This window comes from Cydia strobilella, chromosome 1 (assembly GCF_947568885.1).
Source record: "Cydia strobilella chromosome 1, ilCydStro3.1, whole genome shotgun sequence".
NCBI lineage: Eukaryota > Metazoa > Arthropoda > Insecta > Lepidoptera > Tortricidae > Cydia > Cydia strobilella.
Window position 1 is genome coordinate 27,529,548 of NC_086041.1, and position 72,089 is coordinate 27,601,636.

The 72,089-nt window shown below is 37.3% G+C and overlaps 3 protein-coding genes across 3 annotated transcripts; 2 read left to right on the top strand and 1 right to left on the bottom strand.

Moving 5' to 3' along the window:
* The first annotated feature begins 2,892 nt into the window (after positions 1–2,892).
* LOC134743551 (uncharacterized) lies at positions 2,893–31,431 on the top strand. Its single transcript, XM_063677056.1, has 12 exons — positions 2,893–3,308; positions 8,832–8,988; positions 12,058–12,330; positions 12,449–12,566; positions 13,217–13,664; positions 19,739–19,981; positions 20,731–20,925; positions 21,499–21,688; positions 27,377–27,514; positions 27,814–28,000; positions 28,977–29,083; positions 29,993–31,431. The coding sequence occupies exons 1-12, from the start codon at positions 3,181–3,183 to the stop codon at positions 30,281–30,283; spliced, it is 2,475 nt and encodes an 824-aa protein (XP_063533126.1). The 5' UTR covers positions 2,893–3,180; the 3' UTR covers positions 30,284–31,431.
* Positions 31,432–32,075: 644 nt separating this feature from the next.
* LOC134744200 (protein YIPF6) lies at positions 32,076–42,016 on the bottom strand. Its single transcript, XM_063677922.1, has 6 exons — positions 41,872–42,016; positions 40,025–40,144; positions 39,572–39,650; positions 35,164–35,338; positions 34,533–34,690; positions 32,076–32,324 (listed from the first exon to the last, which is right to left on the bottom strand). The coding sequence occupies exons 1-6, from the start codon at positions 41,896–41,898 to the stop codon at positions 32,206–32,208; spliced, it is 678 nt and encodes a 225-aa protein (XP_063533992.1). The 5' UTR covers positions 41,899–42,016; the 3' UTR covers positions 32,076–32,205.
* A 212-nt stretch (positions 42,017–42,228) lies between these two features.
* Positions 42,229–55,247, top strand: LOC134743021 (uncharacterized). Its single transcript, XM_063676291.1, has 9 exons — positions 42,229–42,524; positions 42,692–42,838; positions 43,074–43,226; positions 48,759–48,921; positions 50,098–50,333; positions 50,610–50,727; positions 51,520–51,713; positions 52,508–52,637; positions 54,827–55,247. Exons 1-9 carry the CDS (start codon positions 42,390–42,392, stop codon positions 55,222–55,224), a joined length of 1,674 nt encoding a protein of 557 aa, XP_063532361.1. The 5' UTR covers positions 42,229–42,389; the 3' UTR covers positions 55,225–55,247.
* Positions 55,248–72,089: the final 16,842 nt, after the last annotated feature.

Consider the following 72,089-nt stretch of genomic DNA (forward strand, 5'->3'; position numbering starts at 1 on the left):
TATTTACATCAATAATGCCAAATAACTTAAAAAACCCAGTACTGTAACTGGCTGATATACGTATTTTTACTATGAAGTGAAGACTTTGCGATTACTCAAAAACGGCTAAGCTGATCATGTTCGTTATAGTTTTCATTTAATGTCTTTCGTAAACTCTATATCTACGATTTTTTTCATTTTTTTAGACACATGGTTCAAAAGTTAGAGGGAGGGGGTGGGGCACAATTCTTTTTTCTTTTGGAGGGATTATTCCCGAATGTATTCACTTTATCAAAAAATGTATGTTGAATACCATTATTCCTTTTGAAAGACTATCCAACGATACCCCACACTGTAGGATAAAAGCAAAAAAAAAGTTACACCCCCAGTTTACGTGCCGGGAGGTACCCTAAACTTTTTTTTGTTTAGATTCTATTGTACGACTTTGTCGGATTTATTGATTTATATATTCATGCCAAATTGCAGCTTTATAGCACTAACGATCACGGAGCAAAGCCGAGAACGGACAGACAGACAGACAGACGGATATGGCAAAACTATAAGGGGAACCCAAGGGGAAATAGTTGACTACGGAACCCTAAAAACCCCCTCAATTAAACGGTAGACTTATAGTAGGTAGTATAAAATTAACTATATTTTCCTGTAAAACTACCTATATAGTTATTTGTGCAACGGCAATGTGTAAATAGTACATTTCTGCACGTGTATCGAACGACGTTTTTTAATACATTTGCGAAAAAATAAGAAACCAACAAGTAAGGAATTCGAAACTTTTATATTATTAATTCTGTAACATCATTGTAATACTGTCGTAAAATAAAGAAGTTGTAAAAAAATCTATTCCTTGGAAAAAAGGGGCGTGGCTAAAAGGGGCGTGGCTTGAGGCAAAAGGGACGTGGAAAAGAGGGCGTGGCAAAAAGGGCGTGACTTGGGGCAAAAAGGGGCGTGTCATAAAGGGGCGTGGCTTGGGGGTGTGTTGTTGCTAAAAAAAGTATCACTTTATGAGCAGCTGTATTAAAAAATACGTAACATCGCTGATGTCTATGTTATCTGCCTATACGTAATATAATTCAAACTAAGGTACCTACTTAAGGATGACTCACGTTAGACCGGGCCGTGTCCGGGCCGGAGCTTCCGGCGCTTACTTTTCTATGGCATGATAGGTAATCACGTGATGCTTTCCATAGAAAATGAAGCGCCGGAAGCTCCGGCCCGGACACGGCCCGGTCTAAAGTGAGTCATCCTTTATTTACTCTTTTTAGGGTTTCGTAGTCACCTAGAAAACCTTAGTTTCGCCATGGCTGTCCTGTCTGCCCGAGGCTTTGCTCCGTGATCGTTAGTGCTAGAAAGCTGCAATTTGGCTTGGATACATAAACCATGCATTCCGAAAGAACGGTAAAATAAAAATTATAAAAAAATATTTTTGGGTTAAGCAATACAAAATATATTTTTTATTTTTATTTTTTGCTTTGAGTGGCTTTGACCCAATAGTGTGGAGTATCGTTGGATAGCAGTGTTGGCCGAAACGTTAATGCAATTAACAATTAACCAGTCCAAATTGAACCGTAAACTGTAACCGTACGTTACGGTTTACTGTTCAATTTGTACTGGTTAATTGCAATTAACGTTCGGCCAACACTGTTGGATAGGTCTTTCAAAACGAATAAGGGTCTCCGAAAACTCCGTTAATATTTTCGGAATAAAGGGCCGAAAGAAAAAAATATGTGTGTGAAAACTTTTGAACCATCGGTCCAAAAATATGGAAAAATCGTGAAACGAAAGCTTAGTAAATACTTTCAATGAAAACTATAGCGAACATGATCGGCCCAGTCGTTTTGAGTTATCGAAAAAAATCTTCTTGTCTTAGTAAAAAAACATACAAAGAGCTGCAAAGTTACTCCCTTATGCTTGTGATGTACAGGATACTTACTAATAGCCCCCGTTTGGTCTATTTTGACAGAACGGTAACTACGAAACCCTACACTGAGCATGGCCCGACATGCTCTTGGCTGATTTTTTCAGAAAATATACTTAGGTAGTTATAAACACAGTCGGTTACAATTCGTTAGAGATCAGACGAAACTTTTCTTTATTGACTGTGGCTTTGCGGGTGCTGCGCGGCTGCGGCGAGTCAGACTGTCCAGCGCGCGTAGCCAACGTGCCAATCGTTAACGCTCCGTATTAGCATATCGTAGTCATCTCTCTTTATCACTCTTCCCCACTAGTGCGACAGTGAGAGTTGCGTTTCGTTCGCTACGGAGCGTTAACGATTGGACGTTGGCTACGCACCCAGAGCTGGTGTGCCGTCTGGTACGACTGTTTGTCCCTGACGTTCCTAGGATAGGTCTCAGGCCCCGCCGACGCGACATTGGCAGAGCTGGCGGCTCGCACTGTGTCGCGTAGGAACTCGCCACGATAAATTCACCCCGCGCCGCATCGCTTCGCTTCGCGTTCGCGTGTTGTTCGCCTACATAGTACGCTTTTATAAGAGGATGGATGATAGTTGTTCAACTCTAATAATTTATATACTTAGTCTTATAAATGTATCATAATACTGTAATTTTAATGTAACTAACTTTCATGGCGCATTGGACAATGTAAACGTGTTTTCAATAAATAATAATAAATAAATATAGGTATAGGTACGCATAAAAAGTGACTAAAACATAACTATTCTTCTTCAAATGCATGAAAAATTAAAAATTAACTACTGACTGGTTACATCAAGGCGCATTTCTGAACTTTACATAAACAAAGGAGGCAGAAGGAACGTGCACCTACTGTTTTTCCAACAAATTTTAAATCAACGCAAAGTATTTATATAAAGTATTGCGTTGGGGAGAGTTGAGACAGCCCTCGTCCCGACGATCAGGTCAGACGGATAACCCCTCGACTGCTGCCGGACCTCCGTCGCAGAACTTCGCCCTACGAGATGCGACGCGCCAAGTCTATAAAGGCCACTGGCGCACACAAAAGAAACAGTCTGCCTCCGGTCACCGTCGATGATGTATATTTAACTCAAAACATCAACGCGGGACGCATTTTCTTATCATTCCAGATGTTTAGCGAAATGAACGAATAGTGTACAGTTTAGCATTTGAATATCCCTTCGTTTCGCTGGCGCATGCGTATTACACGCCTTTCTGTGATTGGTCGTGAACAGGGACTTCCGAAAGCAATATGAGTGGAACAAACAGTGTCAGTCGGTCGGCGTGCAACAGCAAAGGCAGTATGATCGTCGTGTCAAACAGATTGCCATTTATCTTGAAGAGAAATGAGAAAACCGGTGAATTGGAAAGGAAAGCCAGGTAAATAAACTATGAAACCGATAATTACTCCTTAGTGTGACGTACATGTATATTGATGTTATCTATTGAGTAGGTACCCAATTTTTATCAACTCACAATTGTATGTTAACTCAGGGCTAAGTTATACTTATTTAACAAAAAAATAAACACCTTCCGCTGTTAAAGGGCCGACCTACCAGTATGTTACTAGAAATAAATTAAGACCGGTTTTAATCGCTCGAATCATTAAATATTCCAACTCGTTTGCTCAACAATGCAAATTGTAGTAGTTAATAAATAATAAGTAAATAGGTAAATAATATGGCAACGATAATCTTAAAATAAAGTATATTAATATAATTCAGTTAGTTATGGAATTTACCATAACTTGCCATAACTTTACAATTTTCACATACACACAACGTGCGGCAGGGAGTCTCGCAGGGGGTCAGAATTCTAGAACGCTCGGTCGTTTCCATGGCCCCTTACGAGTATCCCCTCAACACTTGTTCTCGACTTTTCCCGAACGCTCCACGGAATTGATTATTTAGCAAGGAAATTTCGTGACATACCTAACTCTCGAAAAAATATACTTTATTAGGTAGGTGCGTAATTTTTACATGTTTGTGTATCAACATAGTCAGCTGTTACGGAAAGAGCCGGCATTTCGATAAGTACCGTGTAACCCGGCTAAATTCAGAAGGTGGCTCGTTTGCGATACGCAATAGTGGGTTGGTTGCTCAGTAAAAAGTCGAGTTTTGTTGTCATTTGGAAATAATGGCAGCAACCTTGTACTTGAGCAAGGTCGCCACATCCCTGGCACCTGTGTGTCTATCGTGATAATGAGGTCGCACTTATCGCCCTTTTTATAGGTACAAATCTAAATAGATACCTATACAGTGGAATCCGTTTATTATGACTCCGCTTATTATGACACCAACCGCTTACTATGACGTCATTTACTATACGAAGTTTGGTTTTCATATCCACTCACATGATTCCCATTTTAACAAAAGGTGGGGCACAGTGACATGTTATTTTCAAAAATCGATAACTTTGTTTGTACTAAAGCATTTGCAAAGATTTTCTTTTCTTTATTCAGATAAAACGAAGAAATTTATTATTACTTTAGTTATGTGCTGTTATAATAAAAATAATAATTTAAAATACACCAAGTTGACCCCAATGATATAATTTCAGATTTTTAGTAGAAAACTATTTTTCATAAAAAATCTAAAGCGATAACGATAACATATCTATTTTGTGTACTCAATTTAAAGACAACTTAAGAGCTTTCAAATGATAATAAAAAATCTGATAGCTTTCCTACAAAAATGCTGAGTATAAGTAGTTCAATTTCCGATAACAAATTTAAAAAATATTTGTTACATAAAAAATAATTTATAGTAAATAGATTTTTCACCTACCTACGCCCACGCCCATGTGACGGTAGCGAAACGGCCAAGCCACATATTTTGACTAAGGTGTAGAGTTTGTGAAGTTAGGGCCTGTAGAGTTAGAAGCTTGGCTCTACAAAAGATCTGATAACTTTTTGACAGTGCGAGCCTTATGGTTTCGTCTTGGCAACATGTTACATGAAATGTTTTTGGTGGGATTCTATTATCTCAAACGGTTCGATGTACCTAATTCCTTAAATGTTCCGTTTCGGTCCTACCTTAGGTAGGTACTTACTACCTACTGAACAGTGAACACCAAGATTGCCAAAAACGGACGCTTATTACATTGGCATTGCTAAAAATAAAAGTGTAAAGTTAAGAAATATCGTATAACTGAAAAATTCTTGGACTCGTATCATCAGCTCAACAACTTCGTTTACACTACACAATTACATTAATAACTAGCTGGCCTTGTCCTCGCAACTTGCAACTATTTTATATCTCACGGGTCATTGACTTGCTCCTATTTATATGTATCGTGTGCAGTTTACAAATCGTCGTTTTGATCGTAAGACCGTGACCTACCTATTATTAAGGCTAACGTGTCGTTACACTCGTTACAGCTAAAATAAGATAAAAAGGGAGGTTATAAATACTTTTTTTTTTAAGTTTTGTCGAGGGAATTAGATGGTACCTAGGTCTTATTAAAAAAGCAAATATCGTTCCCGAAAGTCGAGGTTACCATTGAAGTAGATTACTTTTAATTTGGATAGGTATTTAGCATCGTATAGGTCCTGTAGATATTTTATATTTGTTGTTGTTCGACTTGCCGGAGGCACCGCCGTGCCCCTAAATAGCGTTTTCTCAAACATTCAATGAAATGTCGTCATTACGTGCGTTATAAGTTATAACTTATAACAGGCTTCAAAGTATCACGTTTCGGGCGGAGCAACTCGAGAGGAAAGGAATTTCATAGAAAATTGAAGGCCTAGGCCGTTTTTTTTTTAATTTTAATGTAAACATGGCGTCTGTGTTCATGAACAGGCTAAACAGCTAGCTAAATTATATTTTTTACAAGTTGCAATGTACCTCATGTATGTATGTACGGGTCAAATCTTGCAAGTTAAATTTGACCCACTCTCCGACTTCTAATGAAGCTGAAAATTTGCATACATATGGAAGTCGGGTGACAATATTATGGTACCATCGAGCTGATCTGATGATGGATGGACACAGGAGGTGGCCATAGGAACTCTGTGATAAAACTACGAAACCTAATTGTACTTGGGGTTTTTAGAATTGTCTCGATGAGTATTAGTTACCTGTGGCAAGAAAAGTACAGTCAGCGATAAAAGCTTGTACCAAAAATTAAATTTTGCCAAAAACTTATTTAAAGTCAGTTTAAATTAAATCCATTTAAAACGATTACGGGAGCACTCAATCTCGAAATTTAGTGAAACCAAAGATGTGAAACATAATGTTTAGCGGGCCGCAACTTGGTCGCCCGGCAACCCCTGCTTACTTCACGGCCTCTGTAGTAGTAATGTACTATTTCATTACCGTTTTAGCGATTACTGCAAATGCGTAATCCTGTTATGAATTACTCTGTATTTTTTTAATGGTAAACAAAAAGGTAAAATTATTGGAAAAAGATAAGTTTTTGTATTTCCACCATATAAACATTTATATTTATGAACTTAATTACCACGTAGGTCAAATATCCTTCAAATATTATCTGTTCTAGGTGTTTGATAATATTCCTTAAATATTTGGGATATTAAGGTTCGTAGAACTACAGTTTTCATTGAACGTTTACAATTTGCAATAATTACTAAATCTTGCATCACAATCTGCGTGAAATAACCGATTATATATTTTTTTCTTTGTTTACCTAATGATAAGCCTATTGCTCTTAATAGACAACTATATGTATATAAGCTGCCCTCTCTGTCTATTGAGAAATGTAAAAATTTAACAATATTATCAAGAGGACTACATGATTGACATCCGAATAATTAGTTAATTGAGTTTACTTCATGACGTTAGGTTCACATAAAAAAATCGTAAGTATTATGCAACTGTAGGGTAAACTACCCAGTTATCGGCAACTATTTTTGTACGATAGTCACCACTGTTGCCTTAAGAGTCCCCGGCAAGCTCGGCCGAATTTCACCTTCCCATATAAACGGACTTTCGTTTTCATTCTACATGTTGGATTGTAATGAGACTTTGCACATACAATGACATGAGGTATATCTAGGTCTGTAATTAGTTTATATAGCTCCAGTTTATAAAACAAACGAAATAGAGCAAAAACAAGTTTTGTATGAAAAACTTAAATTCGCTGTATTTTTTTAACTATGGTATCTGAAGCTACATAAACTAATTTCAGACATAAATATACCTTATCCTATTGTAAGTACAAAGTTTTAGAGCAATCTAGCTAGTCGTTTTAAAATGAAAGCGTAACTACGTTTGTATGGAGAACCGAGCTTGCCGGGGACCCTTAAAATATGGTGGAATGTGCCAACCATTAGTAGAGTTCCAGGAAAACCTACAATACAATACAAATACTCTTTATTGCACACCTTTGTTGCTCCTTATTACAGAAAACAATACAAATTATACAGAAAAGAAGAGGTTAAACACCAGGCGGTCTTATCGCTAAGCGATCTCTTCCAGACAACCTTTAGGTGGCGGAAATTAATACATTTATGTCATGTCAGTAGGTGTTACAGATTCAATGAAAGAACTAGCACAGAAAAAACACAAAACAAAACAATATACTTACCATACATGTAAATAAAAATAAAATAAAATAGTGGATTTTCTTATTGGGCAAAGAGGATATAATAGGATAGAGCGGTACTGTCGTAGTAAATTTTGTAGCTACAGTAAATTCACTGCCATCTATCGACACACGATTGAAACTAAAAATAAAAATATCAAAAAAATGTAATGGATAAATGATTTTGTTATTTGCAATATTTGCATTGATTATTTTTATATTATTTTGAACCATGTTATTTCACTGATTGCGTAAAATTTGTTAAATAACAAACGAAACCGTCAACGCCATCTATACGAGAGTAGGCCAAAGGTAGTGGCGCCATCTGATCGAGAATCAAATTTTCTTGATTTTCGAGGAACGTTTTTTTCCTTAGACTGTATCCATCTATTACGGAGTTATATCTATCTTTGTTTTTGGGTCAGTTAGGGCAGCTACCAGATCCCGTGCTGCTTCGCGAAAATGGTGTTGCCTCAGAAGACCTTCCCTCAATTTCAAATTAATAAAGATAGGCGTTTTTAGTTTATGCCAATCGATCCCATTCCTATCGAGGATCAAAAGCTTGTATGGAACAAAAAAAAAAGTTTCCGGCTAGAAAAGCCGCAAATCGAGGAAAACTTTTCCCATACAATTTGTATGAAAATGAAAACTTTTATTTCTTACAGTATTTTTTTATGCTAATCAATTCCATTTCTATCCAGTATCAATAGATTCCTAGGGGTCAACTTACTGTAATGTATAAAAAGCCACCATGCATTTACTATGGAGAAAAAGTAAAATTTTATTCACAATTTTCTATCTCGCCCATCAGTCCTACAGTAATGTCTTCATACAGGATTATGGTCCTTAAATGTAACAGGACTGATGGGCGAGATAGAAAGATGCGAGTAAAATTTCACGTTTTTCTTCAATTTGTGACTCGCTACGCTCGTGGTTCAATTTTGGAATCTTTCGCTTACTCTGGTATCAATATTAGCACGAGCGGTTAAGCAACAACTTTGCCTCCTTGTAAAACAAATGACTATTTTCTAGTTTTTATTTTATCAGTTTGTCGGTATGATTGATTTGCCAAATTGCACAACAGCTTTCTAGCACTAACGATCACGGAGCAAAGCCTCGGACGGACGGACAGACAGACGGACATGGCGAATTTCTAGTTTACTACGGAACCCTAATAAAAACTCAAACGATTAATTAAATACATATGTATATATAAGTAAACTGATTATCAAACGGGTCTAGTAAATATTGTTTTTTACAAAATACGTGAATTCTTAAATAATAAGTAGTTGGTTTACTTATTTAATGTGGTTAAATATAATTTTTCTTATTTTTTTAATAATTAATTTTGGTTGACAGTGCGGGTGGCCTGGTGACTGCGGTGGCCCCGGTGGTTATCCGCTGCAGCGGACTATGGGTGGGCTGGCCTGGCATCCATCTAGAGGATCCCAACGAAAAGATCCCCGAGTCGGATCCCAATGACAAGACTCCTACCGCTGGATTGCTTTCAAAAAAGGTAAACTTTTGGATTAGGTATGTTATGTAAAATTGTACATATTGGCACAGTGCTAAGTGCATAGTGGGAGTGGGAGTAAGTAAAGCGATCGCAGCGCATAAGGTGGTAAAAATAGGCAACTAACGGAAGTATATAAGTTATATGGCTCGAAATGGAACTTTAATTTACGATTACTCCTGAGATATTCATTTGAATTGTATGGTGTAAGGACTGTAGGTGGTGTAGGGACTATTGTAATTTGTATGAAATGCTTAACTACCGTATTTAATTTGATAATTATTAATACTGTATGAGAATGGGTTAGGTGTTAGGTATAATAAGTTATACACCATCTCGGACTTTTTTGTACACCAATGAAAGAGAGACAATTCCACCATACATTGTGTTGTTAAACTAGTATATCTCAAACGGATTGGGCAGCGTTTTCGATAAAAGCTCTTAGCCAGCGTGATTTTATTCTTAATTCATTAGCAAATATCGTCATATTTCAACCAATTTCAACCTTTCTTAAGAATCTTTCTATTCATAGGTAAAAACCGCATAAAAATCCGTTCAGTATTTTTCACTGAAATTATTACGATTTACTTGCTTCTCGCTTAAAATTTGTGACAAAATACAGGCCTATAAATAGTTGCAACCGCTGTGTGGCGCTTTCGTCGTGCTCGGTCCCAATACTAGAGGGGTTATCGTACATAAGTTTCGAAATCGTAGATGAAAGGCCAGGATTACACTTGTAAGTTTTACTTACAAGTGTAATCCTACCTAATCCTACCTAAGTGTTAATCCTGGCCAAAGACACCCATTTCTGTCGAGGTAGTTTGCCAATAGTCTGAGACTGAAATGGTGCCTTTCACCCGAGTTATAAACACTCTACTTTTCATTTCGAATACGAGAAAAGTAAAATACATGAGCATTTTAAAAAACACGGCTAAGTATAAACTTCAGTAGTATTTCTTGAGGGTACTTTCAATTAACAAGTTAGGTAAAAATATTGTTATTTATGGAATGTGGAGGTAATTATCACAATGAAAATTGTACAACAAATCCATTTAAGACCAAAATTTTTATCGCTTACTTATCGTAAAAAAAAAGAAAAAACGTACTTAGAAAGTACAGTGCTCTAGAGCAGAAACACGACCACTTTCAGAGCATGAGAAAAGCTCATTGATTCGAGCCGGGGTTTCAACCCGCACCCTGCGCACGCTCTTACCGCTAGCGCTAGGCTTTCAGCGCTGTCATCAAAATAAATAAATAAATAATCGAGTAACATTCCTCCAAAAATATTATTTACGAAAACCTTTTCCAAACCCTTATTTTCCGATCAAAAAAGTTTTCTTAAGCTATAAAAGGTTTTCAGAAATATATATCTACGGACATACGGAGAAATGATGCGCTGGTGGCCTAGCGGTAAGAGCGTGCGACTTTCAATCCGGAGGTCGCGGGTTCAAACCCCCGGCTCGTACCAATGAGTTTTTCGGAACTTATGTACGGAATATCATTTGATATTCGCTTTTCGGTGAAGGAAAACATCGTGAGGAAACCGGACTAATCCTAACAAGGCCTAGTTTTCCCCTCTGGGTTGGAAGGTCAGATGGCAATCGCTTTCGTAAAAACTAGTGCCTACGCCAATTCTTAGGATTAGTTGTCAAGCGGACCCGAGGCTCCCATGAGCCGTGGCAAAATGCCGGGATAACGCGAGGAAGATGATGATACGGAGAAATGATGCATTCGAGGAATTAGAAAATTCTGCTTTACTTAATAATAATATGAATGCATTTGTAGTAACTAGATATTAGGTGTGATTTAAATCTTTTAATAATTATTGTGCATAGATTCAAGAAAAAACCCTTTCTGTTTTTAAAATAGGGATATTGTTTAATTGAAATGAACATGCACAAGTCTGGTTAACTAAAACGCAACTGCTTGGTGAGTCAACTGGCCTTGGATCACGAGCGGCGTCCGTGGCCTGCCGAATCAGCCGCCAATTTCATGATCGGGCTGACTTTACCTCACTCCTTTGATGGACCGGCGGAAGTCGATACACTTGTTTAACAATCGTAAGGTAGACATAACGATGTCTTATTGTACCTCTACAGCTCTACCTACACTCAGTCTTTCTAAATTCTTATCAACTTATATTTTTTACAACAACATTTCCAGACTAGATTTCCATTATTGTATTTCTATTTTTAGATTTTACTGTCATTGACAAACCTACGTCGTTGGCGTAAATGACGTGATGCAGTTTTGTATTGCTTCCACTAATTATAACAAAAGTAGGTAATTATTTTAAGATACCTACTACTAACGGCGTCCTGCTAATTAGGTAATAGAGGAAGGAATGAATTGCGAGTGTTCTAGAAAGTATACTGGGCCTTGAATCCGATTAAACGTTAGTAAGTGTACCTACCCTATACACGTCTAAGGGAAATTTCTACTAGGGAACATCTATACGTTTCCACTGTTAATAATGATGCAGCGGAAAAAAGTAGTTAGGTACTGTCTATTAATCTACAAAGCTCGATATAATAATATTATTGTTTAATTAATTTATCTTTCTATTTTATTACACGCCTAATAGGTAAATAGCAGCGTCGTTATTGTAATTGAGTATTTTATTGTTTTATGTACATTCACATAAGCCGTAAAGGCACTAATACTTGATGAATGGATGCAAACTTGTGAACTGAACCGAAGTGATAAATGATAATTACAATAACAATGCCCTTTCATCGTATGAACATCTGTGCCATTTACTATTCGAGTATACCTATTGCAGATATGTAAACTAAAGAACAAGTACGTACATATGCTTAAAGGACAAGTGTACGCTTTCGCTACTGGCGAAGTGCCTAAATCCATTTAAGCCCATCATTGCGCATGAGGTGGCGTAAATTTGGTGTGCGGAAACGAATTTCATAATATGATTTATCATCTGTCCAATTGTCCTATAACCAAATAATGGTTCCTGAAAGGAGCCAGGCAACACCACTTAACCTAAGCTACGTGATAGGAGAAAGCTTTATAATAGCCTTAACCCACCCACAACGTTCTTCTCACTCTTCTCAGATCGTACCCATCCACGCGGAGCCGAAGCTCTTTGACAGCTACTACAATGGGTGCTGCAACGGCACCTTCTGGCCCTTGTTCCATTCCATGCCAGACCGCGCCACCTTCATTGCAGACCACTGGAAAGCTTACATCAAGTGCAATGAAGAATTCGCCGAGAAGACCATTCATGCGCTGCGGCTGCTGAAGCAGAGCAATGAGAGGAACGGTTCTCCGCCCATTGTGTGGGTTCATGACTACCATCTCATGTTGGCTGCTAATTGGATCAGACAGGTTGGCACACCTAACGTCATATCATCCATTGGTGTTATTTTTATTACCATTTTTACTTGTACAATGTCCTCAATATGCTGTGGCCTTGGGTGTTAAGTAATGTGTTGTTTTTTTACAGCTAGCTGAAGAAAATGATCTCCCCTGCAAGTTAGCATTTTTCTTACACATACCTTTCCCTCCATGGGATATTTTCAGGCTGTTTCCGTGGTCTGATGAAGTTTTACAGGGAATTTTGGGTAAGTGTGAAGAAATTCCGATATTTTCACATTCAGATAAACTCCGGAGTGCATAATGGCGACACCGCCGACCCGCCTTCCAGAGGGCCCTTCTATCTGGCCCTAGCATCTGTGCTTGCCTTTACCGGGCCGGTCAGAGTGGAGTCGCAAGAGCGGAATCTATGTTCCAGGTTGGAAGTAATGGAAAAGTAAAATGTCATAACACCGGCGGTCTGCTGAACAGATTACCGCGCGGGATATGGTAACCGCAGACTCGCCTCTCGACAACCTCACAGCCACTCCAAAGTGTTGCTCTGTTGTCGCACTGTACGTGCGGCCATTGCGGGGCCCACTCAATGAGTTGGCGAGTCATCACCTGCCTTTCACAATTATGGGACACCTTAGTTAGTGACACCACAAAAGTGCTGCACTGCAATAGTCTATGCACCTGGCGGTTCCAGACAATCTTTGGGTAGCAGGAAACAATAACTTACAACAATGAACGGGTAGTGCCAATATGAGACTACGTAGATATTAGAACACATAATATTACAATATCATAAAATATTACGCATAAAAAAACATTCATAAATGCATAAAATATTCAAATAATACTGACACTGCATACTGATGTGATGATAAAACTTACGTGATGTCATGTTTTTTTACAGGTTGCGATATGGTGGGATTCCATATAACAGACTACTGTTTAAATTTCATAGACTGTTGCCAAAGGAATTTGGGTTGTCGTGTAGACAGAAAAAATCTGCTAGTCGAATTGGGAGGCCGTACCATTTGCATTCGCCCCCTACCCATTGGCGTGCCATTCGACAGATTCGTTCAGTTGGCACAAAATGCAAAACCAGTGCTCTCTACAAGCCAAAAAGTGATATTAGGAGTCGATAGACTGGATTATACCAAAGGATTAGTGCACAGACTCAAAGCCTTTGAAAGGTTACTAGAGAAGCATCCCGAACACATCGAAAAGGTGGTTTTGCTCCAAATCTCAGTTCCTTCAAGGACTGACGTAAAGGAATATCAAGATTTAAAAGAAGAAATGGATCAATTAGTTGGAAGAATCAACGGCAGATTTACCACGCCTAACTGGTCCCCTATTAGGTAAGTTTTTCTAGTCTGTCTCATATATTAACCTTTAACTGACGACCTGATCACAGACGTCATGATTTTCTCTTTGATTTGTTAGGGTTCCGTACCTCAAAAGGAAAAACGGAACCCTTATAGGATCACTCGTGCGTCTGTCTGTCTGTCCGTCTGTCACAGCCTATTTTCTCCGAAACTACTGGACCAATTAAGTTGAAACTTGGTATACATATGTAAGTTTGTGACCCAAAGACGGACATGTAACGTAAACAAAAGAATTTTAAACATGGGGGCCACTTTTGGGGGGTAAATGAGAAAATTAAAAAATAAAGTTTTTCAAACTATATCGTGTTACATACCAAATGAAAGAGCTCATTGTGAGAATCTCAAATATTTTTTTTTTTATAATTTTAGGACAAACAATTTAGAAGTTATTCAAGAAAATAGGCAAAAAATGACCATTCCCCCTTTATCTCCGAAACTACTGGGTCTAAAATTTTGAAAAAATTACACAAAATAATCATAATAATCATCATAATATCGTTTATTGCACCATGGTAAAAAGTTGTTACAAAAAAATACAGAGTATATAAGTATCACATGGACCCCAGAAGGGTGTTGCAAACATTTTCTTAAGCTAAGTATTAATAAGTTTACTTACGTACTAACTTTGGAACATTAACAAGCCTTATAATAGCGGTATATCAAAATTATATTAATTACTTATGAAAAATATCATCTAGGAATTCTGTGGCTGAGTAGTATGCTTTTTCTGCAAGGAATGATTTCAACTTTTTTTCGTATGTCGCGTCTCTTTCCTCTGCTTTTATATGGTTTGGGATGTGATTATAATATTTTACTGCTGCATAATGAGGGCTTTTCCGATATATTTCTAGATTTGGGACAGGTTGCTCAAGCTTATATTTTAGTCTTTTGTTTGGTAGCTCTCTGAATAAGTTAATATTTTTCCTTACATACATGCCCAATTCAAAAATATATATAGATGGTAGAGTAAGTATGCCAAGTTTAATAAAATGAGGTTTGCAACTATCCCTATTTCGAATTCCCATTAATACACGAATGCATTTTTTTTGCATCACAAATAAGTCGTGTGCATCAGTACTGTTACCCCATGTTAAGATCCCATATCGTAACCATGAATTTGCAAAGGCGTAGTAGGTAGTTAGAGCTGTTGTTAAATTTGTGGTTTTGCGAAGCGTAAAAAGTCCATATAGAAACTGGGATATCTTAGTTTTTGTGCATGTTATGTGTGTTTTAAAATTAATATTGTTATCAAGGGTAATACCTAAGAGTTTGAAATTATCTACTTCCTCAATATCTGTTCTGTTAAGTGACAGTTTTAATTGTAATGGTGTTCTTTGATATGGATAAAATTGCATTAATTTTGTTTTATTTGAGTTTATTGTGAGATTATGGTCGCGCATCCACTGGTTAATATTATTTAAGGTATGAGCGAGCTTTACGTTGTAGTTTTCATTTCTGTTAAAACTAAAAAGGAGGGAGACGTCATCTGCAAATAATGTACATTTGGCATCAATTTCTTTCGGTAGGTCATTAACATATAGCAGAAATAAAAGACAGCCTAAAACACTGCCCTGTGGGATTGAGCCTTTTGTTTCTGTAATGTCAGACCGAACTGTTTCTAATTCATGACTGGATGGATTTAGGTAGTCTATCTGAACAAGCTGCGTTCGGTTTTCCAGGTAAGATTTGAACCAGTTATAAGCTATGCCTCTAATTCCTGACCCGTATAGCTTATTTAGCATAATCTCATGAGAAACTTTATCATATGCTTTTGTAAGATCTAAGAGTAATCCGACGGCCAGGCGTTTGTTATTTATGGTTTCCGTGATTTCTTGTGTGTAGTTGGTTAGGGCAAGGGCAGTTGAACGATTTTTTCTAAAGCCATATTGTCTGTCGTCCAGTACCTCATTTTTTTCCAGAAAATTGTAGACACGGTTGCACATACATTTTTCGAATATTTTAGAAAGGGTGGGTAAGAGAGCTATGGGCCGATAGTTGTTAGTGTCCAGAGTACTACCTTTTTTATGTATAGGTTTTATAATTGATATTTTAAGTTGCTGTGGGAACACCCCTTCATTAAAAGACTGATTAATTAATATACACAGTGGTGTTGCAAGTTCGGTGGCACACAATCTGATTAATGTTGAAGGGATATCGTCAATTCCTGTGCTATGTGTGTTTTTAAGTCCGCGTATAAGTTTAAAAACCTCAAGCTCTGAGACAGGATACAAGAACATAGATGTAGTAACTGGAGTGCGAACTGGACGACCACGTGGGGCGACTTGAGGATTGTCGTCGTGAGTATCTTGACTATGGTAAACTGAAGCAAAGAAATTATTGAAGGTATTTGCTATGAGGTTAGGGTTATCTGTTGTAATATTTTGTGACTTGACCGTAATTTTTAGGTTTTTCTTCACTTTTACATTATTTTTTAAGTTATTTATAATTTTCCACATTGTAGCCGTTTTATTGACTGATTTTTGCATTTCATGTATGTAGTTTAATCTTTTTGATTTTAGTACCGTCTTTTTCAAAATGCTTGTGTATTGCTTGTAATGTGTTTTAAGAATGGAGCTATTTGATTTACAAGCATGTATTTTTAATAATCTTTTATTTTTACAAGATATTTTAAGTCCTCGGGTAAGCCATGTTTTTTTTTGTTTTCTTTTAACAGTTAGGCGTGTAATGGGGATTGTATCGTTTAATATTTTGCTTAAAATTTCGGCTAAAGTATTGTAGTTATCATTTATATTATTACAGGTAAGTACTTGGGTCCAGTTGATTTTTAAGAGTTCATTTTTAAACGACAATTGGTTTTCCAGATTATGGATTCTTTTATGTGTTATATAAGATTTATTCGGTCTGTTTATGTCCTTGTACGATTGAATCTGAAATTTGCAAATAATGCTTGTGTGATCGGATAGCCCGTAGTCTTTGATTAAAGTATCGTACGAATTATTGTTAGTAAAAACCAGATCGATACAAGTGGCAGAGTTCAATGTTGTTCGCGTTGGTTCTTTGATTATTTCTAGCAGATTAAGAGTCAGCATAAGATCAGAAAGCCGGCGAGAATATTTAGATTTTTGTTGCATATTAATGTTGAAATCACCCCCTATCACAATATTTTTATTCTGTTCTTTGTGTTTAATATTTTCTAATATGGTTTCCATACAGTTAAAAAATATTTCAATATTTCTATTAGGTCTATAGATGCATAAAAGTATAGTGTTTAGCTTGGGTAATTCAATACAACAGCATTCGAATACAAATTCAGTCGATAATTTGTTAATGTCATTCCTTACAACGTATTCTATTCCATTTCGAACCAAAATGCAAGTTCCTCCTCCACTGTGTTCGCTTCGGCTAAAATCTGTGGCTACCTCATATTCCGGTATATCAACTAGATCAAGTTGTAATGACTTCATCCAGGTTTCCGTTAAGCAAAGCGCATCAAAGCAAGATCTTTACCTATAGATTACAGGAAAACCTATTAGAAATTGCAGTCAAGCGTGAGTCGGACTTAATTACTTAGTTTTTTATCCGACCCCTACGGGTTTTTTAATGACATTTTACTCACGTATCACATAAAAACGCATTGTTTAAATTGTGTAATGTACGGAACCCTTGGAACGCGAGTCCGACTCGCACTTGGCCGGTTTTTAATTTTTAAATTGATATTGTGAATAGCTCTCGTTTATTGTACCTTCCTCTTTTGTGATTATCTAGCATCCCTTCGATGCCAGCAGTCAAACTTGTACACAATAATGCCCGAAACCGGGTCATTGACGTCTCGCAGTCGTCACGTCGGTGTTCTTGTACTAAAACTTTGTAATACACGTACAAATATTTCAGTCAAATGTTTCTATTAAAATACGCATCCTGCAGTGTCATTCTTTGTCACCTTCCTCTAAATGAACTGATCTAGCCTCCCTGAGATGCTGGAGGTGAAACTAACGCACATAAATTCGTAAAAGTCATCGACGTCTTACAGACGCCACCACGGTGATAGGCTAAAAAGTAGAAAATCCTTTCCAATAACAGCCTTAATGGCTATTTATTTACGACTTAGTGTTATTTTTATGGGGAGTCGAGTGATAAAAACAGTTGGAAAGAAGCTTGTGTCCACGTGTGGACTCTGCACTTTGGGCTCTCTAACCTCTCGATATCCCTATATACCATGGTATAATAATATACTCCGCCTGGTACTCTCGTCCGAGACTCGCGAACCACGTGACTGACACAAGCCTACGTCATCGTGAACCTTTTAACAGCACGTGGTTCGCGAGTCTCGGAAGAGAGTACCTTGTTTTATTATACCATGCCTATATACGTAGTATATACTCTGACAATTATCTGTCGAAACATGAAATATGTGGTGTAATTTATTTTTCACCATACCAGGTGAGCCAGGCTCTCTCAATTGTTCGAAAACTGATGAGAAAGTTGCATTTTATCCACAAAGTAATCAAATGAAAATTTTGAGTTGTTTCCTTATGTTGGCTGGTACAATTGACTTTTAAATGATGATATTGAATGATAAACATATAATAACATTCATTTTGAATTGATTTTGTTTGATATTTTACAATTAGCATTTTCCTTGTGTTGGTGTGGTGAAATAGCTATTTGTGCAACAAAAGAGGAAAGTTGGATTTTCTTGCGAGTGTTTATTTTGAGTCCCGAGAAAGCGAAAGATTCTAAGGTAGAATCTTGAGCGTAGCGAGGGACTTAAAACACGAGATGTAAAATAACTTTGCTCTCGTGTTGCACACATAATTTTTCACCTCAGTAGTGAGAACATATTAAAGGTTAAAATGTATTTCGAATTACACAGAAAAAAAAGTATTATAATATGTACGATACGATAAGATACGATACGAGACGAGACCGGACCGGACCGGATCGGACCGTACCGTACCGTACCGTACCGCACCGCACCGCACCGCACCGTACCGCACCGCACCGCACCGCACCGCACCGTACCGTACCGTACCGTACCGTACCGTACCGTACCGTAGTATGAAGTTCATGGCCTTCACTAAATTAAAAAGCTACATTGTACGAAAGTAGGCTTGTTCGAGCTGCTGAGGTGAAAAATTATTTGTTTCACTCGATGGCAAAATTTGTTTAACACTCGTGGTGCCTTCTAACCCTCGCAACGCTCAAGATTCCATTTTTCTGAATGAATCTTTCGCTTGTTCGGGTTTCAATATCAGCACCAGAGGTTAAACAACAATTCTGTAAAACAAATAACTATTTGTTTACCGAGTAACAGATAATATTACTGTTCCATTTTAATGGTTAATTATTGCACTTGAGGGTACTAATGCTAATTTCTTAATTGTCGAGTTATTAAAGAAAAAGTTACTGGAACATTATACCCAAAATTGTTTGGTGATGTTTTGGTGTTTTTAATTAAGAGTCGAATGGTCTCTAAAATTAGTATGTTTTTTATGGATATATATACTTAAATACCTAAAATGAATTAAGTACTATCCGGTAATAAAACCTGTAAGTTTGAGGAATGCAAATAGCATTGTTATGGTTTATTTTATTCTTGATGTCTGTGAGACACCAACCTCGGAGTAAGTGTTACTCTGAGATCCACGTCGTTAGTTAAAGGTTAAGGAACCTGAATATGTACCTATTGTAGGTACATTTATCACGAGCCAAATATGAAGCACTTCATTAGAAACATAGGTAGGATCCATTAGTTTAATACAAGTGATTAAATATCAAACATCAAACATTTATTCAGCAAATAGGCCACAGGGGCACTTTTACATGTCAATTTTTACAAACAATAAAATTAACCCAAAATTACAAAAAACAATTACATAAATATAAATGTCAACTTACATACACAAACAAAAACTAATAAAAAATATACAAGCAACAGAAGTACTAAAATTGTTTAGAGATGTAAAAGTCGCTAGGTGTCAGAGATAAAATGTATATAATAATAAAAAAAATCATCAAATTATCCAGAGATGTAAAGGGTCTCCAAGACTTGAATTGTTATATAATTAGATTTTTTTCATTATCAGATATATTTACGGCTGCGTCGGTCAAGAGGAGCTTGCGGCCTTCTACCGCGACGCCGCGGTCGCCCTCGTAACCCCCCTGCGCGACGGCATGAACCTGGTGGCCAAGGAGTTCGTGGCCTGCCAGATCAAGAAGCCCCCAGGAGTGCTGATCGTGTCGCCGTTCGCTGGCGCCGGGGAGATGATGCACGAGGCGCTGATCTGCAATCCTTACGAGCTGGATGACGCCGCCGAGGTCATTCACAGGTAAACATTGTTAATTTATTGATAAAACCAAAATATAACCGGTTTGGGTTTTTAAACTGTTTTCCTTTTGTCATCCTCCACTGCTAGATATGACCTTCACCTTTACTTTATTTAAAAAATATTGACGTTGAGTTTGATGTTTACGTTTTCAAAATAACTTCTGTCACCTCTAGCCGCCCAGACGTCAAAACTTGCCAAGACAAATGCAATTTTGATTTGTCAAAACAAAGATTCAATTTAGAACGAAACAGGAGACCTTTTTATAGGTCTCTGGGTGGCTAGAGGTTAACCTAGCGGTAGGTACCTAGATAAACAGATCAATATCACATCATTGGATTTAAGAAGGACAATGCATTATCGCTAGAGCAATTCCTACTTTATTTTCTACTATATAATATAATAATGTTATAAATGCGAAAATAACTCTGTCTGTATATTTGATACCTCTTCATGCTTTAACAGCTGAACCGATTTAGATGAAAGTTGGTATGGATGATGATTGATAATGATAAAAACTATTCTATGTCCTTTCCGAGGCCCGGGGAAGGATATAGGTTAGTTTTTATCAATCATCATCATCATCATCATAATCATTACATGAAGACGAAGTTGCGGCCAGAAGCTAGTTTAGGTATGAATATAATGTTTCTTTAATCTTTTACATAGTTAAATTACAATTTATGAATTCTAGCGTTCACTTCAAAACCAAGATAAATAATAAAGTTTGGACTACTATTTATTACTAACAGAGCGTTACTAATGGACGAGGATGAGCGTACAGTCCGCATGAACCACCTGCGGCATCGCGAACAGCTAAACGATGTCGACAACTGGATGAAGAACTTCCTGAAAGCCATGGACTCGCTCGAGGATGAAACTGATGACATCGGAGCTACCTCCATGCAACCGCTCTCCATTGACGACTTCGACGAATACCTCTCCAAGTAAGTACTTTCATAGTAGGTACAACTGACTGAACTTATTTACAGCGATGGATGGATGGATGGATGGCTCAGATGAGCCATCTCCAAGCACCCCGTTAACATTGACGCCTCCGATAAGTACTTATCTCTCATAGTATGTAAGTGATCATACAACAGCTAAAAAACGTCGATAGCTGAATTCGATTGGCACGGATTCTTATGACGTCGGAGCCACACGATACAACGTGCATGCATATCAAGACAATTTTAATGCGTGCCTCTGTAAGGTGTGGTAAAAGTTAAACGAAGCTGCAGCTGGAACCCCAAAGACAATCGAAGAAGCCGTATTTTTTTACTCCTCTCTTTTATTAATGAGCTTCCTCTTCCTACAGGAAAAAGTTCGACATTTGCTCTGATGCCATAAGCATGCTCTATGATGCTCTTCGATGTTTCATAATGACTCCTTGACGTCAGAAACGGTACAATGAGCTTTGATTTGATAAAAACACAGTTCTAGACAGTACTACTACTACTTTCGTACTAGTGTACTTACACCAAGAATTCATTTATTTATGACAATGTCTTTTTTTACAGATACATCGGCTACACTCAAAAACTTGCCCTTCTCCTGGATTACGATGGCACACTGGCGCCTATCGCGCCGCATCCAGACCTGGCGACCCTTCCGTTAGAAACAAAACACGTGCTGCAGAGACTGTCTAACATGTCCGACGTCTACATCGCCATCGTCTCCGGCAGAAACGTGGAAAACGTTAAAAATATGGTGAGTAGAAGAAACTGGCTTTCCTACGACGGTACATTGGCGCCCATCGCGGCATTTAATTAGACTGACATGACGGCAACACCTTTAGAAACAGGATCTATTTTTAACGTACCACATATTTGGAATGATGAATAAAAAATCAGATGACGGCCAATGTTTCAAAGGTCAATCGAAAGGTCAGTGGAGCTTTAAGCGCACTTTATCCTTATAAAAACTTTCTTTCGATACCTACCAAGAAACTGCTTGTACAGGTACTACCTAATTCTGCCACTCATTGACTACGCTGATGTGTGCACTACGAACATCTCTCAACACAATTTGAATAGACTTGATCGATTAATGAATAATAGTTTGCGGTTCATTTTCGGTCTGCGCAAATACGATCATATCTCTTTCTACCGACGCCAGTTAAATTGGCTCGCAATTCGTCAACGAAGTACAGTCTGGCAAAAAAGCGTAGAAATTAAAAAGTGGCAACACTGTAGTGTCGTCCCTTTCAAATCAATCTAAGAAAAACAGGACGACGCTACAATGTTGCCGCTTTTTAATTTCTACTCTTTTTTGCCAGGCTGTAACTCAGAGTTCTTTGTTTGTTGTTTTCTATCCTGTTTGAGCCATCTGTTCCAGGTTATCTTAAGTGTAAATTTAATATTGCGATTCCTCGCCCGGGCTGTGAACTTCGTTCCTCCCGATCTCATAAGCTTTCAGTTTTCTATCATCTTCCTTCGCTGTCCAGGCTATACTTCTCTGGAATGCGCTTCCTCTGACGATAAGACAAGCAAGCCCCAAGCAAGATAACCTTCAACGCTTACTTCCTGCTAGAACAAGTCTAATAGGAATTATTATATTAGTCACCCTACATCACTTGTATACATTTATATATATATGTATATATATATATATATATATATATATATATATATATATATATATATATATATATATTGTGCGGTAATAATAATAACAGTACGATCAATATTCTTAGTTCTTTAGGTGAGCATGCCTTATTGAAATTTTATTGTGCTGTATTTTTTCTTTTTCTTTGTGTATCTTCTTTAGTTAATTTCGAATTATGAGTTTACTATAGCTTTGGCGTGTAAATGTAAATGTAGGAATCGTAGCTACTGGTGAGAACCTGTAATTGGCTTTTTGTATCATATTTATAAAACCTATAGACATGTTAACAGCTGTTTGATCTCCGAATAATAATAAATAAATAAATATTGAAAATAAAATCAAACTATACGACACAATTATCTATCGTACTACTGAGGATAGAGGTCACAGTTTATCTTTCGAAGAACCTACACACTCGAACCTACTGAGCAAACAAAAGTGTCGGCCTACTTAATCACCAATCAATCGTAATTATTAGTTCGTGTAATAAATATGAATTATTTTATGACGTAAATGCCATGTCCGCGAAGAGTGGATACCACGATGCAACTTAATGCACTAGTCAATTTATAGATCTTGGGTGATCGTGTTTATAAATATTATATATTTCGCATAACACTAAGTTATCGCGGCTGATGCTGTCAAACCCATAAACAAATCAAATTATCAACCTAGTTGTTGCTAGTGCAAAAACTGTTCGATAACCTTGATGCATAGCTACCTACTACCTACCTAATATAAACACACAGTTTGTTTTAATAATTTAAGCATTTCAAACAGCCAATATTGTTATCCAAGTAGATACATACCCCCTTATTCATAAAACTACAGGCATGATTTAGTTAAATTATGTTTTATCCCTTTCTTACAAATACACAAGTCAAAATGACAGATAAAGACAAACGATTTATAGCTAATTCAGGCCAGTAACGCGTTTATGAATAACGCCATATAATAGTGCCTATCATATCATGCTTCAAAAAACTGGTGTTAATTTTTAACCGATTTCCAAATGTCAAAAGCAGGTTATCAATTCGTTTGTGTTTTTTATTGTTTGTTACTCTAAGTCCGTCATTTCTGGTCCGATTCTGAAAAATCTTTTTTTGATCGTAAGTCACAGACCACGTATTTTTCTAGACGTAGCTAAGAGTGATTATTTCATAAAACTGACGCTGCCAAAAATACAGGGGTTGCGGGGGACAAGGTGAGCGACTCCCGTGCCGTGATTGGTCCGTTCAAAGACACGTGGGCGTCAGACAAAAATATCTGCCGGTAGCTAGTGATGTGACGCGTTGAATAATGTCGTCAATCACGGTCAATAATGTAATAATATGCAAGCATATTTTGAATGCTATATTGATTCGTTTTTGCGAATGCGAATATTTTTTGTACAGGTTGACTTATTTATTTATTTTAAACTTTATTGCACGTCAAAAAAGGTACCTACAAATGGTACATTCTCTACCATACAGAGAGGGCCAAACAGAGAAATATTAAGGTGCTTCAAATTGGTAATACAAAATATTGAGTTGTGGCTACAAGACCCTCCCATTAAAAACATCCTGTATGATGCTATTAAAAGTCCGCAATTTAATGCTTTATCTCAATTTAAACTCATGAGCGTGGCGAATAAGGCACGAAGTGCAAGGAAACTTTGGTCTCATGTGGTTTATAGTTTATACCTATATTTATACATTTATACAACTTTTCACCTTTTCACCGCTAAGCAGTAAGAACATAATAAATAAGTTAAAGGAAAAAAAATACGCATTCACCCATGCACCCATTCACCCATACATCAATTCACCTAAACACCTATTCACCCATTTACCCATTCACTCAAACACTGTGCATTTTAATGCTTTGTCTCATTCGGTGGGCAAAATCGAATTTTTCTTAATGTTTCTAAGCATAAAAGCACCATTGTTCGAGCTGCTGAGATAATAGTTATTTGTTATACAAGGGTGCAAAGTTGTATTTTACCCGCGAGTGTGGAATTGAAACACGAGCAAGCGAAAGCTCGCTTCGCTCGTGGTTCAACTATAGAATCCTGAGCGTAGCAAGTGTTTCAACACACGAGAAGTAAAATACATTTGCACCCGTGTGTAACACAAAACTTTTCCTCTCACTATAGCGAGGAAAGTGCAACATCCACAGGCGTTAGATCATCTTCATCACTGGAATCACTTATTTTGTACGATATTATAACAGAAAACACTGGAAATTCTGATTTTTACGTGAGTCGGTGAGAATTGTTTTTAAGTAAAAAATTTGTTGACAATGTTGACATTTCTGTTCTGACCTGACGTATGAAATGTCAACGATGCGTTTTGAAATTGCATCGACTCAACTTGTGCGTTCAGAATTATATTTAACATCATTATAAAAAATCTAACGTTTCTTATGGAATTTTAAAGTTTATGACTTAAAATTATTAAATAAAGCTAAATTTGGTATTTTTTTATTAGATTCTCAAACCATTTATTTAGTGATAATTAATATCGAACGAACCATTATTATGAGCGTTTTACGTTTTGTTATCTGTCAAGCTACTTAAACACGCTTCATTCAAGGTCAAATTACTTTCCCCACTAGTGGATAAAATGCGTTTTTCCCCGCTTGTTTTAAAGGATAAAACACGGCTTTCCGAGCTAGTGAGGGGAAAAAAACATTTTGCAATAACTAACTTTTTTCTCACACCATGTATGATTTTAAATATTTTACTAAAATTTGTAATGTTTCACGTAATTAAAAAGTTAGGGAAGGTCTCTTAAGATCAGACCACGGAATACAATGACAATTGATGAATGAATGATGATTGATTGATAATGACAAATTTTCCACGGTATGGACATTGGAACGCTTTTTTATTGTTTGTTCTCTTTTAACAGAATCTGCCGAAGGAGTTTTTTTGTTATATTTTATTCATATACTATCTATAATATTTCACTTAGTGAAAATTAATATTGTCTTCGGTTACCGCGATAGTTACTCATGAAATAAAACTATGAAAACGGATTATATCGCGTATATTGAATTTATAATACATCCCGACGTTTCGAACTCTTTACAGCGTTCGTGGTCAACGGGTGACTGAGGAAAAATTACAAAATGCAAAAATACCCACATACTAAAATAATGAACAATCATAGACTACAGTTAGTGAAAATTATTTATATTGTAAAAATGATAATTTGTCATTATACATGTACCATGTTTTGACGTCATACTAAGCACTTAAAATGTCATCACACACTTTAAAATTGCGAGGTCCATATTTTCGCAGATAAGTTTCACAGAAAGGGACCAAAAGGTTTTTCAAAATCCTTGCATCATAAACATGTGATTATAGTCAAACAAATACCTAAAATAAAGATTTTTTAAATTTTTATCGTGGACCTGCCAATTTACACCAAATCAAATAATGACCCGCCTACTTAAATTTATATCCTTAAATATTTTTTTTATCTGAACGAAGCATTCGAAGGAAAGCAAACAGCTCTGGGAGACGCAATAACAAATAAAATTATCTCGGTGGGTGTGAATGTACGAACGCCTTGAGAATCCGCAAGGTCTCAATTACAGATCAAGCGAACTTTGACTCGCTTTATCATGTACTACTTACTTAGCAAAGATATTTGTTCTCTATATGTTCTCGCTTATATACTACTGCATAGAGTGGTAACCTGGTTAAGCGTATCTAAGTTACACGTTACGTAATATTTGCGTAGTCAATAGTCAATGAAAAGGGGCCGGTCACCGATAACATGTTTGTTTTCTAAAATTCGATGCCATTGCCTAATAGTCAATATGAAGGTAGGTAAATTAGTAACGCATGCAACTAATGAATTAGAACGATGATTAAGAATTCGATTAAGATGGTGATAACTATTTTGGCTATTAAGGATGTTTATTTTCCTGTTTTGATCATGTAAACACGAAATATGTATGCCTATTATTAAACAAACGTGTGTTTTATACGAGTTTTTGCGTAATAAATAAGGAAATATTATGGGACAATCTTACACAAATCGACCTAATCCTACAGTAAGCTCAATAAAACTCTAGACTAGGTATACATAAGCATACTAAAGCTAGCAGCCCAATGCATTAGGGTGAATATAGACACTTTTACAACGATACCCGCACACACATACACACACACGAGTAGATTATATTTTTAACTAAACATTCTAGACACAGCTACTGCCATCTACTGAGAAGTAGAATTACGTAATATATAAGTTATTTATAGTATTTAGGTATAGGACCTTTGACTTTTTATAAATAGTACCTCTTAGGTACCTAAACATTTCGATTTTGTTAAAACCGGGTCTATATTGACTTATTATCTAAAACTTATTCAACTTTATGTTAGTTATATTGTGTAGGTATGTTATCTTGAGAGTAGTTAAAATAAAAAATATTGAATGAAAAACCGGCCAAGTGTGTGTCGGACTCGAGCACGAAGGGTTCCGTACCATTACGCAAAAATCACGTTTGTTGTATGGGAGCCCCACTTAAATATTTATTTTACTCTGTTTTTAGTATTTGTTGTTATAGCGGCAACAGAAATACATCATCTGTGAAAATTTCAACTGTCTAGCCATCACGGTTTATGAGATACAGCCTGGTGACAGACGGACGGACGGACGGACAGCAGATTCTTAGTAATAGGGTCCCGTTTTTACCCTTTGGGTACGGAACCCTAAAAACTAACGGTAGTAACTATCGTAACTAACAAGTGTATAAACATTCACATAGATAACTAAATAGAAAATGGCGTTCCAGGTGGGCATCGAAGGCATCACGTACGCGGGTAACCACGGGTTGGAGATCCTGCACCCCGACGGCAGCAAGTTCGTTCACCCCATGCCCACGGAGATGCAAGGCAAGGTCGTCGACCTGCTCAAGTCGCTACAGGAACAGGTAATTTGGAACTAAATAACGCTTACTTCATGATCTGTCCATAATTTGAACAAAACCTTATCTCTGGTTAGATGGGAGAAAATAGAAATCTACCGCTCCAAATGTGCCATTTTCAACCAAGAGTACTTATTGTCGGTTGTCAATAAGGCGCTATTTCTTTATAGCTTCAATTTGAAATCAACCTTATCGCCAAGCGACAATGTGGTACCTTTTGGTTGAAAACGTAACAAATATTCTTCGTGCCTTTTAAGACGAGGCTAAAGTGTAAAGACCCGCAACATAATATTCCCCGTCCACAGGTGTGCAAAGACGGCGCATGGGTAGAGAACAAGGGTGCTCTGCTGACGTTCCACTTCCGCGAGACGCCGGTGAGCAAGCGCGCGGCGCTGGCGGAGCGCGCTCGGGCGCTCATCACGGCGGCCGGCTTCAACGCGCACGACGCGCACTGCGCCATCGAGGCCAAGCCGCCCGTGCCTTGGAACAAGGGTGAGTCACTGTTGCCGTTCATGTTGTCCAATATCTAGAAGTATCTAATAGGGTTCCGATCTGGGGTCTAGGGATCCCGGTACGGAACCAATAAAATTGTTTTGAACGATAACAATATATTAGTGCTGTCCGAATTTGCGTCGAAACTTGCGGTCTACCGTCAACAACGTACAGCGATATAACCGAAACCGAGTATGTTTGATATACAAAATAAATATTTACAAGGACCGGCCAGGTAGGTAATTATCTCCAATTTTGTTGTTGTTCATGGGTTGTATCAGTTATAATTAGGTATTTATATTATAAACTAAATTTGATTTTATTTCTGCACCTAATTAATACACAAAGACCTAGCTATAAACAAGCCTATGAAACAAGCTTTGTTAATAATTCACGCTACTCGCCACTAGATGTCGCTAGTAGTCTCCACGTATCAATGATTTGAAGCCTGGTAATAGTTATGCGTTTATAAATATCATATAAAACTTAGTATCGTCCGAAATTTACAATGCTAATAAATCAAGTTTATAAACATCCATTAATGCTGCACTACACTAACTCTCGGTAGTTTATATAGAATCAAAGTAGTTGCAATTTTCTACTCGATAAAAGATGTCGCTAGTCGTCTCGTACATGTCTTATGGTTATAAGATTTTGTATTTCATTTCAAACATTCGGTTTGAAATTCGTATACCAACTTATTTATAATAAACAATTCTTATTCTTATATCTGATATCAAATGCTTTACATACTTTGAAACCCAAATTAATATAAATATATGTACTTTGTTAATCTAGGTACTTATTTGTAGTAACCGCTAATCTTCTTAGTATTGTATTTTTTTATCAAACTTCGAGTCTGTTTTGTTGTCGGCATTTAGAAGTAAATTTCGTGTTACCGTTTGTGGTGGAACCCTAAATCATCATGTAGGATACCTTAATCTAAATGTTTTATAATAGTTGTGTTTGTAAACAGGCCGTGCGTCCATCTACATCCTGAGGACGGCGTTCGGGCTCGACTGGAGCGAACGCATCCGTATCATCTACGCGGGTGACGACAACACCGATGAAGACGCTATGCTGGTTAGTAAATTTTTTTGGTTATTTGATTTTGAACCGTAGCACAATAGTACCAAAGGAATAGGATAGAGCGGTATTGTCATAGTATATTTTGAAGCCACAGTAAATTCACTGCCATCTATCGACACACGATTAAAACTAAAAATAAAAATATCAAAAAAAATATTTATATATAGATAGATGTTTTTATTTTATTTGCAATATTTGCATTAATTATTTTTATATTATTTTGACCCGTTCTTTCACTGATATGCGTTAAAATTGTAAAATAACAAACGAAACCGCCAACGCCATCTATACGAGAGTAGGCCAAAGGCAGTGGCGCCATCTGATCGAGAATCAAATTTTCTTGATTTTTCGAGGCCCGTTTTTTCCTTAGACTGTATCCATCTATTACGGAGTTATATCTATCTTTGATAGTACTAAGTCGTCTCTTAAACGAATTTGCATTATTTTTTTGACTTAGCCACTAACTCGGCAGAAAAAGGCTTCTATTGTCAAAGATAATATACTTAAGAGTCCCCGGCAAGCTCGGCCGAATTGCACCTTCCCATACAAACGTAGTTCCGCTCTTATTTTAAAACTACGTGTTGGATTGTAAAGAAACTTTGCACATACATACCATGAGGTATATCTAGGTCTGAAATTAGTTTATATAGCTCCAGTTTATAAAACAAACGAAATAGAGCAACGGTTTCGGTTTGGTCCTATTCATACACCTAAGGCTTGCAAAATAACTTGTATTTACTATTTATTATGAAAGAGTATGATGTAAGTGTATGAGCTATTGATATGCTGTGCCGTTATAGGGTCCATGTGAGACATTGTATATCTTAATTTACATCTATACTGTACCATGGTTGCAATAAAGAATTATGAATTATAAATGCCTAACCACAATATGAATTCCAGGCCCTCAAAGGTATGGCAGCCACATTCCGCATCGCGTCCTCGCACATCACCAAGACCTCGGCGGAGCGGCGGCTGTCGTCGCCCGACTCGGTGCTGGCGATGCTGAAGTGGGTGGAGCGGCACTTCTCCCGGCGCAAGCCGCGCGCCAACTCGCTCACCTACAAGAACGCCAGGAAGGCCCGAGACTCCTTCCACATGCACATGACCTACCAGATCCCGCCCAAGACCTCGCCCAAGCCTTCCCCGCCGCACAGCCCGGACAAAAACTCCAGCGGCACGGATTCTAGCTAATTATTGACAGTTTAGTTATACATAGTTGACGTTCTCTGGCAAAACACTATTGTCCCTTTGAAAACTAACAGCTGACAGGCAGCTTTTGCTTTAGAAAGTTACTTTATACAATAGTCTGTAACCTTTTGACCACCAATAACTTTGTCGTGCAATATGTTTAGTTCCACTGTTACAACAAATACTTTTGCAAATATCAGTTTTTATTTTGACAAAAGTTTAGCGGTTAACATAATGTTGCAGTAAAATGTCACTGGTTTAAGATTGTTGCTGTTAAAATGGAACATTTTATGTTTAAAATTAATTTGTCGATTGGTGATCAAAAGGTTAAATTTGTATTTTTAAATACTGGCCCGTTTCTGCACTAAGCATTTTAACTTTGTTGTGTAGATGTAGAGATTGATTTATTTAATGATTCAAATATGTAAAAAATGTTTACCAGTATTTAAGTATAATTATTGTTGTTCAGTTAAGTTCAGTCAATTTTTTTTAAATAATATAATGACTATTTACGTGTCACAAACTTTTTAATATAAAATATATTATAATATGAAAAAAAAAATATAACTAATCCATATCTATACCGTGCTTAATTGCGTCTTACTACAAGTTCGTCGTAATTTTCGCATAATATTTCTATATGTGATAGGATAGTGATAAATAGGTTTAGGAAAAACATTGTAGTAAAAAAAAATTGCTGCAATAAAATGGTTTAACCTATTTACCCACTGCACAATTGTAGCCTTAAATTTATGGCTAAATTTATTTTGTCTATAAAGTTGATATATGGTAGAGTAGGTATTTATTGAGCCTGGTATTCATGTAATGTGTAAATGTCCTAAAATAAGAAATTCACATATAATGACAAAGATATACAATATAATTGATTTTATCAACAAATATTTACGCACTTGAAGGGTTCCTAATAGAGCATGCAATACAAGCAACAATGTGTACATAGTGTTATATGTACCTACTATGTGTCATCCTATTGTATGTTGTGACGAAAGTAGTCTAGTTAGCAGATAGCACCTACCTGAACCAGGCTTCGGCAAACCTCATTCAAAGAACTGAAAATCTCGAATTCCATTTACCTATGTATTTTTAGAACCATTTTAATGTTTTACAGGATTTAAATAAAAACTAAATTTTGACGGAAAATAGCCTTTTAATTAATAGGTGTACAAAAACCGCCGTTCGGCAGCAGAGTAAGTAAATTCGGAAATACATCGACTACAGTAGGATTGGAATGTAGGTTTTCAATAAATAGTTTACATTTCATCAAAAACAATATACAACCGACTTAGTCATTGTCATCGTGCCAATATCCATATTACATTTACTTAGGTATTTAAAACTAAATTGCACAAAATGCTAAAGTGGCTTTAAGGCATTCCACAGAACGTATAATAAGACAAGTGAAGTCATCATGTAACTGAGGACGATTACTTGACTAGCAGCACGGCCCGCTCCGCTCCCGGGGCTTACATGAAGGTTAATGTTAATGCGGACTATAGGGATACAATTTATTATAGTCTGTTATAATGTTATATCTGTCGGCATTATATCACAATACATTCAGTAATTACCTTGTGCAAAAGAAAAAATGCTTTATTTATATTATCATAGTAAATACGTCGACCTATCTACAGATATGTTAAATACTGAAAAACATTGCATCGGGAAGCAGAGTACCTCACGCACCTAAAATCATTAGATATATCAACATAGTTGGCTCGACAACATATACTTGTCAGGATTATTGTTACATAAATGTAAATAAGACGGATTAGAATTGATCCGATAGCATTATATTAACAGTCAATAACTATGACTTAATTTACACCAATTATTCACATAATTAACCTAGTAAATTGTCTGTATCACAATAATAAATACACAAATTCACTTATCTTAGTGTGCGCCTATACGTTGCTGTGTGACACGACGAGCCACGACAGGATGAAGTAGAACAGGCAGATGGGGTACACCGCCAGGGCCTTCTTGCCTTCTGGTTGGCTGTCGCCTAGGAATTTTGTGGCCGCTGAAAATACACATAAAGTACTTAAACAACACCTCTACAAATAAATTTTATAAAAATAGTATATTATGCAAAGAGGGGGGCAAGTGAAATATTGGCTACGAGGGTGGGTGAGGGTCGCAGGCTGGAGTGAATTTAAGACTCGAGTTTGCAATATTCTTTAAAGGTCCCTTTTTATAGTTTTACGTAAATAACTCGTAAACGGTGTCCCGTAGCCAAAAATGTTCTTTTAGATACATAATCTACATAAAATTGTCTACACGAAAGATTATGTACACTTTCTGTTAGGACCCATACTTAAAAAGATTTTAAAGCGGGAAAGTTACGTATAATCAATCCTAAGATCGTCTTTTTAGATTTGAATAAGAGAATGGTGAATTATACGAAAGATAATCAGTGCCCGCTGACACCACAAACAGGATATGCCACTGGCACTAACTGGTAAAAATTATTACCTATACATATATACACGGTGTTTCATAACCCACTGAAAACCTAAAAACAGTGTTCAGAATCGATAGGAGAATCGATCGCGCTATGTTTTAATGGGGGTAATTTTTAGGGTTCCGTACCCAAAGGGTAAAAACGGGACCCTATTACTAAGACTCCGCTGTCCGTCTGTCCGTCTGTCACCAGGCTGTATTTCAAGAACCGTGATAGCTAGTTGAAATTTTCACAGATGATGTATTTCTGTTGCCGCTATAACAACAAATACTAAAAACAGAATAATATAAATATTTAAATGGGGCTCCCATACAACAAACGTGATTTTTTGCTGTTTTTTTCCTTAATGGTACGGAACCCTTCGTGCGCGAGTCCGACTCGCACTTGGCCAGTTTTTTATTTATTTTTTATTATTTTTACATGCCCATTCTACAGCTTTGTAATGCAACAATATTAATAACTAGCATTTGACACGTTATTTGTCATTGAGCAACACCCTTAACTGGCCATTGGTAAACCTTATCTCGTTGCAGTAAGATATGCCAATGGTCTGTTAACAGTGTTAACGATGGTAACTAGCAATTGTTTGACGTCACTAAAACGACGAAGCATCTTGTGTATCGACGAAGCAGTCGAATAAAATTGTTAAGAAAACTGAACAACTAATATTTTTATAAATATTTATCGGATTAAAGAATAAATATTTTTTTTAATTTATTTTATTTAAGAAACAAACAGTCGTTTACAAACAAGTTTACAAATATTTCTTAAATTAAGACCTGGAGTTTCATTATTGTATATAAATTGCAGTCTATAAAACAACAAAAACATAAAGTAGGTAGGTACTAGGTAGTAATAGTTTGAAGGTAGGTATAGGTAAAACTCACGAGAGCCGGCGGAAGATTTGTACTGAAACTGTAAATTATATCTAAAAGAAAATCCTCGCCGATTCTCGTGAATCGACCCATGAGTAGGTACAGGTAATAAAGTTAATAAGTAATGTAGGAATTAATAAGTAATGACATGATTTCCGGAAAGTGACATAAGTATACATAAGAAAAATTTACATAATTAATTAACTACCGAAAAACACATTTTAATGAATTAATGGAACAGTTAAACAAATCCAAATTATTAAGTTTTTCATTTTCGTTAAAAAGTTTACAAACACGTCTTATAAATACATTTCGTGCATAGCATGTTCTACTATAGGGAATGGAAAACATTTTTTTCTTCTGACAGTGGCGCTGACGTCTACGAGGAACTCTCAAACGTATTTGATGTAGTAGTGAGGGGACATCTAATACATTGTTCATAATTTTGAAAAGTAGGACAGAATCTACACAGTCTCGTCGACTAGCAAGAGTTTGGAGCTTATGATGTATCAGCGACTCGTTATAGTTAAGGTGAGTATGACCAGTTCTAAAATCGAGGGTTCTAACAAACTTTTTTTGTATTCGCTCCACTCTTTCAATATGAACATTATGATAGGGTTTCCATACTGCGCAGGCAAATTCTAGGTGGCTGCGAACAAAACTGTTAAAAAGGATTTTGTAAGTGACACTATTTTTAAATGGCTTTCCCACCCGTAAAATGAAACCTAGTTGTTTGTACGCCCTTTTTATAACCGATTCTAAATGAGGTATAAACGTTAGTTTTGAGTCCATAATAACAAACATGAGTTCAAAATAAAAAAATACGGTTGGGGTGTCTCAGGTATTCAGTGGCTCAAGTAACACCGTGTATATGATCTGTGCAATAACTCACCAAAAGTCGCCCACATAAACCCAATCATGGATATGACGAAGCGCAGGAAGAACAAAAAGGTGTTCTGCGTGGAGAACAGTATTATCCGGCAGATAACCAGCGCGAGCGCCACGGGGAATAGGCAGTAGCCCAGTACGCACACTGACTGGAAGAATGAGCTGGAACAAAACAATTGATAAACATCTAACAAAGTCACCAAGCTATGGTCGTATGGACAAATGTAGAGAAAACCATCCTCCCGGCTACGTAAGCTTAAATGCAAAGGCAGTTTTCTCTGCAAATTAAAGTCCTACGGGTCCTAAATGTATAAGTAAAATAATACCTACAGAATTATGCTAACAAATGAATAAACGAATGTAGTCATATTAGTGTCAAAAATCTTAAACACCAATATAATTACCACCAGACCAATCACAGACCAAAAAAATTAGGTGACTTAGTTTGGTATTAGCATGTAAAATAAATATTTTGGTATTTGATTAAGTAGTTATAAAACAAGACATTTTATTTTGGTTTTAAAATTGTGGACACAATTTCAATTTTACCGTCATATTTGATTGTTCTTATTGGTTTTGACTTTTTTTTATGACAATGAGACGGTAATGAAGTAAAAATCCAATTGTGTACTTACATATTGCCACCCAAAAGTTTAGAGTTGATGGTTACAACGGCGGCGCCTATCCAAACGAGTACAAACACCTCAGCAAACTCGGGTCCGCCGTCGTTGGAGTCGTCAGCGCGCTCGGCGGAGCCTTGCAGGAACGTGGCCATCAGCGTGCACAGCAGCAGCGGGCCCCACAGGTCCCCTGGAAATTTATTTTACTTTAAATAACTCGATGTCTTCTGAGTGGATTATGCAAACAAAATTGCATCGTTCAGTTCAAGTGGCTATAGCCAAATTATTTTTCACACCACATCACCCATTGGAGAAAGGGCTTTTTGAAGGAGGGATCAAAGTGACAATTTTCTGTTCTAAGACACGTTTTTTTTTGCATAAGTACAACTTTTTTAGCCTAAATTTATAATATTTTGGAACATAATAATTTCCTCATAGGTTATATAAAGAGCAGTATGGTGTTACATGGAAGTAAAATTATTTCCACCTTGGGCGTTAACGCTTGAATCCCTCACTACGCTCAGGATTCTATTTTAGAATACCTAACTACGCTCGGGATTCAATTGGGACGCCGCCGCGCTCGCTGTAATTTTACCACAAAAAGGACTGCACCTCGTGAAACTGTATCGTAAATCCAGCTTTGTCCTAATAGTTTGCTAAGATTTACGAAAAAGTTTTGCGAAGTGCATTGGGCGATTAATAACCTTTTACAATATGTTCGCCGTAATAAAACGCATTAACGAATATTTTATTGTAACTTTAAGTTATAGACGGATACTGAGTTACTTTTTGCAAGTTCAAATAACTAATACTCGTATTTTCAAGCTATTATCAGTTGATTTCGAGGAAAATAAACGAGATAACCAAGGGCGTCGCCAGCTGATGGGCTGGGGAAAGGAGGCTCAGGGGCGCAGTTCATATGGCCTATGGCTATGGCCAAGGGGAGGGGGAGGGCATGCATTTAGTTGGAAATTTTGTTCTCTAGCCCTGTCCGCCCCCTTGGCGACGCCCATGGCGATAACATTTCAAAAAGCGAATAAATTCATTCTATGCTGTGTAATTAATTTAAAACAACTTCAATAACGACTTCTTTATTTGATATTTTTATTTGTAAAACAATTTCTAAGGCGTGCTTAACGCGCGTACTGGAAGTTCGTTCCATTGTATCATTGTGTTTATTTAAACTGGTAGGTATTTCTTTTTTCAATCAGAGACACGTAATTCGTTAGAAATATTATATAATCTGTAATCGAGGCTTGGAGAGTGTTGTTGAAGAGTGTCTACATTATACAGTCACCATGGTGACTTAGTAGTAGGGATATCCCTCAATTATGAGGATAAAACACATACAAAGAATGTCTTATGATGTTTGTAAACACAATATTACATAATAGTTTTGAATGATTCACGGTTAAGTGTCACTAGACTTATTGTCGCGAATATCGCGATAGATGGCGCTAAGACGTTCAAGTTTAATATTGCTTCTAGGCTGTTATGATTTTTAAGGTGAGCACAGGAGGGTAGACGCCCGGACGACGCGAGAGAAGGTGGTTGTGTGCGAACAGATCAAGGGTGAGTGCTAGAATGATTGCTTTTATATCAAGTTTTGAACTTTCTTATGGTGTTATTAGGGGGATGATGTGTCTCACGTAGATTGACTAACGTATATTAGCATTCAGTGAGACCAGTGAGCCGAGGGAGTTATTGATTATCTTCATCTCATCATTTGTCCAGGCCTTGTGTATGTCTACATATTATTTCTCCAGTATTATCAATAAAAGCATCAGATCATTCTATAGATTAAATGGTATAGAAATATGGTGAGCTTGACGACAGTTATATTGATCCTGTGATTTTGTATAAAAAACCATTGATATCCGAATCAAACACGCGTAGTGACATTGTGTGTAGTTTGCTTGGACAGAGCAACAAGTGTGAACTGTAAACGCGACCAGACCAACGAGTGTGAATGCGACCGGTGGTAACGTTGAAAGCGAACGCAGCCGATGCGCACGAATGAGGGTAGACCGAGCACGGTCTACACAATTATGACACCAACCCGCTATCTTCAGTTACCCGTGAACAAGATGTAATGTTTTCTAAAATAAATATTGAAAACCTGATTCTTGTATTGTATTGTAGTTCGGGCGATTTTCCGCAACTCGACGACTTGCGCCAATTTTGCGTGACATGGGGGGTGGGCTAGTCCTGCCAGCCCAGCTCCTCGAGGAAACTTTCTTTCAAATCTGGACATTCTTGGGCTCATTCTACTCAGAATCGACAGCATTCTCCATCCTGCCATTAAAAAAAGATGTCCCAAAATGTCCATTCCATTACGTCATGTTTTAGTGTGAATTTTTTTTCATTTCATTTCATTTCACACATAGCGTGGCGTAGTGGAATGTACAATTGTCATACAAATTTTTGGGACTTTTTTTATAATCAGGATTGAATATGTTAGTGATTCTGAGTTGAAAGAACCCAAAAACACCAGGATATGTGAGAATCAGTTTTTCAATATTTATCTTACGACTTTAGCGACGAATGGTGTGACAGTTTGCTGGTGCCCATTTTTAAAAACAAAGGGGATGTACAGGAATGCAACAACTATAGAGGAATGAAGCTCATGTCACATAGCATGAAAATATGGGAAAAAGTGATAGAGAGACGCCTGAGAGATGAGTGATATAACACAAAACCAGTTCGGGTTTATGCCGGAGAGAGGTACAACAGACGCCATTTTTGCACTTCGCCAAATGTGCGAAAAATACAGACATGCCAAAAAGAACCTGCATATGGTGTTTGTTGACCTCGAAAAAGCATACGATCGAGTACCCCGAGAGGTTTTGTGGTGGGCTCTGAAAGAGAAATGCGTGCCTGGGAAGTATGTGGAGCTAATCCGGTCAATGTACAACCGATGTTGTACACGCGTCCGGTCAGCCGCTGGCACCACCGACAGGTTCATTGTCACAGTAGGCTTGCACCAGGGATCGGCTTTAAGCCCTTACCTCTTCCTGCTAGTTATGGACGCTCTGTCGTCGGACATACAGGAGGAGGCACCTTGGTGTATGCTGTTTGCTGATGACATTGTGCTTGTAGGTGAAAACGAACTAGAGGTGCAGAGCAGACTTGAGAAATGGCGGCAAAAATTGGAGAATGTTGGCCTAAAGATCAGCAGATCTAAAACAGAACACATGTTCTGCGATTTTGGCGGTCTCTCCAGTTTTGCTGCCATAGAACTCGATAGCGTTACATTGCCGGTCTGCTCCGACTTCAAGTACCTTGGTTCGCTCGTACAGTGCGATGGCGATATTGACCGTGACGTGAAAAACCGGATTAGCACAGGATGGATGAAATGGCGACAGGTTACGGGAACCATTTGTGACGCCCGTATGCCCCTTCGGTTGAAGGGTAAAATTTATAAAACGATCATAAGACCTGTCGTCATGTATGGATCAGAGTGTTGGGCCCTAAAGGTGACGGATGAAAAGAGATTGCATGTAGCGGAGATGAGAATGTTAAGGTGGATGTGTGGCGTGACGAGAATGGATAGGATAAGGAATGAGTATATAAGAGGAAGCCTGAAAGTTGTACCCATAACAGAAAAAGTAAGGGAAAATCGCCTAGCATGGTACGGGCATGTGATGTGGAGGGATGAAAGTCATGTGACGAGAAAGGTATTAAGAATGAATGTGGAGGGAAGTACGAGAGGAAAACCGAGGAAAAGGTGGATGGACTGTGTGAAAGATGATATGGAACTAACGCAAGTGAATGATGAGATGACGGGTGACAGAGATGTATGGAAGAAAAAGACATGCTGCGCCGACCCCAAGTGAATGGGACAAGGGCAAGCGAATGATGATCTTAGAAAACGCCTAACTGCGTCGAAATATCGGGAGTGAGCTCGAAAACAATACAAAAGGTAATCACGGGCCATATCTCGGTCAATATAAGTGTAGGGACAATATTACATGTACAGTCAAGGGCACAAATATATATACATTCCCAAAGTTTCAAAAATATGTGTACGCTCTTATACCTTAGACAATAAAGTCGTGTTCACATATTTTTGAGCCATTTGTCTGGATCGATATTTTTGCTTCGACTGTACTAAATAAATTTTGTATCAAGCAGAAACGTCTGCGAACGATGCTATTAAAGCTTAGAAATAAAAATTCACTGTCTTGGGTGGGACCTGAACCCACGACCACTGGATCACTAGTACAGTGCTCTACCATCTGAGCCACCAAGGCCGTACCCAATGCAGCAAATATTATTTCTAATGTCCCTTGAGCTAAAGTGTTGCTATGGGTGCTCCTGAAGGCCCTCTGCACCAGTGCTGTACAATAGGAAGACAAACTTCTGATTATAAAGACTCCCAGACTGCTAAAAAAGAAATAAAATAAAAGAATACAATACTTACATTCTTTTAACAAACTGGTCTTTTCTCTGGGGATAAGGACATGGTAGAATTTGTTACCAACAGCTCTAAGGTCACGGAGCTGAAATAAATAACATTGAAATAAAATTAAACAGAAATAAAAAGTATATTTTTGACATAAATGTAGAAAAAACCGGCCAAGTGCGAGTCGGACTCGCGCACGAAGGGTTCCGTACCATTACGGAAAAAAACAGCAAAAAAATCACGTTTGTTGTATGGGAGCCCCATTTAAATATGTATATTATTCTGTTTTTAGTATTTGTTGTTATAGCTGCAACAGAAATACATCATCTGTGAAAATTTCAACTGTGTAGCTATCACGGTTCATGAGATACAGCCTGGTGACAGACAGACGGACAGCGGAGTCTTAGTAATAGGGTCCCGTTTTTACCCTTTGGGTACGGAACCCTAAAAAGGAAAGTATATGAAACTTACAAATGTTTCTTTAATGGGCTCATCTAGGGTGTTGAATTCCATGCTGTCCCCAGAGGGCACTCCCCGTGTCGGAACATTCATTTCTCCCTCCACCACTCCCACATCTCCCGCTGGATACATCTGAAATGTTAGGCACAATGATTTATGATATTTAACACCTTTCTGGACACTAGACTAGGTGCCTATAGGCGTAATCCCATTGTTCTTTCTGGCGTAGTGTCCAGCATAGTGTTAATAATAATTATATGGACCAAAGAGGATATAATAGGATAGAGCGGTACTGGCATAGTAAATTTTGTAGCCACAGTAAATTCACTGCCATCTATCGACACACAATTAAAACTAAAAATAAAAATATCAAAAAACATATTTATATATGGATAAACCGGCCGACCGATCGACCACCGGTATGGCCTAGTGGGTAGTGACCCTGCCTGTGAAGCCGATGGTCCTGGGTTTGAATCCCGGTAAGTGCATTTATTTGTGTGATGAGCACAGATATTTGTTCCTGAGTCATGGGCTTTTCTATGTATTTAAGTATTTATATATTATATATATCATATATCGTTGTCTGAGTACCCATAACACAAGCCTCCTAAGCTTCGGCTTACCGTGGGACTACGTCAATCTGTGTGAGAATGTCCTATAAAATTTATTATTTAAATAATTTTTTTTATTTGCATTAATTATTTTTATATGATGTTGACCCATGTTATTTCACTGATATGCGTTAAAATTGTTAAATAACAAATGAAACTGTCAACGTCATCTATTCGAGAGTAGGCCAAAGGTGGTAAAACGTAGTGGCGCCATCTGTTCGAGAATCAAATTTTCTTGATTTTCAAGGCACATTTTTTCCTTAGACTGTGTCCATCTAATACGGAGTTACATAGTCTTTGGTATGGACAAAGATAATTTAGAATAGATAGAAGCGTATCATGATCTTTTTGAGCAATGGCACCATACCTTTGGCATATACTTGTGTAGATGGTGACACCTTTTGATATTTAACAAATTTAACACATATCAGTGAAAGAACAAGGATCAAAGCCAAATGGCATTCTAAAAGTTTTAATCCTGTGTCGAAAGATGGCAGTAAATTTACTTTGACAATATGCCTCTATTTAAAATTTTCTTTGGTATGCATAATCAATGTTTATTATCAACCCCCCTGTCTACTGTCAATATATATCACTTTTAGTTGTTGGAATGACAATAAACTAACCAAATTTCAAATTTAATTAAATTTAACAGAGGGCCACCACAAAAAACGAAAATCCAAACTTAGTTAACTGCCACTATATCGCTCTTGCATATTCAAGTGATAGAGGGAAAAAAACAATTTTGTTTTTCATGGTATCTATCTAGTAATAAAATATAATGATATTATATTTCATACACATATTTTATCTACTGGCACAAAAGACTGGTCAGTTTGCTTGCAACTACAGAATAAATAAAAGTATTAATTGCAATTTAATTAAGGTGCCTTGAATTCAAAGGGCAATTTTATTCTTTAAAGCAGTTAACTAAATCAACATTCTTAAATAACGAAACAAATTGCAATTTCATGCGATACAAAAGAAATTAGTGCAGCAATAACATTTATGACTCATTTATTTCATATTAATAAAAGTAAGTAATTATAACATGACAAAAAAGGCATTTGATAATCAGAACTATCCAAATAGTTTTTAACTGGAAGGCCTCTGAATTTCTAATCGGATTCGCACGTTTTACATCTGAAAACATAGGTTTGTATCCTTAGAGCTACAGAACATACTGAAAAGTCCTTTCAGGAAAATAAACCAGCAATAAGCTTGTAGTAAAATATTCAAAGTACTTACATCGAATTTTGTGTCAAACGATGTCATATTCGTATTTAAGAGTCACGTATTATATACAATGCTATAAACCTGAAATAAATAAAAATATTGGAATTCCAACACATCAAACTATTCATTCCTCTTCATATTGACAATTGACATGACATTTCTTTCTAGTAAAACTGTTTGAAACAGCTTTAAAAAAGTTCAATAAACAGAAAGGATTCCGTTCGTAACATTTAAAACAATGTCTTTATCTGAGTGCCATCCATTTTGGCCGGAAAAACTAGTATCCAAATTAGACAAAACCTATAAATAAATAAAAAATTAAGAATTGTCAAACGTCGTGTCAAAACTGTCAAACAGAACAGAACAATCACAAATCACAAAATCAAATCGCATCAAGTCACAAATTTCTTTTAGATTTAGTGATGTGTTTGTTTTTAACTTAAAATATGTTGTTTCTAAATAAAAAACGAGTAAATTCTTAGTGTAACTCATAAAACACCTCAAAGATATTGCTTACCACAGCCAGAAAAATGTCAAATTCATCAACAAGTATGAAAAACCACACGAAGAAAGCAAGTAGCAGCAGAGACCGGGACAGAAATAAATCCGTGGCGTCAGAATCAGGAGGCTCGAGTCAGTGTGATACTCCTCCACTCAATGAAAAGGCAAGTAAACATACTTTCTGACGTCCCACGCCGCTTCGCAACAATCGTACTACATCCAAAGTTGCGTTGTTTTTTGATTTAAAAATAATTATTGTTTACGGTCTATGGATAAAAAAAAAATCTAAATATTGTTTAGTATGTGCAACAAAATGGCTTTTATGATTTAGGACAGTACCACATCTCAGGGCAAGTTTGCTGGAGTCAGTGCCGACTCAGTACAATGCATGGCCGATCAAGTTGGTGCTGAGATCAATGTAGAGGCCGCCACAAACTTGGCAGAAGATGTCAGCTATAAGTTGCGACAGACTATATGTGTAAGTTCATATAATTTGTAAGTCGTATTTAATAGGTGTGTGTCATTTGATAAATTGTAGTTTAAATTAATAAAAATAATTATGATAAGTACTCTCAAACAGCTATATTACACTAGTAAAATACTTAGACTCAAACAAGAAGTATTTGATCACATCAAAATGTTGAAATCCTTAAACACTTTTACTATTGAGTACTTCCTTTAAAAAGTTGCATTTTATTTTCCACATGTTTCAGGCCATTGCTTTACACAGTGAGATGATGAAGAAGTCCCGAGTGGACACATGGGATGTGAATACAGTGCTGACACTCTCGGACACAAGCCCTGTGGTCGGAGCAAACACTGTGAAGTATGCTACTGTTGGGGAAGGAAAGATCTGCTGTGCACTCGTGAGTAAAAGCCTAAGCCTACATTTTGAATTTAATAGTTATTATATTGTAATGTATTGTATTGTAGTTCGGGCGATTTTCCGCAACTCGACGACTGGCGCCTATTTTGCGTGACATGGGGGTGGGCTAGTCCTGCCAGCCCAGCTCCTCGAGGAAACCTATCAAACCTTTGATGTTGAGTAGGACCTTGGGGAGGTCTCTCAGGGATCCGAGATGTTTTGCCCTGTATGGGGCCACTCTGCTGCACTCCAGCACCACGTGAGAGGCTGTTTCTTCTGTCTTCATGCATCCTCTGCATAGGGGACTGTCTGTGACACCTGTTATAAAAAGATGTTTGTTAAATACCCCATGACCTGTTATGACACTGGTTACCATGCTCAGTCGGGTCTTTCCTAATTGAAGGAGCACCCTTGTGAGCTTTCCGTTGATGCCAGGCATGGCTTGTTTGGCCTGTCTGCATCCAGTCTGGTTTAGCCAATGTTCTGTGTGTAGTTTTGCCTGTACGTGCCAGCAGCATTGAGCGTACCTTGCTAAACAGTATCGGGAGGATCGGTTCTGGGCCAATCGCTCCCGCACTCGATCCTTGCCTGACAAGCTCGTCCGCAGCATCGTTACCCCGGGATCCGCTGTGTCCTTTGATCCATTGTAGGGTGATCTTATTGTTATGACATACCTCCATTAGTCGTTCGTGGCATTTGTGTATAAGTTTGGAGTTATTATATTATGCATGTATGGAATGAGCACTCTTATGGTTTATTATTTCTCTATGCTACTACTATATTAATTCTACCCATTTCTCATGCTCACACATATTCTAGTAATGGACAAAATGCTTATTTAAAGGGGAAATACTAAAACAATCAGGCTGGTCTGGAAAGTGTGCCATTTTATATAAGTTTATTGATTTACTTTACATAAGAACAGACTGAAACAAAAAATAATATGAACAAGATAAAAATAATTTAATAATAACACAAAATCTGCTTTCATTAAATGCCACTGAAAGGCATTATTTTACAATTGAAATAAATAAATAATAATAAATAAATAAATATTATAGGACATTCTTACACAGATTGACTAAGTCCCACGGTAAGCCCAAGGAGGCTTGTGTTATGGGTACTCAGACAACGATATATATATAATATATAAATACTTAAATACATTGAAATGAAGATAATAATAAAAAACAATCTTTTTTTCATCAAGTTAATGCCTGCGCAAACTGGCGGAGTGCAGCACAGATAACTTTTATCAATGTATGTTCTTCCCTATTTCAATTACATTAAGGTGGAAATTTGAATGCTCCGAGACTAACCTCGGAGCATCAAGGCTTGCACAAACTGGCGGAGCGCAGTCACTAATCCCTTTTGATAGAGTACACGGCGGCGGCATGCTGCGGCATCCCCTGGCATGCGCCAGTGTTCCCTGGTGCGCCCTCGCGGTATCGCAGGGGATTTTCCTTCGCTGGTGTAAGCTGCGCGGAGAAAATCCTCCTTGATGATCTGCGCTGCGCTCCACTGGTTTGCGCAGGCCTTTCGAAGGATTCTAATCACATTTAAACAATTAACCATAATCAAAAAAGAACAATAAATTTTACACTGCTATCAGCATCTTCTAAGGATAGTTACGCAAACGACGATATCAAACATTAAAAAAAAACTGCCTTTGTCATATTTTTGACTATCCATCATGGTTCTTCAGTTATCATTTTCTTCTGGTTCTTCAGTTATGGCTTTCTTCTCTTTAGCACGTCTCAACAGTGGCAGCGGCACCAAACCTATCAAATTTTTCCCCATTCCCATGAAACTACTGCCTAAACTGAATATCTTTTGTGGGTCCAAAATACCCGTTAGTGCTTCAAACTGAGGCGCTGACATAGCAAAAACTGCTAAACACAGTATTAAAAGCGTTTTGAAGATTTTCATTGTTATTTTTGATTTCTTCTTTCTTATTATGACTTGAAGAACGCAAATGTATGTGTGTTTTTTTTCGAAGCCGGAGGTTTTTATATCAGTACTAAAGGGCCATTTTATATTTAATAATTGAACTTGTATGTTTAATAGTGCATGAAATTACTATGTTACTGATTTATAACCATTTTGTTTAGATCAAATAATAATTTAATTTCACAGTGGTATATACATTATTATCGTAATTTATTCTTGTTCTAGATCAGAGATGGGCAAAATGTAATCGACTAACGATTAACGATTAAGATTACAAGAATTAATTGCGACTGACGATTGAAAACGACGATTGATCAATCTTAGTTGTATAGAGTGCAACTAATTTAGTTGCAACTAAATTAGTTGCCGATTGATTTCGGACAACTAAATTTTGTAATCGACTAATTAGTTAGACTATTTTCTCGCGACTAATGTTAGAAGCAAATTGAATAGAATACCTCGGTATGGCTATGTTGACAGACTGATTAGGACATCTTAACGGATGTTTAAAAATAAAATAGTCATGTATTACTTACGATATTTTGACCGTTTCTAAGGAGTGAGATCTGTTCTCACTATTATTTTGCTACAAAAGTAAGTAAGTTTAATGACCACACGTTAAAAACAAAATAGACCGCGTATATAATAAACAACATGCAGAGGTGTCATTCAATAGAACGTGTTATTTTTAGAAGATGCGTCGGCACTTGCACCAAAATGCAACAAACAACTTCCAGTTCCAGGTAAGTAGGATTATCCCATTGTTTTGTCACCGCGTGACACTAAAAAGAGTTTTACTATTGTCAGAGACAGCAAAATATTGATAGTTTCTATGTCTAAGATTTAATCAGTATCGTATAATTCAAAGTATTAATAACTAGCTGTGCCCGCGGCTTCGCCTGCGTGGAATTCGGTCTGTGTCAGTAAGCGGCTAATTCACCCCTAATTTATCTCCCTGTCCCCGGGAGACGGAACTTAAAGTAAAGTTGACAAATGGATACGCTAGAGGACTGTAGTCCAGATAAAATATTTTACAATTAGGTACCTACCACCAAAGATAGATATAACTCCGTAATAGATGGATACAGTCTAAGGAAAAAACGTGCCTCGAAAATCACGAAAATTTGATTCTCGATCAGATGTCGCTACTACCTTTTGCCTACTCTCGTATAGAGGGCGTTAACGGTTTCGTTTGTTATTATTTAACAATTTTAACGCATATCAGTGAAAGAACATGGGTCAAAAAAATAAAAATAATTAATGCAAATAAAAAAGATCGTTTATCCATATTTAAATACATTTTATCGTATTTTAATAAATCTTCATTTTTAGTTTTAAAGTGTGTCGATAGATGGCAGTGTGGTTACAAAATTTACTATGACAGTACCGCTCTATAATATTACATCCTCTTTGCTACCACTAAATAAAATTACACTCCAAAAGGTTTTTGTTGCCCTTATTCAAATTTTTGACGTGATTTAAACGGCATAGAGTAGTAGGTGTATATCGAACGATACAGTACCATTTTTGTATTTTTACGTCCTTGACTGTACCTATCCAAATCGGGTACACTACATATTTCCGAAAAAATATTATTCCGAATTTTAGAATGTCGAATTTTATCATTCCGATTTTTAAATGCTCGACCCATCAAAATTCCGACTGTCATAATTACGAATGATGAAAATCACGAAGATTTATATTTCCGAAAACCCAAAAAGCCGAATTTTGTAAATTCCGAACTACATAATTTCGACTATAACAATTCCGATGGTGGCAAACACCGAATTTAACATTTACGATTTTCAAAATCACGCAGTCTCAATTTTTTGGATAAAAACTACCCTATGTTCTTCCACGGGACTCAAACTATCTCTATACCAAATTTTATCTAAATCGGTTTAGCGGTTTAAGCGTAAAGAGAAATTAAAAAAAGTTTTTTTCATTTTTTTGTGTTTTCACTCGGGAATGGTGTCATTTTGATATCATAAATGAATTCGGCATACCCGATTTATACAAAAACGATACCTAACTTGGCCTAGTAGCTAAAATGATATAGTTATCAAGATAAAGTTTTTAACCCCTTTTTCCATGGGGGATGAATTTTTAAAAACGCTGAAAAAAAAATCTTGTCTAATCTATCATACATTTCTAAGAAGTTTCAAAGCATTTGTAATGGATTCAAACTTTCAACCCCCTTTTAACCCTGTTAGGTGACGAATTCTTGAAAACGCTAAAATTACTTTTCCTGTATTATAATAATATGCCCATTATACAAAGTTTCAAGTAACGCACTCAAAAAAAAATTGAACTCCATACAAACTTTCAACCTCTATTTCACCTCCTTATGGGATGAGTTTTCAAAAACGCTAAAATTAGTTTTCTTGTATTTCAATAATATATCTTCTTACGAAGTTTCAAATTGCTAGCTTAAAATAAATCTTGAACTCCATACAAACTTTCATCCCCCTTTTTAACCCCCTTAGGGGTAAAATTTCTCAAATTTTTATAGCCTATAACCTGGCCGTGGATTTTTTCGACAGATTAGTAAAGTTTGCATCAAAATCCGTTCAGCCGTTTTCATTTGTAGCGCGGTCAAATAAACAGACAAACAGATAAACAGACAAACAGATAAACAGACAAAAATTCTAAAAACTGTTGGAATGTGTTCTGTTATCGATTCTAAGTGTCCCCAGCCAATTTTTTTTCGAATATCTTCCATGTACAGACTTTCGACCCTCTTCCGCTTTATTATAAGTATAGAAGATGCACCAACCTACTTTATTGTTTGCGATTTGTAAACAATACAGTTTTTCGCTATTTGTCGTTATTACCAATATATCGTTATAATAATATTATGGCATTATTTGCATTGTCATTCAAGCATTTCAAATTAAACGTGTATACATAATTTTAGCTCAATCGGATGAAGATATCTGCTTCAAAATAAGTCGCAAAATTCTACCCAAACTAACATAGTTACAACATACGAGTACCTCCGTATGTTACATACATACGTACTTGTAGTTACATATTGCAAGATAAAAAATGCAAAAACGGGCGACTACGTAGTTTTAATATAGATTTAATCGTGAAATTTAGTCGATTGAAACTAAAACTAATTTAGTTGTTAGTCGAACATTCTCACAACTAATTTAATCGCAACTAAATTAATCGCGATTAAAAAATGACGATTGATATTTTTAATCGATTGATTAGTTAACTAAAATATTAATCGATTAATGCCCATCTCTGTTCTAGATAATATATTTTTCGCAGTTCTAGTTTAATACAAACATGTTATTTAAGTATTATTTTTTTACTGTGACGCTGACACTAGGCTGACCGTGTCCTGCTGAATCCCTTACATAGGATTCACAAAAAGCAAGGCATGCAAGAAATAATATTTTATCACATAATTAATGTCATTAACGCGATTAAATTTCATTATTTTACCTTTTTTCCGACGTTTCAACTAGGTTGCACTAGCTGTGATCTAATGTTAGTGTCTTAAGTATTCTATGTTCCTAACATAATTTAATCCCAGAAGATTTACGATTAATATTTGCATACGTATTTTTAGGAGCCTGTGATGAATGTGACTGAATATGCGATGACGTCACAGAGCTATGTGTACTCCACAACGCCCACCGTGTCCGTGGAATGGATCACAGACGAGAAGAACTTAAACAACAACACCAACATCAGTGCTGCTTTACAGAATTATTATACTAAAGTAGCAAGAGGTAAACAATATCCACCAGTTATCAGTTATCACCTATCTATAATTATTATGTCAAAGATGGTCTTAACATTTTTAATCGTAAATTATATTTTCAAAAATATTTATTCATTTTCCGAGACAAAAAAGTACTACTCCATCTTTTACTCTTAAGATTAAAATTGAAAATTTTAAGATAAACCATCTAATTTAACCTCTCATGAGGTCATGATTCATATAAAATAATAGATATAATAATCTCAGTACCTACTTATTTATAGGTACATGAGCAAAAACTAAAATATTTAGCGGTTTTAATCCACCTGTCTTTAAACTCATTGTCTTTCGGATAATATGGACACATGTCTCCAAAATTAAAACTCATTTTCCAAATAATTTTATTGTACTTTTCCTTAGTAGCCTACCTACTGATTACTAAAGACGTCACTAAAGCGCCTGGCCTTTTTTGACCAAATACCTATCCCTAAGTGCATTGCAGATCGTAACACAGCGTTCAATTAAAGTTTTAAGCTGTAGTTTTTTTTTATTATTATTTTATAGTCTTTTATCAGAATATGTGGTATCGTTTGTTTAATTATCTTCCATTGCTAATTCTGTGTGCCCTTTGGCAAAGGCCTCCCCCAACATTTTCCATTCTTCTCTCTTCTGTGCCAGTCTATTCTAGGTTTTGCCAGCTGTCTTTACCATGGTGTAGATTGGACATTTTTAAACTTTTTAACTTTTGAATGAACAATATAATTGTATTTGAATATAATTACATGCTAAGTTCCTTAAATCTAAGAATTATACAATCTAACAAGAATCCTAAGAACTAAGAAATTTAGGTACTACTAATAAAACTAAAACTAAATTAATCTTTAAAAACTAATCGAATAACCCACCCCGCATCGCTCCCGGCGAAAAGGTGCCCATCACGCTAGCCGCGTTTCCGCGCTGAACCGCGATGGACAACCTCTGCGCCAGGAACGACCCGGAGCGGGGGTCGTGGCCCCTCTCCTGCAGGCGGCGCCCCAGCTCCCCGAGAATTTTTTTGGCTTCCGCGCACCAGCACCCAGACGTCTCCACGGCAAGGGGAACGAACAAGAAGTTTGATAACCCGCCGTACTTGTCCCTCTTGAGGGACGCCGCCTGCTCAGCATTTTTAAATGAGATGAACTTCTAATTGTACGACAAATTTCAGCAATATTGAACCTCAGAAAGAAACCTAAAGAATTAGCAGTGGAAGATCTCACAACGAACACTCGCATCGGGCCAATATTCCCGAACCTGTTCAACTTGGCGGTGCTGGTGCTGAACGACGACAATCTGAACGCGCTCAATGTGCCGGCTAAGAAACCGCTGCAGGCCAATGTGCTTGATATGGTTGATGCGCTGTGTTCTAATCCTTGCAGTTTGGATACCAACATACAGCAGCAGGTTAGTTAAGGTTTAATACACTATCTTAGGCTGCCACTCCGCTGAGGCGGAGATGAGAGCTGAGAATCAATTATTTATTGCTGTTTTAGTTATGTTTTTCTAAAGTGAAATGTATAATTTCTTTGAGAAAAATAAAGTTCTCTAAACCAAAAGCGAAAAGTGTATACAAATAGAGAACCCTAGCGGGTCGCTGGCGGTCAATGTGTTAAGGTTATTCCTGAGCACATAAATACCTAAAGAATAAAGCCGTATAACTAACATTACCTTATACTTCAGTTTCAGCGATTGTTTCCTGTGATGGTGTCCAACATCCTCGGCAACGGCTCTCTAGCAGATAAGATGGTTTTAATACTCACCAAAATCACAAGGACATGGCCTTCCTTTATCACAATAGGTATGTAGTACGCTATCTTTATTTTACAAAAAAAAACGAAATATCTTCCGCTTTACGCTTTTAATTTACGATCATAATCACGTATCTGATTTTAGTTAAAATCTAGCATGCTTCTTTTTACGTCATATTCTTTACGTTATTCTTTAAAAAAATAAAAATGAGTGAGAACATGTGTGTGAACAGCAATCTACATACCAATAATAGCCAGACTACCCTAGAACATTTCAATCTTTATTTATTTCGGTGGGTGGTGATTTTTGATTTTTCATAAGTGTACCTACATAGGTACATAATTATTACTTTAACAGGTAATGCATAATAGTACATTGTGCAACATGGGGCGTAAGTTAAATTTTGCATTATTAATTACGCCCCGTGTTACACGCAATGTTTTTTATCACACTTGCGATACAAAAATGAAGTATAAAGACAAAAAACTGTTAATTATAATACTAGAAACTTCATAACTCCCTGGGGAAAACGCTTTTTCTATAGTTCCCGCTGAGCTTGCGTGCAATTCCATATTGAGCGAGTGTGATGAAAAGAAGATTGCTAGTCTAGTAGAACACAATAATAACCTTAGACTTATGCTTTCGACAAGAACCTTACCTTATCCTTACTATTTAGTCAAATTTAATGCTCATTATGAACCGCCAAACCGATATGCTAATTTAAAACTTAATTAAACATAAAATAAACTGTAACTACATACTCGTACCTCTGTTTCCATAATTCAGCTGGCAGGTTTGAAAAGGCGTATACACTTGACTATTATACATATAACCATTGCAGGCAAAGGCATTCTGTTCGACTACCTCTCCCAAGGCACCTGTGAGCGGCTGACGGCGCCGATGATCCGCTGCGTCGTGGCGCTGGGTCGCCGCGCGCTCGTGCAGTGCCTCGGCGACCACCTCGACCACCTGGACGCGAGGGTCCACGCTCCGAGGAAGGACCACGCCGGGGTCGGCCTCCGGGAGGCTCTGCTGGTGTGTATACTGGACCATACTCTAGCTACAGCTGCTGCAGGTCTTGGCGATAACCTCGACCACCTGGATGCGAGGGTTCACGAACTGAGTAAGGAACATGCCGGGGTCGACCTCCGGGACGCTCTGCTGGTGCGTATACTGTACCGTACTGTAGCTACAGCTGCTGCAGGTCTCAACGACCACTTCGACCACCTGGATGCAAGGGTCCACGCTCCGAGGAAGGATCACGCCGGGGTCGGCCTCCGGGAGGCTCTGCTGGTGCGTATACTGTACCATACTCTAGCTGTAGCTGATGCAGGTCTCGGCGACCACCTGGACGCAAGGGTCCACGCACCGAGGAAGGATCATGCCGAGGTCGGCCTCCGGGAGGCTCTGCTGGTGCGTATACTGAACCAAACTCTGGCTACAGCTGCTGCAGGTCTCGGCGACCTCCTGGATACAAGGGTCCACTTACCGAGGAAGGATCACGCCGGGGTCGGCCTCCGGGAGGCTCTGCTGGTGCGTATACTAAACCATACTCTGGCTACAGCTGCTGCATGTCTCGGCGACCTCCTGGACGCGCGGGGTCATGCACCAAGGAGGGCCGGCCACGCCGGTGTCGCCATCAGGAAGGCTTTGCTGGTGCGTGTCACACTATTCATACTGTAGATGTATCAATAGATAGACGCTGCCAGACTATTGAGTTTAGCAAGCATTGTATTTGCATTGGAATACTGAATTACTGGAAAAAAAATACTATCTCGGTAAATTTGCTAGGTCACCCCTTTTACAACTACATGGTATTTTTCGTACAGGACGTGTCGACATGCCTGCTCAGGTCCGAGCGGACGACGTTCTTGGAAGACTTCGTCATGACAGACTACACTCTGTATGAGATGCTGGGCGACTCGATCTTACCGCGACGGACACTGTTTCATTATAAAGGTAAAGTCAAAAAGTCCCCTTTATAAATGTATAAATGTAAATGTGTAATGTAAATGCCGCGAGGCTAAAGCACTCCAAATACGCCAATCTGGAACCGGCGTACGACTGTTCCGGTCGCGGTGGAGATAGTAGGGATATTATATACCTACAGGGTGGCTAAAAATAAGTGCATTTCCATCACCAGAGAGGTTTTGGGATTATACTGAGCAACTTTTATTATGGGACCAACCACGAAATTGCAAAGAAAAAATTTACCCTCCCATAGAAAATGGACCAGCCGAAATATATAAAACACCCAATTTTTTTCGTGATTTCGGGGTTGACCCATAGTAAAAGTTGGCAACGGGAATGCACTTATTTTTTAGCCACCGTGTAAAGATAATAATGGGTCTGCTCAGACTGCTTGACAAGACGCCCTCTGCGGTGGGTACAGACCACCTGTGGCGGTGGGCTACTGCCGGCCGCCCGCGACCGACGACGTCCGTATGCTATGTACGTAAATGTATTTTCTCAAAAATGGACGGCAAAGTCGACGTTGCCGGTTAAAAAGTAGGTCGCGAAGTGCGTAGTTTATGGTCAGTCAAAAAATTAAAAAGTTAAAACATTGCAGTCTCGATTTCGGGACTGCAATGTTGCATACAAATTCCATTATTTGTCGAGTTCCAAACTTTTTAAAAGTTGAAGTGGCCATATCAAATGAAGGCTTAGGTCCATTAAACAGCCAAACAGATGATTAGTACTTATTATTATAATGTTGGTACCGCGACTATTTAGGTGTCTCAAATAGGTTGGCGTATTTTCAGCAGAAAAATACACTTCCATTTTTAATTAAAAAAATAAAACGGCGGCAAAGCAAATCTTTTTCCTTTTTTCTGTGAAAATATATATATAAGAATGTTGCTTCTGTAAAATATTTCTATTATATTTGCATTTATTGCGCCATTTTTGAGAAAAGCACTATATATGCCTCGGCTAGAAGGCTACTTGCTGGCTTCGGATTCAATTAAACGGACTCCCAAGGTCGTCCGTTTAAAACGAATCCTCAGCCAGCAAGTAGCTACTTCCGAGCCTCGACAATAATGTACTATTGTGGTCTGGCTCACCCGCCACACGCGACGTCTACTTGAGGCAAACGAAGGCCGCCGCAGCGTCTATTGTACATAATAGGGCTGATTACCAAAGAAAAAATAGTTTACTTATGAGTTTAGTGCAATTCGTGACGTGGCATAGTAAAGCAGTGTCAGGGCGTCCGTCGCGGGTGGCTTTTTAAATAGACTGGAGTCTAAGAGCGTTTCACATTATCTGATCCGATATCGGATGTTGGATGACCATTGGAGAAAAACAATGGACCGTGGTGTTTGGAAGCGAAGAAGTTGGTAAGAGACTTGGGGCGGCGTTTACGTGATAGAGGTTGCGATCCCCGTTCAGGCTCCTACTTGGTCCAACAAATATCGCTTGCTATCCAGCGCGGCAATGCCGCAAGTATATTTAAGTAAGCAAGTATAAGTAAGTTTATTTGGACAGGGTGGGGGGTCGGAATGGGGTTTATGTTTAGTATAGATAATGTGTATTTTCTAGTTAGTTTTAGTGTTTTTCTTTAGTTTTATATGTACGTGTTTGTTTTAGTTTTTAACATTTGACAATGGTTAAAATCTATACGTGGAATGTGTGACAAGTTATATGTTATAATAATAATAATAATAATAAAATACTTTATTGTGCACTACAAAGAAAAATACATGTTACAAACAATGACAGGACATAAGTGAGTAGGTAACAACAGGCGGACTTATCGCTAAAAAGCGATTTCTTCCAGACAACCTTCAGATAGCGATTCAGTGGCTAGAAATAAGTTATTTGCTTTTGAAATGAAATAAAGATATTGGTCATGTATATTGTACAGACTTCATATTAGATACTTTCCCGTTCGCATTCTAGAACCTTACTTTACCTTCTTACCTGACTAGAAACTAGAGGATTTCCCCACAATGTTGGCTTTCACCAAATATTTTGGATAAATATATAAAAACATTTCGTACTTAAGTGCTAAGAAACACTGTCACCTGCCAGTGTTCGAACCTAAGTTTTTCTGTTTGGTAGGCGCACATTTAGCCGCTAGGCCACCACCCCTTTATTTAATGATTTGCTTACAAAAGACGTTTAATAATGAATATCTTGTTCTTTGCTAGATGAAAAGCCGGTACACACAACGAACGCTGACAAAACATCGGAAGAAGAATTCCCATACGTACTACCCGTTCGACCTGTCGCGCGGCGCCCTAGAATTAGATCCATACCCTTCATGAAGCAACTCAACGGTATCCACAGAGAAGCAGTCTTCGAACCCACCAAATACTCCACAAAAAGTATACACATAAAGTTAAAAAGTTGCCGGACAAGAGAAATCCCGCTAAAGTTAACTAGAGTGCAAATAACTAGGGCCCAAATGAACATGAACACAAGTGCGTCGTGTGTGATAAGTGCGCCGAACGGCGACGTGGTCGTGGCCTGCGGGCGCTTGACTAGATTTAAGTATAAACTCAGTAATAGTGATACCTTTCCAATGTTTGGAGCTTTAACATTGTAGGTTAAGTAAATAAATTATGAATTAAAAGCTGCTTTTAATTAATAGCTAAGGTTCCTCGATATCATATTGCTAAATTGTCAAAGGAACCCAACGAACAGCGTGCGAGGTCTTTTTAACACCCAAATAGTCCGCTTAGTAACTTCTGCTGCTGACTGTACAAGTTTTGTAACAAAACTGTACAATCCTTGAGAAAGAAGAACAGAGTAAAATCGACAAATGTTTTTCGACCAAATCAGGAAGTTGGCAAGTCGCGAAGTAACCAACTGGTCCTGTAGGCCGAGCACATGATTGGCGCGACAGTATCTCGCCGCGAGATAGACTACCCGTCTTTTACTAACTGTATGAATTAACGGGGGACGGGTAGTCTATGTCGCGGCGAGATACTCTCGCGTCAATCATGTGCTAGCCCGGCTGTTATTCTCCATTGTCGCGTGAGTCAAATTCAGGATCCGGAGTGAAAAACACTTAATGCACTAGTGTTTTACTATTAGGTACTTACAGCAATCTGGACCGTGATTAGGTTCCTAAGAGTATCGTATCAGGTTTAGGTATCAGTCTTGCAGACCTAGCTATAATATGTATATCTATATCTCCCTATACTACTTACTCGTCCATACAAATATAAAAAATGTATTTCCACTTCCATTTTCCATTATCGATGATTTTTAGGGTTCCGTACCCAAAGCGTAAAAACGGGACCCTATTACTAAGACTCCGCTGTCCGTCTGTCACCAGGCTGTATCTCATGAACCGTGATAGCTAGACAGTTGAAATTTTCACAGATGATGTATTTCTGTTGCCGCTATAACAACAAATACTAAAAAGTATTAATAATATATATTATAATATACTAAAAAGTATTAATAATATATAGTATAAAGTATTCATAGAAAAAGTACCGTTATTTCGTTAGGTTCGCGAAGCTATTCTTCCCTCTTAGCGCCACTTGCACCATCCTACGAACTCAGGGTTAACCATTTAAACCGTTAAGCCAGTGTCAAATTGTACTGGTAACCATGGTAACTCCAGGTTTAACCGGCTAACCCCGGGTTAGTGAATGGTGCAAGTGGCCCAATGAATCACATAAAATAATCCGCAGTTAGAGTTAGGTTCCAAGTTTTGTATATGTATATTACATGTATATGTATATTACAATCGGATTACCTAATCAGATAGCTGCTCCTATCAGGGCTGTAACCGCGAAAATCGAAGTTCGCAAATTGCGGGCATCTTTCTCTGTCACTCTAATTACGCCTTCATAACTGCCAATTTAAAGTCTATATACGGTGGCAAAAAAATAAGTGCATTCCCGTGGCCAGGGAGGTTTTGGAGGAATAATCCTCTGAGCAACTTTTACTATGGGACCAACCCCGAAATCGCGAAAAAATTTTGGCTGTTTCATACATTTTTTCATTTTCCGATAAAGTTAAGCCGAACCGAAAATAAAAAAATAAGTGAAAATGAGTCAGCCGGTCAAAATTTAAAAAACAACCAGCTGTTTTTCAATATGGGATTTATGGGGAACTATGTAATCATAATTGAAAATTCATGGCAAGGTAACTATTATTTTAAGAACACCAATGGTCTAACGGACGAGAATGTGAAATATGTTGAGCATACGAAGTTTCCTAAAAACACCGACCAAGTGCGAGTCGGACTCGCGCACAAAGGGTTCCATTTCCATACCATTACGCAAAATACGGCAAAAAAATCACGTTTGTTGTATGGGAGCCCCACATAAATATTTATTTTATTCTGTTTTTAGTATTTGAAGAAATACATCATCTGTGAAATTTTCAACTTTCTAGCTATCATGGTTCATTAGATACTACCCTGGTGACAGTCAGACGGACAGTGGAGTCTTAGTAATAGTCCCGTTTTTACCCCTTGGGTACGGAACCCTAAAGTTCTCCTAGGGAAGATAAAATTATAACTAAAAAAATGTTTGACACCGATGGATAGATAGATAGATTTTTATTTGGTATTAATCATATTCATACACTGTCCGTTACATTAAGTTACATAATAATTGATAATAATAATTAAGTACAAAAGTATCGATAAATTAATATTCACATTTCAATAAGTTATTCCAATTCACATAATGATGGCTTTATAAAGTACCATAACTGCCGTTAAAAATCTCGCATTTAAGTAAACTTTGTCTTGCATGTAACGTTGTTAAATACATTATTAAAGAACATGAAAATTTATAAAAAATAACCATGTTGTTTTTATTTAATACGACATTGAATTTTGTCCAGATTTCACCCCGCATACGTTAGGTACCTACTGGTTCCCTAAAACGATCAACTCTCCCAAGTGCTTATAATCACTTCTCTGAGTTGTCTGTTTACGTCAATGTGCCGCCGCCGTCGCGGCTGCAACCTGCTGCCTAGTTCACTAATATATTGTCGAGGCTCGGAAGTAGCTACTTGCTGGCTGAGGATTCGTTTTAAACGGACGACCTTGGGAGTCCGTTTAATTGAATCCGAAGCCAGCAAGTAGCCTTCCAGCCGAGTCATATATAGTGCTTTTCTCAAAAATGGCGCAATAAATGCAAATATAATAGAAACAATTTACAGAAGCAACGTTCTTATGTATATATTTTCACAGAAAAAAGTAAAAAGATTTGCTTTGCCGCCGTTTAATTTTTTTAATTACAAATGGAAGTGTATTTTTCTGCTGAAAATACGCCAACCTATTTGAGACACCTAAATAGTCGCGGTACCAACATTATAATAATAAGTACTGATCATCTGTTTGGCTGTTTAATGGACCTATGCCTTCATTTGATATGGCCACTTCAACTTTTAAAAAGTTTGGAACTCGACAAATAATGGAATTGCAGTCCCGAAATCGAGACTGCAATGTTTTTAACTTTTTAATTTTTTGACTGACCATAAACTACGCACTTCGCGAACTACTTTTTAACCGGCAACGTCGACTTTGCCGTCCATTTTTGAGAAAACATTTTGCCTAGACCGCGGCCTAAATCCCAAGTTGACGTCTTTGAGTGTCAGAGTCAGACTTAGCTGGTCTTGAAGACGGTCCGTGAGTTGTGATTAAAAATCTTGGCGGCCGACAGCCGGGCGTCTTCCTCGTACCGTGTACTTCCTAATATCCAAAAATGTTTTTGGTAGGTATATTTGACAAAGCCATGCTTGTTACCTTATTCATAAACTGAGTTACCTTATTAATTAACACGCAATTGATTACTGATTGAACTTAGATTCTACACATTAGAAAAAATATTTTTCCCCTCACTAGCTCGGAAAGTTGTCGTTTATCCTTCAATACAAGCGGGGAAAAACGCGTTTTATCCTGTAGTGGGGAAAGTAATTTGACCTTGGATGGAGCGTGTTTAAGTAGCTTGACAGATAACAAAACGTAAAACGCTCATGACAATGGTTCGTTCGATATTAATTATCATTAAATAAATGGTTTGAGAATCTAATAAAAAATACCAAATTTAGCTTTATTTAATGATTTTAAGTCATAAACCTTAAAATTCCATAAGAAACGTTTGTTTTTTTATAATGATGTTAAATATAATTCTGAACGCACAATTTGAGTCGATGCAATTTCAAAACGCATCTTTGACATTTCATACATCAGAAATGTCAACATTGTCAACAATTTTTTTACTTAAAACCTTTTCTCACCGACTCGCGTAAAAATACACAACTTCCAAAGTTTTCTGTTATAATATCGTAAAGAAATGAGTGATTCCAGTGATGAAGATGATCTAACGCCTGTGGATATTGCACTTTCCTCGCTATAGTGAGGTGAAAAGTTTTGTGTTACACACGGGCGCAAATGTATTTTACTTCTCGTGTGTTGAAACACTCGCTACGCTCAGGATTCTATTTTAGAACCACTCGCTTCGCTCGTGGTTCACCTATAGAATCCTTTCGCTTGCTCGTGTTTCAATTCTACACTCGCGGGTAAAATACAACTTTGCACCCTTGTATAACAAATAACTATTACCTCTCTGCCTCTATTACTGATTTTGAGAACTTACTGGTGTATAATATGTCTGATGTAGATATACCTATAAGTAAGTACCATTATTACATATTATATTACCTGACCCTGAGTATTTAGCTACTGCTGGCTTGCTTTGCCCAACTTTTTAACATCGCCGAGGGTTTTATCGGTGTTGCTTTGATCAGCATAGGCATATTTTAAATCAAATCCATTCAAAATAATTTAATATTAATTACGGTTAATGATTAGGTATAGGTACTGTCCGCGCGCCAATTCCGTACATTCGGAGGTCGAGGAAGTGATGGGAGGGTGTGCGCCGCGCCCGTACGTACAAAATGACACTACTCTGTCATGACGCCCAACATTCCTAACATTCCTCAGCCGTGCACGGAATTCGCGCGCGGACAGTACGATTGATGAAAATATGTCTAAAGTCTTGTTCATGTCACAAATATAACCTACGAGTAATGTAGAAATAAATGGTACAACTGGTAATTTATTTATAAGTGTTCTCTCTCGCGGCGAACTCGTTGCACGATCGCGGCGAACTCGCTGCGCGCTCGCCTCGCTTTCAACTTGCTCACAAATCACTAAAGTGTGACAGGGCCCTAACGGCTTGATAGATTTTACCGTGTCGTTGGCACATACATTATCTACAATGACGCTTAGATACATTGTAGATCTGAGGTCTTCGCGGAGAGTCAATACGTAGAGGTCTAGAGGTTATAAAAATATTTAAAAATTACTCGTTTGTTACACAGGTAGTACTGTACTTACTGTATAAATGTACCATACCTACTTCATTATTCAGTCAAAAATAAGCGTTACACCTACAATTCGTTGTAGCCGATCAAATAATTCATGCTAATGTGACAAATTGCAAAATGTACTCGCGGCCAAAAAATATTCTTGCATTTTAAAATGATATATGATGATGATGGAGGGAGATATTGTCTTCGACGATACTTTCTGTCGCGTGGGTTTTGCTGACAAAGCAAAGTGGGTATATATCTAGGTACCTATATAATAGGTTGCACATTTTTTGTGTTGTCCCCAGTGAACTTACAAAACAGTGAATGAAAATGAAGCAGATGGAGTCATCAAGGTAAACCAAAAACAAAAATAGGATTTTCTGGCATAGTCCGTTAGGTATTCTTTTTTATGTCTCGTACTCTGAAAGTGATACGTTTCTGCCCTAGGGCGTTTTACTTTCCTAATAACGAACATTTTACTTAAAATGTTGAGAGTACCCTCAAAATACCTACCCTAAAGTGCATACTTGTATTGTAAAATAAACATGTATTTTACTTTCTTCGTATTCGAAATGTAGTGTTTTTAATTCGGGAGGAAAGCACATATTATTCACACTCCGTTTTAGCGCCAAAATACCCCGTCAGAAATGGTGAGTAAGATATCTTCACTATAAGTAAGTATTTAAGATATCTCGTCAAGTTAGCATCAGCACGTACCTAATTATTTTTGTATCTTTAGTAACGTGTCTTTGGGGTCATACGTCGCAAGTAGGTAACTTACATTACAAGCGGATGTGCAAATATCCCCTACATAATTCATAATGCATATTTCAAGTCACGGTGTAGCCAGGGCCATTGGGCGCGAGTAATTGTTTATAAATATCCTTTACTAATCACTGAATAATACCTATACTACCTATAGACATAGTAAATTATTCATTGATGCGCATTTAGGTATTGGCAATGGCAAACGATAAGTGTTAAAGGGGAGATAGACTTGCTCGGCTATAAGTCTCAAAGTTCGTGGACTTATAGCCGAGCAAATTTGTCGACGACCCAATATGTTAGAAATTTTACTCGTAGCCCGCCTTGGCTCGTAGAGTTAGATCAAGCTAAGCTGACAGCGATTTTGATAGCCCGGGCTGTGCAAGTGTCAAACGTCATAATTTCATAAAAGCTTTGCGTTTAAAATAACACTGATGTGTTTTTTGTACAATTTACAAGGATGAAAGGATAACAGAGATGAGATAGACTAATGCTTTGAGTTAAATAAAATAAAAACGTTTTTATGGTAAATCATCATTATTGGTTTGTCGCCCTCGAGTTTTCATATTGTGGTCCGTACTCGTATTCGCAAGCGTGCGTCATACTTGCATACCTCAATCCATTTAATACTGTTCCCTCAGACGGGAATGAGATTATGTAATATGTAACCAGATTTCATTTCATGTAGAAGACGTAGGAAGAGTCGACAGACATGTGTAACTTTAGTTCAAAATAAAACCTATGGAGATGGAGATTGCGTAAGTGTCTCTGCTTATGAGTGCTGCTGGGCGCATACTAGCTACCTTGGTTCTACGTCACGGTGATCCAGAATACATAATTAACATGCAGATTCATGCAGATATAATAAAACTCCAATTTATTTATTTTTATCGAACGAGCGAGTAAAGCGAAATAAAGTTCTTACATTGAACTCGGATCGCACTTTTTTACAACTATAGTAAAGTTTTCCTAATCTTTATAAAATGTTGTATGTCCATTAATTTAGCACGCTATACAACGGGTTTCAGGTACGTTTTTCTCAGTTGCAAGAGTGTTAGGTTATAATATGTATGTACTCGTTAGTTTTTTTAACTTACTTTTGGATCGATGGTTTCTTTGGGGATAAAGCCATCTCGCCGCCGAGACGCTAGCCGAAGGAGATGATATTTTGCGGTCAGAGTAAAAATAGAGAAAGCACCGTGCGAACAGCGCCTGCCGCTCACACACACGGCATCGATGCCCGATGCACGCATTGCGTTGATTGATTACTAATGGAACTGACTGGGAACAAGCTCGTGTTGAAATATACAATTGTACAGTTTCAGAATATCCTCAGGGATCTGCTTAGAGTAGTAACGGTTTATCTAAAAAAAATATGAAAAATTTAGAGAGATTCCCATTGTAAATATGAGTGCGCAAGCCATAAACAAACCTTAACGTAGTGGATTCAGTTGCTATAAATTCAAATGCCAGAGGGCGGGTCACAACTTGTAGAACCCGCCGTTGGGCAAAAAGGTTCTTGAACAGTGACCGAGAACCAGAGGGCTCGCCGCCAGAGAAGGCTTAACAATACCTACTAGTAACGGTAGCGGGTAATCATTGGCTGAGGGTAGTGCACGACTGGTTGTAGTAGTTGTGGAAATACTTAATGGGTCCCCAATCTTTTTCAGTCCGCGGCGTACTTGCAAGTTTTAAAGTTAATCTCGGCGCCCTAACCTGGTTAGGCTATTCGAAATAGATAGAGGTAATTAACATGTTGAGAAGGATTGTCTCACGGCGCTCCTCTTTACTGTCCATTGCACAACAACCAGGGCGCCAACAATCCTTGAATCCTGCAGTTCTTCGGCTGCAAGTTCAGTATTTCGCCTTATATTATGAACGTGGAGGATCGAAGTCAATGACAAAAACAACACGCCCACCTGACAAAGGGCTATCACCGAACACATGTATCGAACGTCTAATTTCCACAGTTCATCAGCACCTACGTGGCGATGACGCCACGTGGGCCGCCGGCGCCGGCGCCGCGGAACATATTACTCAATCAGCCAGGTTCATCGATATCGAAATAAAAGCAATATTGTTTGTGGGCAGCTCTTTTTCTGCACATTAATTAATAAAAGTTCTTGAGTCTACTACAACTAGACTTCAGAGGATAAGTAAATCTTTCATTGGCCAATGTGTACGTTTTTACAACAAAATTCCTTTGGATATTCAAAGTTTGCCATTAAATGAATTTAAATCGGTCATTAAACGTAAGTTGTGCAAAAATGGATATTATAAAATATCAGACTATTTAGAAGACGTTAACCCTTGGAGTTAATAAGTATGTGCATAGTGTAACATAGATAATGTTATTTAATATTTAATTTTTAAGTAAATACAATTGTTTGACGTCATAAAGAGATTGTAAAATCCTATTATGAAAATAAACGATATGATATGATATGATGATATGATATGAGATAACCCGCTGATAGACTGACGGTTAGATGGACAGACGGAAAGCGGAGGATTAGTAATAGGGTTTTGCATGCACCCTTTGAGGAATAATACTATGTAGTATCATAAAATAGTTATTTGTTATACAAGGGTGCAAAGTTGTATTTTACCCGCGAGTGTTTCAACACACGAGAGGTAAAATACATTTGCACCCGTGTGTAACACAAAACTTTTCCCCTCACTATAGCGAGGAAAGTGCAACATCCACAGGCGTTAAATCATCTTCATCACTGGAATCACTTTTTTTTACGATAATACGATATTATAACAGAAAACTGAAAGTTGTGTATTTTTACGTGTCGGAGTCGGTGAGAAAATTTTTGTTGACAATGTTAACATTTCGGACGATGCGTTTTGTAATTGCATCGACTCAACTTGTGCGTTCAGAATTACATTCAACATCATAAAAAAAACAAATGTTTCTTATGGAATATAAGGTTTATGACTTAAAATCATTAAATAAAGCTAAATTTGGTATTTTGTATTAAATTCTCAAACAATTTATTTATGATAATTCATATCGAACGAACCATTATTATGAGCGTTTTACGTTTTGTTATCTGTCAAAAGCTACTTAAACACGCTCCATCCAAGGTCAAATTACTTTACCCACTAGTGGATAAAATGCGTTTTTCCCCGCTTGTTTTAACGGATAAAAGACAGCTTTCCGAGCTAGTGAGAGGAAAAATACATTTCTTCGCTTGTTCTACTATTTTTTGCTTCACCACTCCACGCATAACAATAAAGCACCAACTAGTTTCCAATGTTACTTACGTTGATATGCGTTGCTTGTCTACTTTAACGTCTATAAAAAAAACCGGACAAGTGCGAGTCGTACTCGCCCACCGAGGGTTCCGTACTTTTTAGTATTTGTTGTTACAGCGGCAACAGACATACATCATCTGTGAAAATTTCAGCTGTCTAGCTATCACGGTTCATGAGATACAGCCTGGTGACAGACAGACGGACAGACAGACAGACAGACGGACAGTGGAGTCTTAGTAATAGGGTCCCGTTTTTACCCTTAGGGTACGGAACCCTAAAAAATATGGAGACCATGTCACGATCTGCCATTAAATTAAGTCGAATTTGCCTTTCATTCAATAGAATAAAATTGGAATCTGTTGAACGGCGCTACCACAATACATTGTGTATTTTCATTCACATCACAGGTCAATCATGTTTTGCGGTTTAATTTATTTTTACTCTCACAAATGCAGAAAAGGTTGGTACAAGTACAGTCAGTGTCGGATGAAACTACTTACTACGCGCCAAAAGTATCGGCAGATAGGTACTCCTCCTCGAATACTTTTCCAAATAAATTTCTACAGTTCGCTTTCAACATTAGGTCTCTGACGTAACCTAATTGTTCTACGTACCTATAGAGACATACCTCTTAATGTTAAGCTATTAGATTAGATAATGGAATGGCAGATACTTTTGACGCATGTCTAATATGTTATTTTTAATGCTGACTGTACCTTCTACCTACGTATTTATTTATGTATATAAACACTTTATTGTACATAAGACAAATTACAAACACAACAAAAGGACAAAAATATATACAATATATATGTATGTTCATGGAGTATAAGGCAAGCAAAGGCAAGCTACCTGTTAGCTCGAGTTAGAATGTTGAAATTAATAATTTTAAGAAAAAAAAAACCGACTTCAATGGGGGATGCCGCTGAAAGTTCACTTATTGTTGATGGTGCACTCTTAGATTCCAGACAATGAAATGAAAAAGACAGCATCTTTTGCCTAATAATGTAGAAAAGGAGGTAAAACCACCCACTTTTCTAGTAGCATTTCGTTTTTGTTAGGGTCGCAGTTCTAACCTAACCTAACCTAACTTTTCTGATAGCATTTGTTTCTGTAAGGTTCACAGCTCTAATCTAACCTACTTTTCTGATAGCAGTTCTGTGAGAATCGCAGTTCAAAACCCCCCCACCCACCTAACCCACTCTTCTTATCCGGATCCTTGTCCGGCTGTCCGGGTCCAAGTTTGGGTCAGAGTTCGGTCCGGGTCCGGGTCCGAGTTTGGGTCCATGTCCAGACCCGGGTCCGGGTCCGAGTCCGGGTCCAAGTTTGGGTATGGGTCCATAAGGAAGCGAACAAATCGCCAAACGTGAACTATGTGTCATTGAAGAGTTCCATTCTGATCATCATCAGCAGTTCCACTTCATCAAATGTCACTTTTTTTAATGTAAATGCTGGATTTGTTGATGAAAATACAAAAATCACTATATGTATGCCTTTCACATTTGAGGAGTTCCCTCGGTTCCTCGTGGGTCTCATCATCAGAACTCGAGCTTGACAAAATGATGTCTTAAAAACTTAAGTTGCTTAACAAACATAAAGAAGAGGACAAATCGCCAAACGTAAACTATGCGTCATTAAAGAGTTCCATTCTGATCATCATCAGCAGTTTCACTTCATCAAATGTCACTTTTTAAAATGGAAATGCTGGATTTGTTGATAAAAATACAAATATCACTATATGTGTGCCTTTCACATTTGAGGAGTTCCCTCGATTCCTCATGGATCCCATCATCAGAACTCGTGCTTGACAAAAATGTTTCTTGAAAACCTAACTTGCTTAACAAACATAACGAAGAGGACAAATCGCCAAACGTGAACTATGCGTCATTGAAAAGTTCCGTTCTGATCATCATCAGCAGTTCCACTTCATCAAATGTCACTTTTTTAAATGTGAGTGCTTGATTTGTTGATGAAAATACTAAAATCACTATATGTATGCCTTTAACATTTGAGGAGTTCCCTCGATTCCTCACGGATCCCATCATCAGAACAGCTGTTTGACAAAAACGGGACCAATCTGTATGTATATACTTACAATCAAAAAAAGAATTTTCAAAATCGGTCCAGACATGACGGAGTTATGGAGTAACAAACATAAAAAAAAAAAAAAAAACATACAACCGAATTGAGAACCTCCTCCTTTAAAATCTTTCACCTAGTAAAAAGCACTTAGTGATCATGGAAATCTTTTAACTCGTCAGATTGGTTAAGATTTTAAGATTATACTGTAATTTTTTTTAAGAATTTAGGTTAGGTAATATCGTATTAATCTTCTCGGATGAAATATTGCTTACATTATTTATTACCACTCAACAATCATTGTTTTCAAGCAGTAAGTACATGATATGTATTCAAGTCAAATGTATTTATTACGAGTAGCATATAATATCTAGTTATTAACTTTAGATGAGTGGGAATACTAAAAAGCGCATTTAACAATGTAGCATGTGGCGCTTGCACTACAGCCGTGGCCGTGACATTGTATCTTAATTATAACTATAGGTAACTAGCCGTATGATGATTTCTTTATAGTCTTTTTTTACCATAAACTACTATTACGCCGTCGCCATACATTTTCTATGCAAGAAACAAATGAGCGTTCCATACTATGGATAAAATAAAGAGCGTCGACATCCGTAAACAGACCAAAATTACTGATGCCGCCGAACAATTGCCGACTGAAATGGAGATGGGCCGGGTATATAACACGAACAAAAGACAGCCGCTGGAGCGAACAAATGCTACATTGGGGTGAATCAACTTTTAGAACACTGATTTCGTGTTTTAGATTTAGACTCCCTAGCAAAGAAAAATCGATTTTTCAAAAACCATGTTGATGTTTTTACTTTTTTGTTTACACGGGCATTATTAGATACATAAGTATTTACTTAACACATTACAATTAACAACTTGATCAGATAAAAATTACATTTTGTACCGTAACGCAGCAGAAAAATATAAAAATGGTGTGTCCCTGAGTTTTGTATGGAAGAAAACTTTTTCTGCTGCGTTGCCGTACAAACTGTAACTTTTATTTGATCAAGTTGTTAATTTTAATGTGTTAAATTAACATTTATGGATCTAATAATGCCCGTGTAAACAAAAAAATAAAAAAAAAACCGGCCAAGTGCGAGTCGGACTCGCGCACCGAGGGTTCCGTACTTTTTAGTGGGTAAAAACGGGACCCTATTACTAAGACTCCGCTGTCCGTCTGTCCGTTTGTCTGTCTGTCACCAGGCTGTATCTGATGAACCGTGATAGCTACAGTTTAAATTTTCACAGATGATGTATTTCTGTTGCCGCTATAACAACAAATACTAAAAAGTACGGAACCCTCGGTGCGCGAGTCGGACTCGCACTTTGCCGGTTTTTATGATTGCTCTAAACATGATGACAATTGATATCTTAGGATCAGAATTAAGGTCTCTTAATATGAATTTGTGCTCAAAATTATAAAACCGCGTTGCCGCGAGTTCTCAGTTCGGGGCGAACCACTATTATTTAGTAACAAGGTAACGAAACCTCTCAAAAAAAATACTTCAATTTCGGACAACACTCAATTGTCCGAAATTGAAGTATTTTTTTTGTCTATATTGCCTCCAGGGCACAAGGATATGGTCGATCATACGAGTAATCGATTACTGACGCGTTTCCGAATAATTCTTAATTCTAACTAAGAGTGAGAGATAGAGAAAAGTGCTTTCAGAATCAAACAATTATGCAAGCCTTTATTAACGGAACCTCATCAGATTTTGAAGTACCTACTATGAAATTCCATTTCTTTTAAAATTCACAACTATACTAGGTATGTATTATTTTCGGCTACATTGTAACTGCGCCGCGTAGAACACAAACTACCATTCCCAATTAAGAATACATCAAATCATCAGGAGCAATTATCAAGGCGAAACCGTTTGCCGAGATTGTGCTGTCACAGATATTTCTAATTAGTACTTATGTTTATTGAAATGAAACAATAATAAGTAGGCAGTTATAGGTTAAAACATCGTAGACACATTGTAGGATGGCGCCAAGGAAGTTACGCGAACGGTTTACGGCCGTCTGAGTGACCAAATAACAACTATACGCGTCATACGAGTCCGAAATAGGCCTAGGCGACGGGAATTATTTTGAGACGGCTTATTAAATTGCAAATATTTTGTTCTTGTTTTATTGGAAAACAACTTATGATGATTGGTAAAAAGTTATGTTTCCTGAAATTATCTCTAGTTGACGAGGAAGATTCTTTACCGAGTTAATTTGGATTTTCAAGTTTTTTTGAAAATCTAATACTGAATTATCCATATTTACTTATGTTACAGCTACTTCTTTCTGTGGATTATTTTTAGATTACAGGAATCATATGATTTATCCTCGAGAAAACCCTAGAGAGACTATAAAATTTACCAACACAATAGTGTCATCACACTCATAACTCATGTAACTTGCACTATTATAGATTTTACTGCTTATACTTTGAAGTTCTTATAGCATAATATGTAATGTACACTTAGAAATAAACATGAAATATTGCTTGGGGTCTCGTTAACACTAAAACTAGGTAAAAAATATCTTATTTTAGATTTTGAGGTTTGGAGCAGAAAATAGACCACGTTCGGATTCCAATTTAATGTTATGAGGAATTATTTACAGAGTGTAGTTAAGAGGTCCTAAACTAAATCACTAACATTAACTGGGTTCGTCAGAAAAAAATATTTATTAAGAACAATATATTTACATGGCATTACAGATATTATAAGACATATCTCTTTGATTGCTCGTGTTATAAAATGGAGGTACCTCTTTAACTTTGCTCACCCGTTACCATCAAGATGTTGTCTCCTTGACTTCCCCAATCCAAGTGGCCGGGTCTGAACCACCGTCTCTTTAACTCCCGCCACAGCTTAGTGTTGCCAGGTAAGTCATTAAACATTACCCACCCTAATATTAAATTCAGATATTTTAAAAATGTTGCCAAGTAAAATTCATATTTGCTTGCACTTTTTGATATAATTATTACAAAATCATGACACAGACAAGCCAATACACCGAGAAATTAAACATTACAAAAATAACAGTATACAAAACACATAAAATGTAACAGGTCAGAATATAGGTGACATCAAACACGTACACAAGTACAGCCTGTCATGCATCGACTCACAAAACGTGCACAAAACTTATGGAGAAGTTTTACATGTTCTTGACTTGTCTTACAATTTATGCTACGCCACGCGCTGTGATTCTCACAGTCTATAAAAATCTGTGCATCTCAATCTATATGTATTAACCAAATTAAGTTTTTTTTTGTGTCTTTGTTAGGTTTATTTGGTATTCCTCGTGACATGAACATGACCAACGAGGAAGTAGCGCCGGGTAATTAGCTGTGGTCATTCCGATTCTATTATTAATTGTGAGATAATGGGCACACCTATGGCGTCTATGCTTTGTTATATGCATGTACCTCAGCACTTATCAAAGTATAAAGATGGGTCCAAAGTTGTGTAGTTCCGTCAAAAAACATATCAATATAAAAAATGATTTATTCAGTAACTTAATAATATACAAGATACTTGTGTTAAGATACACCGCTTTTATTTTATCTTTCTATTATTTAATTATATCATTAACATTCTGATTGCTGTTCGTGGACTCCAGTTGTTCCTAGTTATATTTTGATTTTTACACGTATAATACCATCATATATGTAAGTAGTTTATTTTATTTTATTTTTCATGTGTCTGTCCAATCCAAGTTAGACAATGAAGTGGGTTAAGCTTAAACACCAACGTTTTGGTGTGATTTTTCGAAGTTAGACTGCTAATTATACATGATGGGACTATTTGGCGTTTTAAAAAAAGGTACTAAGACTAAGCAAGTGAAGTAAGGGTGCGTTCACATTGAATTGAACATGTTTATTGGAAAAAAATCGACATAACATAAAATAATCTTCTCGAAAATGTTTAAACATCTTAAAAATTTAATAAAAAAAAGAGATTTATATTTATGCGAAATTTTAGTACTTCTTACGTATCTGCAACACCCTTGAGGTGCCTATAGGGTGCCTTTTAGAAAAAAATTAAAAGAAACAACATTTTTTTTAATATTGTAGAATAGAATAGTTTTTATTCGTAAACACACAGACAATAGACATACATTAAAAGAACATAGTCTAACTATAACAACAACTTCAAACATAGTTTAAAAGAAGAGATTAGCATGTAATCACAACTTATGTGCTAATAGGAACTAAAACAAAATAATTTTAAAACTACCTCCTAACTTGGGGTTACTTGAGTCAAAAATATATATCAATACCAATTAAACTTGGGACACATTAAGGTAACTTAAGACACCATCTTAGTTTACCCCAAAGTGAACACACCTTTACTAAATTGAGATTTTTTCGTGAAGGTATTACTGGAGAAATATGAATGTCAAACGGTCGGCGAAAAAGTGAGCTTAAGTGGACGGGTATGCTGGGTATGCACATGGAGTATAATGGGATACAGAATTTGTGACATACACTGTTGTACAGCACAATAAAAACATCAGTATAAAACACTTAGAAAATATTTTTTTAAGAGAAATTATGATAGAAACAAGGAATTTTTACGGTACCTCTATAAAAGTGATGTTTCTGCGGGCGAGTTGACAGTGAATTGTCCAACGTATCACTAACGGTTTTGCCAGTATAGATAATCATTAATCAAATTTCCTACTAGGTTTTGTCTCTTTTTATATGCCAGTCTATTTTTCCCCCGTTTGACGGTTCTATAAAACTATAAATTACAATTGTACAAGCCTAAATCAGCAACGGCCGGTCTACAATGGGTAAACTGTGCGAATAATGTGATTTAATAGGATCAATTTTTAGTTTAAATATAACCTAATTTATTATCTTATTAAATTGGGGCCCCGGGGGCCTGGGGCCTATTCGAGCCGCAAAAGTAGGTTAAGGTGACATGGCTCGACGGATCTTTTCAAATTGGTAGGTGCAGGTAGGAGAGTTTAAGATTTAAGATTTTTAGTTAATTGTATAGGAGTCAAAATTTAAATTCTATGACAAGTTCGTTGAACCACAAACTTTTGACAGCTAATTTAGATGGCGCTGTACGGCTCATTCATTAGGTATGCGGTAACTGGTTGTCGAAAGTGGAAGTTTGACAATTCTTCAATTCATATTCAATTCAATTTCAATTTCATAGACTTTACACAGACTATTTACTATCAATGAAATTTTGATATAAATATTGTACTTATGTAACTACTTATATATTTAATAGGTAATATAATATTTATTAACAGCTGTTAATTTCAGAAAATCCAGTCTAAAATGATGATGACGTAAGTCCTTTTAGGTTCTATTTATTAGTAGCGACTGTAAATCACTGTCGGTTTAGAAACAGATTTATACCGAACTAATCCGTAATAAAGTTGTTTAATACTACACCTACCTGTCAGAGTTGTCGTGTACTCACGAATTGTGTCATGTAATGTGACGTTGTACACGATACTTGTGAATACAAGTATTAGACTGCTGCTGTGTGATAGATGCTGTAATCGACGTGACAGTTCAGCAGTCACGTGTCAACACGATTGAAAGAGATGGGTAGTAGCCCACACCCGTTGGTGAGTGTCGATGAGCTTCTGCTTTTAGAACAGTCGTCTTCTATCTTTTTGACCGAAGGGCTGCAGCCAGGCCTCCGCTTCGTTTTCGGGGTCTGCATTCTATGGAATTAGGTGTTTTTCGCAGGCCATTGACATCCGGTTTGCGGGCCGTAGTTTAGAGACCACTGCCGTAGACAATTCATTATAAATACCTACACCGTGGGTCCTATTATCCGATATACCTACTTACCACATACCTATCGACGGTGTCGATAAGTAGGTATTATAAAGAATTTTTTTATTAGTTTTATAAAAATAGGTCCAGCACGGATATGATGGTCGCTATTCAAATAACATTTTAACATTTAAATTTTTTTAACGTTTTTTTTACAATAACGTGATTTACTATTACTACTATGTTAT

What these genes read in the sequence shown, in the direction of transcription:
- LOC134743551 (XM_063677056.1), top strand. Translation starts at nt 3,181, where the DNA reads ATGAGTGGAACAAACAGTGTCAGTCGGTCGGCGTGCAACAGCAAAGGC. An exon ending in AGTTTTACAGGGAATTTTGG is followed by an intron (nt 12,567 to 13,216) that starts GTAAGTGTGAAG and finishes GTTTTTTTACAG; the next exon opens with GTTGCGATATGGTGGGATTC. An exon ending in TGGAAAACGTTAAAAATATG is followed by an intron (nt 21,689 to 27,376) that starts GTGAGTAGAAGA and finishes ATGGCGTTCCAG; the next exon opens with GTGGGCATCGAAGGCATCAC.
- LOC134744200 (XM_063677922.1), bottom strand. Translation starts at nt 41,898, where the DNA reads ATGACATCGTTTGACACAAAATTCGAT. An exon ending in AGCCCATTAAAGAAACATTT is followed by an intron (nt 39,651 to 40,024) that starts GTAAGTTTCATA and finishes TATTTATTTCAG; the next exon opens with CTCCGTGACCTTAGAGCTGT. An exon ending in AAACTTTTGGGTGGCAATAT is followed by an intron (nt 34,691 to 35,163) that starts GTAAGTACACAA and finishes GTTTTGTTCCAG; the next exon opens with CTCATTCTTCCAGTCAGTGT.
- LOC134743021 (XM_063676291.1), top strand. Translation starts at nt 42,390, where the DNA reads ATGTCAAATTCATCAACAAGTATGAAAAACCACACGAAGAAAGCAAGT. An exon ending in CTCCTCCACTCAATGAAAAG is followed by an intron (nt 42,525 to 42,691) that starts GCAAGTAAACAT and finishes TTTATGATTTAG; the next exon opens with GACAGTACCACATCTCAGGG. An exon ending in GACACTGTTTCATTATAAAG is followed by an intron (nt 52,638 to 54,826) that starts GTAAAGTCAAAA and finishes GTTCTTTGCTAG; the next exon opens with ATGAAAAGCCGGTACACACA.